At 42.4% G+C, this 72,089-nt stretch overlaps 2 protein-coding genes and 1 pseudogene across 2 annotated transcripts in view; all 3 read right to left on the bottom strand.

The window, feature by feature from the left end:
* LOC110507434 (zymogen granule membrane protein 16-like) overlaps positions 1-863 on the bottom strand; it is a 3,011-nt gene extending 2,148 nt beyond the window's left edge. The window contains exons 1-3 of the mRNA XM_036937532.1: positions 731-863; positions 397-414; positions 198-250 (exon numbers count right to left, since the gene is read on the bottom strand). Coding sequence (XP_036793427.1) covers positions 198-249 — 52 coding nt within the window. The 5' untranslated portion in view covers position 250; positions 397-414; positions 731-863. The remainder of the gene's footprint in view (positions 1-197; positions 251-396; positions 415-730) is intronic.
* Positions 864-2,728: 1,865 nt separating this feature from the next.
* On the bottom strand, positions 2,729-14,404 carry LOC110520765 (annotated as a pseudogene).
* A 21,767-nt stretch (positions 14,405-36,171) lies between these two features.
* On the bottom strand, positions 36,172-64,523 carry LOC110507402 (angiopoietin-1). The gene is made up of 9 exons (XM_036937507.1): positions 63,717-64,523; positions 51,564-51,719; positions 51,205-51,326; positions 50,854-51,095; positions 49,875-50,020; positions 49,105-49,206; positions 44,058-44,224; positions 38,100-38,230; positions 36,172-37,244 (listed from the first exon to the last, which is right to left on the bottom strand). Exons 1-9 carry the CDS (start codon positions 64,158-64,160, stop codon positions 37,084-37,086), a joined length of 1,671 nt encoding a protein of 556 aa, XP_036793402.1. The 5' UTR covers positions 64,161-64,523; the 3' UTR covers positions 36,172-37,083.
* Between the last annotated feature and the right edge of the window lie 7,566 nt (positions 64,524-72,089).

Below are 72,089 nucleotides of genomic sequence, written 5' to 3'. Positions count from 1 at the left end.
ACAACACATTTCTGAAAGATCTTGACATTATGAATAAAGTGCAGATGAATTAACTAAAGTACATTCTGCAATGATTTAATACATTAGTTTATGTCTCAAAGAAGAACTCCTAAGTCTAACTGAAAAAGACAAATTGGTGAAAGCACAAAAGCTATTATTTAATCATTATAATTCAGAATTGTATTTTTATAACTCACGCAAAGCCAAGCAGCCAGCCAAGAACATTGTGACAACCAGGATTAAGAACATTCTGCAAAAGTGAGGCATCGACACTTAAGACCTTTAATTTCAGTCAATTTCACTCTCATTCCGTTTCACTTTAAATGGTAAAACTTGAAATAATGTAGTTAATAATGTTTTTCATAGTAGTTTGTCAAAACAAATAAGTCATTTTACCTGACAGGTCAGTGTTTCCTAGGAGGGAAAAGAAAATAACCTTTTGAATTGTGACGTAACAAACAACAAACCATTCTTAATGTGAAATGTTATAAAACAGCTCTAAAAAGTTGAACCTACTCTTGTTTACTACAATCACTCTTGCAGTGCTAAGCTACTGTAAAACTTTTTTAAAGTCAGATCATTTCATTTACATTTAGAGGCCAAAGGGCATAATGTTTGTGCCCAAGAACCAAGAGATAATGAGTATTAACTTCATAACATTTCCCACACCAGTATTATGCATTAAATACAAGTGCACATTTTCTATTTAGTTAGTTGTGTAGTTACCCACAGTGCTATCTTGAGATGTGTGTCAAAACCTGTGAAAGCTTCTTGTCTCTCTGTCTCTGCCAGGTCCTTCTAGTCTACTGCTTCCTCTAAGAACTGCATTTATACCTGCTGAACATTCCATCAGCTCTAGATGGAAGGAGCATGACAAAGAACACCTTTAGTCAATCACTATTGAGAAGTCAGACATTGTTTTCTAATTGGTCGAGGCTACTTTGGGAGGGAGTATCAAGGAATTACTATAAGGAAATAATAATTGTGTTATTTTGAATTGTAACAAATTAATGATCTGAAATAGGGATAAAAAAAGATACAATCTAACAACCGAACAATTAAAATAATATACCAACATCGTATGAATGTGTACGAAAATCGCTCAAAATCAGTCTCCCAATCTTCAGTTGTTTTATTACACCAAGAGGAACTCCTTCCCTTCAAACATTAACATGCTGAAAAAGACGTGTGGATCTTGTCATTAACAGGATGGTTAGTTCATTGGTTTGCTCAAATATCTACAGTATTTTATTGTAGAATATTTGTTTCAGAACATGTTTTTCCATTTAATTCTAGATCTGCAGATGAGATTCTACATTTTCTGTCTCCATTATTTTCCAACGTTTTCTGCAGTCTGTTACAACACTCACATCTTCATTAAATCACTGACAACCTGTTCATGTTACTACAGGAAAACAATCTGATGTATTTTTCTGCAGATGACCAGATAAATATCAGTAGAAGTTACAAAGTGATAAAATAAAAGTTTGTATACAGATGACAAGGTGAAATACCCCGAGGCACTTGTGACTACCTATCCATAATATGTGTTAGTTCAATTAACACATTAATACAAATATATAATGTAGGACCTAATTTATCAAAAATAAAGGTCAATATAAATCAAAATTGCTATATTAACTACTTTTGTGTATGTAAGTTGAGTTATCTATTTTCTTTTGGGGAAGAACATGAATTTATCTCAATAACTACCCATTGGGCACACACTGGTTGAATCAACGTTGTTTCCACGTCATTTCAATGAAATTATGTTGAACCAATGTGGAATAGACGTTGAATTGACGTCTTTGCCCAGTTGGTAGCTTCCCTTACAAAACATTTGTTTGCTGTATAACGCTAAGATAACAAGCTGAACTCATGTACTGTATATTAAATGTATTCTGATAAACTCATACATACTCATCTTTTCATTTGTTGTGGTAAATACAACCTTCAATAATGCATGTGACCTGTATGTGACTCTTCTCCTTCAAAGGCGTAACCTCAAAAAGAAAAGTGTGCATATTTAGAAAATACTCAATAATATTCTAAACATTCAAAATTAATTAAAAACTTCTTAAGGATAGGTGTCCCACAAGCAGGACAACTTCCGGGAAACTGGAGGGCGCGCAATTCAAATAAATAATCATGAATATTATGGATTTTAAACATTTATGTACATATAAGTGTGTTATATCGGCTGAAAGCTTAAATTCTTGTTAATCTAACTGCACTGTCCAATTTATAGTAGCTATTACAGCGAAAACATGCCATGCAATTGTTTGAGGAAGGCGCCCCACATCAAAATATTTTTCCACGGGAACAGGTTTCCTACATTTACAGAACTATTAACTATTCACTTAATTTTAGAAAATCTTCCTCTGATTTGTCATCCAAAGGGGCCCAGCTATAACATGTAGTGTCGTTTTGTTAGATACAATCCTTCTTTATATCCCAGAAAGTCTGTCTTGTTGGCTCCATCGATTTGAGTAATCAACTCATTCAACTTGCAGAGAAAGGAATCCGAAAATCTACCCCTAAACTTTGTTTCAACAAGTCAAAATTAGTTTATATTTACTCCTCAGATACCCTAACATGTAATCAAACTATAATATTTCTTTTGGAAATGCCCAATGGAGAATCTCCATTAATCGGAACTGGTCCAGAACTAGGCTTAATCTGTTTCCAGGGAACCAACCCAAAGAGCAAGACATACTTTTTTTTCCAATTAAGAGAAGGTGCTGTTTCAAGCCTCTTCCAAGTACACCAATCCCCAGTGGGCTCCAATGGAGGTGATGCCGGCACCGTTGAAGCGACCGCTTCAGCCTCAGCTCATTTCCCATGTGGGCTGGGTAGAAGTTGAAGGAGACTTGGAAGGGCTGGCCGGCCAACAGAGAGAGCCCCCGGTTGGTGGTGAACACCAAGGTGTAGATGTATTTTAGAGGGTTGTACTTCCCAGACACCTGGACGATGGCTCCATCTCCTGCTCTTCACCAACTTCGCAACCAATCACAGGAGACCAGTTGTAGCCGTATCTCAGCTAGAACCTCAGAACCAGAGCAGGATTTTCACAATACATATAGAAAGAGTGTGTCTGTTGGGTAGTGTTGTTGGACTGAGTCGTGGTGTCTGTTGGGTAGTGCAGTTGGACTGAGTCAGTGGTGTCTGTTGGGTAATGTAGTTGGACTGAGTCAGTGGTGTCTGTTGGGTAATGTAGTTGGACTGAGTCAGTGGTGTCTGTTCATGGGTCAGGGTCTGCTCACCCGCTGATGTAGGTGTTGGTGTTGTAGTAGTAGTAGTAGTAGTAGTAGTAGTAGTAGTTGATGTTCTCCCACACACTGACCACTGTGGTGCGTCCCTCACTGGAGGAAGCAAATGGGGTGCCACCTCCCTGAACCACCGCAGAGGAATACGAGTGTGGATCTTTCATGGCTAAAATAACATGGGCATTATATTTAAAATGTATGTATACATGATTTTAGTTTTACCAACACATTTCTCAAAGATCTTCACATTATGATTAAAGTGCAGATTAATTTACTAAAGTACATTCTGCAATGCTGTAATCCATCAGAGGTTGTCTCAAAGAATACCTCCTAAGTCTAACTGAAAAAGACAAGTTGATGAAAGCAGAAAAGCTATTATTTAATTATTTAATTATTATTCACAATTGTATTGTTATTACTCATGCATTGCCAAGCAGCTGGCCAAGAACACTGACAAACAGTGGAGGCTGCTGAGGGAAGGACAGCTCCAAATAATGTCTGGAACTGAGCAAATGGAATGGTATCAAGCACATGGAAATTATGTGTTTGTTGTATTTGATACCATTCCACTAAGTCGGCTCATGTCATTACCACGAGCCCATCCTCCCCAATTATGGTGCCATCAACCTCCTGTGGTGACAAACACGATTGAGAACATTCTGCCAAAGATAGTCATCATTACTAATGACTTTTCATTTCACTCAGTTTCACTTTCACTACACTTCACTTCAAATGGCAAAACATGAAGTACGTTTGTTAATAATGTTTTTCATAGTAGTTTATAAAAACAAGAGAGGCATTTTACCTGTCAGGTCAACCACCCCTATGGGGGAAATAACATACACGTTTTACCTGTCAGGTCAACCACCCCTATGGGGGAAATAACATACACGTTTTACCTGTCAGGTCAACCACCCCTAGGGGGGGAATAACATACACGTTTTACCTGTCAGGTCAACCACCCCTAGGGGGGAATAACATACACGTTTTACCTGTCAGGTCAACCACCCCTAGGAGGGGAAATAACATACACGTTTTACCTGTCAGGTCAACCACCCCTAGGAGGGGAAATAACATACACGTTTTACCTGTCAGGTCAACCACCCCTAGAGGGGAAATAACATACACGTTTTACCTGTCAGGTCAACCACCCCTAGGGGGGGGGGGGAAGAAAATACACTTGTTTTAATTGTGAAATGTGACCTGACAAAGAACATTTACACCTGCTAAACATTCCATCAGCTCTAGATGTAAGGAGCATGACAAAGAACACCTTTATTAACTTACCATAAAATGCATCATGAAACAATTACAAATATTTCACTGACTTACAGTTCATATAAGGAAAACAATCAATTGAAATAAATAAATTAGGCCCTAATCTATGGAGAAATACATCTGTTGGTCACAGATACCTTAAAAAACATAGGGGCGTGGATCATAAAACCAGTCAGTATCTGTTGTGACAGGGTTGATCAGGTTATTGACTGTGGAATGTTGTCCTTTTCAATGGCTGTGCGGAGTTGCTGGATATTGGCGGGAACTGGAACACACCGTCATTTGAACATCTTGGCCATGTTCTGTTATAATCGCCACCCGGCACAGCCAGAAGAGGACTGGCCACCTAACATAGCCTGGTTCCTCTCTAGGTTTCTTCCTAGGTTCTGGCCTTTCTAGATAGTTTTTCCTAGCCATTGCTTTGCTGTTTGGGGTTTTACAATGGGTTTCTGTACAGCACTTTGTGACATCAGCTGATGTAAGAAGGGCTTTAGAAATACATTTGATTTATTGATTGATTGATCATACACATTGATCCGGGGCATTCCAAACATGTGATATGTCTGGTGAGTATGCAGGCCATGGAAGAACTGGGACATTTTCTGCTTCCAGCAATTGTGTACAGAACCTTGTGACATGGGGCCGTGCATTATCGTGCTGGAACATGATGTGAAGGCAGCGGATGAATGGCATGACAATGGGCCTCAGGATCTAGTCACAGTATCTCTGTGCATTCAAATTGCCAACAATAAAATGCCCATACCATAACCCCACAGCCACCATGGGGCACTCTGTTCACAACGTTCACAATGTCGCCCACACCATGCCATACATGTGGTCTGTGGTTGTGAGGCCGGTAGGACGTACTGCCAAATTATCTAAAAACAACGTTGGAGGCGGCTTATGGTAGAGAAATTAACATTAAATTATCTGGCAACAGCTCTGGTGGAGATTCCTGCATTTAGCATGCCAATTGCACACTCCCTCAAAACTTGAGACATCAGTGACATTGTGATGTGTGACAAAATTGCACATTTTAGAGGGGCCTTTTATTGTCCCCAGCACCAGGTGTATCTGTGATCATGCTGTTTAATCAGCTTCTTGATATGCCATACAATATGCCATAAAGGAGAAATGATCACCAACAGGGATGTAAACACATTTGTGCACAACATTTTAGAGAAATACGCTTTTTGTGCGTATGGAACATTCCTGGGATCTTTTATTTCAGCTCATGAAACATTGGACCAACATTTTATGTTACGTTTATATCGTTCTGTGTACAGTAGTTAGTTCACATGAAGATGTATGTAATTCATCTCTATTGACCAAAACAACTAAATCTGGACATTCTGGAGTCCTACTATGACAGTAAAACATAAGAACTATAATCTGTTGTCAACTAAAAGTTCATGACAATCATTGGATAATGTTGCATCATGCATTCCTGCTTGGACATGTTAGATGAAACAACTTGAATACCTCAGTAGTTTATTATTTATACTTCTTAATAAAGCAATAAGAATGACTTTATAAGATGATTACTCAGGGCTGGTGTCCCCAACTGTAAAATGTTGTGACACCAGAGGAAAATGTTAGTCTGGAGCTCTGTAGTAGTAACACTTAGGGTAGATGTTCATTCAGGGGGACACATGATTTAAAATATAGCCCAAGTTGTTAGATTTATTTTTATAAAGTATAAGGCTTAAGCAGAGAGACAGGTAGACAGAGAACAAGAAGAAGCACAGAGTGACAGCAGAGAAGATGCTGAGACAGATAGACAGCACAACAGGGAGGCAAACCAAATGTGACTCACCACCTGGATTCGGTCTTATGTAGCAACATTTTAAATGGGTCTTTTTACATTGGTAAAAAGTAGAGACTCAGAGCTACAAAATGGTATATCATACACTGCATTTTTGAGGAACAATGGGAAAGTAATTCTGATTTGAAAGTTGATAAACTTGTAAACTCACTTTTGAGAAAAGGGCCTTTGAATGTTTTGGTACCTACTGGAGAACTCTCCTTTGTCTACACCCATTCAGCATTGTTCACACACTCTTAAGCCAGCACCACCCATCTATTTAAAGATTCACATGTGAGGTCATGTGCTAAACAGTGAGTAGTGAAGTAAAGATTTAAAGTGGTAGTAGCCAACAATATGGAAAAATGCTAGGTAAACAGAAAGTGTCCAGATAAAAAAGACTTTATAAATATTAGATGGCTCTTACCCAGACACACTTGTCTAAATTGATGGGCCATGTGAAAGAAATGCTATAACCCCCAGCCACGTCCAGTGGTGGAAAAAGTATTAGGGTCATACTTGAGTAAATGCAATGATACCTTAATAGATAATGACAGAAGTAAAAGTAAAAGTCACCCAGTAAATTACAAAAAAAATCACCCAGTAAAAGTCTAAAAGTATTTGGTTTTAAAATCCATTGTTTTCTTTCGAAATGTAATGAAGTAGAAGTAAAAGTTGCCAAAAATATGAATAGTAAAGTAATATAGATACCCCCAAACAATACTTAAGTAGTACTTCAGACTGTGGTGGAGCTTGTACATTTGTCCGCCAGGCACAATACCAGAGCACAAACTTGTTCTTGTTTTGGCCACTATAGTTATCACAATTCAGGTCGAATTGTGTTTCCCCAACTCTGTAGTTGGTGAAGAAATGGTGCATGTAGTTGATGTCTGCGCTGCTGCCTTTGCTGGATGACATGCCTTCATCAATCAATAGTTTACTTGTTGGGGTATTCCTGCACAGCAGACACCAAACAAGCCACACTTGCGAAGAGTTAAAAAGTAGATGGAACCTGGCTGCATAGGGTCAGAAGGATAGTGCGCCTGCAAACAACAAAATAACATTATGATAAATTACAATTAATTGTCTCACCCCTGTCAATCTGTCTTTCTACAGCTCAGTGAAAGGCATTTGCCTGCCTCCCATATATACAGTGGGGCAAAAAAGTATTTAGTCAGCCACCAATTGTGCAAGTTCTCCCACTTAAAAAGATGAGAGAGGCCTGTAATTTTCATCATAGGTACACTTCAACTATGACAGACAAAATGAGAAAAAAATCCAGAAAATTACATTGTAGGATTTTTAATGAATTTATTTGCAAATTATGGTGGAAAATAAGTATTTGGTCACCTACAAATAAGATTTCTGGCTCTCACAGACATGTAACTTCTTCTTTAAGAGGCTCCTCTGTCCTCCACTCATTACCTATATTAATGGCACCTGTTTGAACTTGTTATCAGTATAAAAGACACCTGTCCACAACCTCAAACAGTCACACTCCAAACTCCACTATGGCCAAGACCAAAAAGGACACCAGAAACAAAATTGTAGACCTGCACCATGCTGGGAAGACTGAATCTGCAATAGGTAAGCAGCTTGGTTTGAAGAAATCAACTGTGGGAGCAATTATTAAGAAATGGAAGACATACAAGACCACTGATAATCTCCCTCGATCTGGGGCTCCACGCGAGATCTCACCCCGTGGGGTCAAAATGATCACAAGAACGGTGAGCAAAAATCCCAGAACCACACGGGGGGACCTAGTGAATGACCTGCAGAGAGCTGGGACCAAAGTACTATTGACAGACCTCTCCCCATCTTTGCAATCTTTGAATCTATATTTTGACCACGACAGTTTACAATCTAAGGTAACACCAAGTAATTTAATCTCCTCAACTTGTTCAACAGCCACACTATTCATTACCAGATTGAGCTGAGGTCTAGAACTTAGGGAATGATTTGTACCAAATACAATGCTCTTAGTTTTAGAGATGTTCAGGACCAGTTTATTACTTGCCACCCATTCCAAAACAGACTGCAACTCTTTGTTACGGGTTTCAGTGACTTCATTTGTTGTGGTTGCTGATGCGTATACAGTATGGTTGAATAATCAGCATACATGGACACACATGCTTTGTTTAATGCCAGTGGCAGGTCATTGGTAAAAATTGAGAAGAGTAGAGGGCCGAGAGAGCTGCCTTGTGGTACACCACACTTCACATGTTTGACATTTGAGAAGCTTCCAAAAATAAAAAAAAACCTTGAGATATATTAGATAGATATCTCTGAATCAACGACATGGCAGACTTTGAAAAGCCATAACACATACCTTTCTTCAACAACAGCTTATGGTCAATAATATCAAAGGTTTCGCTGAAATCTAACAGTACAGTACCCACAACTTTTATTTTTTTATTTTTTATTCCACGGTAAGCCAGTTGAGAACTAGTTCTCATTTACAACTCCGACCTAGCCAAGATAAAGCAAAGCAGTGCAAAAAAACAACAACACAGAGTTACACATAAACAAATGTACAGTCAATAACACAATATAAAATAAATATAAAAATATATGTACAGTGTGTGCAAATGTAGAAGAGTAGGGAGGTAGGCAATAAATAGGCCCTAGAGACTAAAATAATTACAATTTAGCAATTAAACAGTGGAGTGATATATGTGCAGGTGATGATGTGCCTGTGGAGATACTGGGGTGCAAAAGAGCAAGAGGGCAAGTAATAACATGGGCATGACGTAGTTGGGTGTGCTATTTACAGATTGGCAGTGTACAGGTACAGCGATCGATATGCTGCTCTGACAGCTGACGCTGAAAGTCAGAGAGGGAGATATAAGTCTCCAGCTTCAGATATTTTTGTAATTTGTTCCAGTCATTCCAGTCATTGGCCAGATGTATTCAGAATGGTGTCCTCTGCGTAGAGGTGGATCAGAGAATTACACGCAGCAAGAGCGACACCATTGATATATACAGAGAAAAGAGTCGGCCTGAGATTTGAACCCTTTGGCAACCCCATAGAGACTGCCAGAGGTCCAGACAACAGGCCCTCCGATTTGACACACAGAACTCTATCTGAGAAGTAGTTGGTGAACCAGGCGAGGCAGTCATTTGAGAACCCAAGGCTATTGAGTCTGCTGATAAAAATGCGGTGATGGACATAGTCGAAAGCTGCTCTGACAGCTGACGCTTAAAGTTAGAGAGGGAGATATACGTTTTCAGCTTCAGAGATTTTTGCAATTCGTTCCAGTCATTGGCAGCAGAGAAATGGAAGGAAAGGCGGACAAAGTAAGTGTTGGCTTTGGGGAGGACCAGTGAAATATACCTGCTGGAGCGAGTGCTACGCGTGGGTGTTGCTATGGTGACCAGTGAGCTGTGATATGGCAGAGCTTTACAGAGCAAAGACTTATAGATGACCGGGAGCCAGTGGATTTGGCGATGGATATGTAGTGAGGGCCAGCCAAGGAGAGCATACAGGTCGCAGTGGTGGGTAGTGTATGGGGCTTTGGTGATAAAACGGATGGAGCTGTGATAGACTACATCCAGTTTGCTGAGTAGAGTGTTGGGAGCAATTTTGTAAATGACATCGCCAAATTCAAGGATCAATAGAATAGGCAGTTTTACGAGGGTATGTTGGCGCCATGAGTGAAGGAGGCTTTGTTGCAAAATAGGAAGCGGATTCTAGATTCTGGAGGGAGAGTTTACAGTCAAACCAGACACCTAGGTATTTGTAGTTGTCCACATATTCTTGGTCAGAATCGTCCAGAGTAGTGATGCTTGTTGGCCAGGAGGGTGCTTGCAGCAGTCGGTTGAAGAGCATGCACTTAGTTATCCTAGCATTTAAAATCAGTTGGAGGCCACGTCAGGAGTGTTGTATGGCATTGAAGCTCGTTTGGAGGCACAGTGCCCAAAGAAGGGCCAGATGTATACAGAATGGTGTCGTCTGCTTAGAGGTGAATCAGAGAATCACCAGCAGCAAGAGTGACATCATTGATATATACAGAGAACAGAGTCAGCCCAAGATTTGAACCCTGTGGCACCCCCATAGAGACTGCCAGAGGTCCGGACAACAGGCCCTCCGATTTGACACACTTAACTCTATCTGAGAAGTAGTTGGTGAACCAGGCGAGGCAGTCATTTGAGAAGCCAAGGCTATTGAGTCTGCCAATAAGAATGCGGTGATTGACAGAGTCGAAAGCCTTGGCCATGTCGATGAAGACGGCTGCACAGTACTGTCTTTTATAGATGGCGGTTATGATATCGTTTAGGACCTTGAGTGTGGCTGAGGTGCACCCATGACCAGCTCGGAAACCAGATTGCATAGTGGAGAATGTACGGTTGGATTCGAAATGGTCTGTGATCTGTTTGTTAACTTGGCTTTCGAAGATTTTAGAAAGGCAGGGTGGATATAGGTCTATAACAGTTTGGGTCTAGAGTGCCTCCCTCTTTGAAGAGGGGGATGAGTGCGGAAGCTTTCCAATCTTTAGGGATCTCAGACGATACGAAAGAGAGGTTGAATATGCTAGTAATAGGGGTTGCATCAATTTCAGTGGATAATTTTAGAGAGAGGGTCCAGATTGTCTAGCCCAGTTGAATTGTAGGGATCCAGATTTTGCAGTTCTTTCAGAACATCAGCTGTCTGGATTTGGGTGAAGGAGAAGAGGGCGGGGGCAAGTTGCTGCGGGGGGTGCTGAGATGTTGGCCACGTTAGGGGTAGCCAGGTGGAAAACATGGCCAGCCGTGGAAAAATGCTTATTGAAATTATCGATTTGATTATCGACAATCATCTTATTATCAATTTCTTTCAACCAATCATCAGTCATTTGTGTCAGTGCAGAACAGTACATGTTGAGTGCTCTTATCTATAAGCATGCTGGAAGTCTGATAATTTGTTTACAGAGAAGTAGCATTGTATTTTGTCAAACACAATTTTTTCCAACAGTTTGCTAAGAGCTGGCAGCAAGCTCATAGGTCTGCTTTTAGAGCCAGTAAAGGCCGCTTTACCACTCTTGGGTAGGGGAATGACTTTGGCTTCTTTCCAGGCCTGAGGACAAAGACTTTCCTCTAGGCTCAGATTAAAGATTTGATGGATAGTAGAGGCTATGGAGTCTGCTACCATCCTCCTATTTTTTTCATCTCAATTTGCAGTAAGTCAGCCAGTCAGATGTGCAGCCAGACTTATTAGCCACTCCTTTGGCCCCATCTCTTTCAGTTATACAGTTTTTCAGTTCCTCATCAATCCATGGAGCCTTAACAGTTGTAAAAGTATGTTTCTTAACAGGTGCATGTTTATCAATAGTTGGAATAAGTAATTTCATAATTGTATCAAGTGCCGCATCTGGATGCTACTTATTAATCACATCAGACCAACAAATATTCTTAACATCATCCACATAAGAGTCACAGCAAAATATTTTTTTACGATCTTTTATACACTATTTTAGGCCCAGCTTTTGGAACTGTGGCTTTCCTGGATATAGCCACTATATTGTGATCACTGCATCTAATGGGTATGGATACATCTTTAGAACAAAGTTCTACAGTTTTAGTAAAAATGTGATCAATACATGTGGATGATCTTGTTCCTGTAGTGTTTGTTAACACCCTGGTAGGTTGATTAATAACCTGAACCCGATTACAGTTTACAGTGAGAAGCTTCCTCTTGAGCGGACTACATGATGAAAACGAGTCAATATTCAGGTCCCCAAGAAAGTCGACCTCTCTGTTTACATCACATACACTATTAAGCATTTCACACATATTATTTAGAAACTGACTTTTAGCACTTGGTGGCCTATAGCAACACCCCAAATGAAAGGGCTTTGGATGTGCCAGGTGAACCTGCAACCACACTTCAATAACACTTGACATAGGATCTTCCCTAAGCATTACAGGGATATGACTCCTCCCCAATAGCATTCCTGTCTCTTCTATAGATGTTATATCCTTGTATTGCTATTGCTGCATCATCAAATTAATGATCTAAGTGAGTCTCAGAAATGGCTAATATATTAATCTTATCTGATGTTATCAAGTTATTGTTTTCATGAACCTTATTTCTAAGGCTACATACAGCACAGTATATTAAAATGGGCTATTTTTAGCCCTTTCCTGGGTAGCTTATCAGAGATAGACATAATATAGAAAAGATCAAACAAAGCAATAGAAAAAATACATTCAGCAGCACATTCATCAGTTTGTGTGTGTGTGTGTGTGTGTGTGTGTGTGTGTGTGTGCGTGCGTGTGTTTGTGTGTGTGTGTGTGTGTGTGTGTGTGTGTGTGTGTGTGTGTGTGTGTGTGTGTGTGTGTGTGTGTGTGTGTGTGTGTGTGTGTGTGTGTGTGTGTGTGTGTGTGAGTGAGTAAGTGTGTGTGTGTGTGTGTGTGTGTGTGTGTGTGTGTGTGTGTGTGTGTGAGTAAGTGTGTGTGTGTGTGTGTGTGTGTGTGTGTGCTGCGGGGTTGAAGATCATTTCCTATTGAGCTGACATATGCAGTTTTCCCTTGAATGCAGTCGCCACCAACACGAGAACATTGCCTTTACATTTCAATCGCGCCATAAAGGGGAACTTCCACGATACAGATTGAATTGAGCCCTGACTGAAAAAGACAATTTGAAGTGAAAACATAAAACGTATTAATTAATTATTATAATTCAGAATTGTATTGTTATTACTCATGCATTGCCAAACAGCTGGCCAAGAACACTGACAAACAGGTTTGAGGACATTCTGCTATCAGGTATGACTCAGATGCAGAAATTGTAAAAAAAACAAAAAAAACAAGGAACAGTCAAAAGGTGATAGGCCCGTGGCAGAGCAGGGAAGGGTGTTGCAGGCGTTTTCGACCCACATGTGTTCTTGGGTGGAGCAGGAGAGGAAGACGATGTCATCGAGATAGATGAAGACAAACCAGTTCTACATGTCGCAGAGAACATCATTAACCAGAGCCTGGAGCACAGCAGGGGCGTTGCTGAAGCCATATGACATGACCAGATGCTCGCAGTGACCGCTGGTCATATTGAAGGCAGTTTTCCACTCGTCCCCTTCCTGTATCAATACTATAAGTGGGAGGCAGAAGGACGGATGAACCCAGCAGCTAGGGAGTCCTCAATGTAGGTCTCCATAGCCTTGATCTCCAGACCCGACAAAGAGTCCCAATACCACAGTAACCTGAGGAGACTTAATGAGCAGGAACTGGGTCATCTCTCTGTAGTTCCCTGACACATGTAGGTTGATGGTATTGTGGGTGACCCGGCCAATAGAGCACCCGTCTACTGCTCTAACGTCCATGGGAATGGAGAGGGGCTGAGTGGGGATACCCAGCTCGGAAGCCAGGGTAGCGTCCGTAAAGCTCCAGAGTCAATGTGTACCCAGAGAGATTTAGAATGGTTCCCCCACAGCAATATGGCATGAAAAGGAATGTGATTAAGGGGAGAGGAAAATTTCTCCGTATGGCCCACCAGAGCCTTTTAGTGGACAGGTGGAGACGAAATGACCAGTAGACCCACAATACAGGCAACTCTTAGTGTGAAGCCTGTATAGCCGTTCAGCTGGAGACAGCCTAGCTCTGCCTAGTTACATGGGCTCGGGAAGAGATAAATCATCAGTCTTCGGAGGCTCTCGTGGGAACTCAGGTAACCAACAGAGCCGTCGGGGACTTCCAGTATACCTCGAATGCAAAGTAGAATCGACTCTCCTCTCCTTCCTTCGTTCCCATAGTCATACATCGATCCTAATGGTCAAGGCGATGAGCGATTCGAAATCCATCGGTAGTTCCTGGGCTGCAAGCTCGCCCTTTACTTCCTCCGATACTCCGTGTAGGAACGTGTCGAATAGCGCTTCCAGGTTCCAAGCACTCTCAGCTGCTAACGTGTGGAAATCTACTGTGTAGTCTGCCACACTTCGGTATCTTGGCATAGCTGGAGCAGCTTGCGAGCATCCTCTCTCCCTGAGAATGTAGAATCAAACCCCATCCGAACTTCCTCCACGAACTCCTCCAGACTGAGGTGCTCCCACACCGCTGTGGCCCAGGCGAGTGCCCTCCCAGACATCACCGTAATGATGTACTCTATCCTCGAGCCGTCTGAGGGAAACGAAAAAGTCTGGCAGGTTCCGGAATCTCCATCGTACCACTCCGGAGGAGGTAAGCAGGGTTCTCGTGACACTAGGGTGACCGGGGACGCGGCGCTGCTAATAGCCAAGTTACTGAGGGACGTGGAGGTTACCGTCGTGGTAGGCTGCACAAAAACAACTATTTTACCTGTCAGGTTAACCACTGTTTCCTGGGGGGAATAAAATAAAATAAACGTTTGAATTGTGAAATGTGACATCACAAACCATTCTTGAACGTGAAATGTTATAAAACAGCTTTAAAAAGTTGAACCTACTCTTGTTTCCTACAATCACAACTGCAGTGCTAAGCTACTGCCAAATAGATGTCGGATCATTGAATTAAAATTTAGAGGCAATAGGGCTAGAATGTTTATTTCTTTAGAGTCTAAGACAATGGGTGGGGGGTGTAAGCTGACATATGGAATTGTTTTAAGATGGTCATACTATGGATCACTTAGCTATTTGATTTAGAACTTTAGGACCCCTTTATGTATCCCCACATTTTTTTAACAATTATTTGATCAAATATTCATTTTGGCTGCCAAAGCCTATAGAAACACATTCACAAATGTCAAAAAGCAGTCAAAAAGTCAAAAAATATATCATGAGAATCAAGGTTTTGAAGTGTCTGTCCTAAATCTAGGAGATATAAAAAATCTCAGGAAATAAACAAATACACAGATTTTACCCCTTTTCTGTGTAGGCACAAAACGACCTTCATACTGTACTTCCATTTGTTTTTTAAACCAGTACCGGTTACCTTTAGATGAGTCCCGTGACACTTGTGGTGTTATAGAGCAAAAGGGAGAACACCATCGTGTTCGTGAGAATCTCAACCTTTCCACAGTGGGGTCCCAATAGTTTGTAGCCCAAACAGTTAGGACTCTACCAAACAGAAGTTGGCATATTAATGGTAGCGACTTCAGATGAGTCTTCTGCCACTTGTGTGGGTCGTAGAGGAAAACGTGTTTATCAGGATGCTTTACTGTTGGCATGACACAGGACTGATGGTAGCGCTCACCTTGTCTTCTCCGGACAAACTTTTTTTCCGGATGCCCCAAACAATCGGAAAGGGGATTCATCAGAGAAAATGACTTTACCCCGGTCCTCAGCAGTCCAATTCCTGTAACTTTTGCAGAATATCAGTCTGTCCCTGATGTTTTTCCTGGAGAGAAGTGGCTTCTTTGCTGCCCTTCTTGACACCAGGCCATCCTCCAAAAATCTTCGTCTCACTGTGCGTGCAGATGCACTCACACCTGCCTGCTACCATTCCTGAGCAAGCTCTGTACTGGTGGTGCCCCAATCCCGCAACTGAATCAACTTTAGGAGACGGTCCTGGCGCTTGCTGGACTTTCTTGGGCGCTCTGAAGCCTTCTTCACAACAATTGAACCGCTCTCCTTGAAGTTCTTGATGATCCGATAAATTTAAGTGAAATCTTACTGGTAGCAATATCCTTGCCTGTGAAGCCCTTTTTTGTGCAAAGCAATGATGACGGCAAGTGCTTCCTTGCAGGTAACCATGGTTGACAGAGGAAGAACAATGATTCCAAGCACCACCCTCCTTTTGAAACTTCCAGTCTGTTATTCAAACTCAATGCATTGAAATGCATTGGAAATGTTTTTTGGAGATTCAGTTCATTTGCATGGCAAAGAGGGACTTTGCAATTAATTGCAATTCATCTGATCACTCTTCATAACATTCTGGAGTATATGCAAATTGCCATCACACAAACTGAGGCAGCAGACTTTGTGAAAATTAATATTTGATTCAGTACATGTATTTGAGTTTAATTCTAGCAGGCCAGATGAGATACTACATTTTCTGTCTCTATTAATGTCTGAAGTTTGCTGCAGTCTGTTACAACACTCACATAGTCTTATCCAGAGCGACCAACAGTTAGTGCATTCATCTTAAGATAAATAGGAGGGATAACCAAATATCACAAAGTCATAGTAAGTACAACTGCTCCTCAGTAAAGCAGCTATCAGCTATTTAATCACTGGGAAACAAGCTGATTTGAGGTTTTAGCCCAACCCATCTACTGTACCAGTGAAGTTTCCTATAATAAAAAGACATTGATGTGAAGACGGAGAAATGCAGTAGTTCCTGATGATCTCATGACAACAGAGAAGTATACTTAGACTTTGCCATTGTTAATACTTTATTTGAAGTGGGTCTTACATATTATTAGGGAATCATTACACCTTTATGAAACCAGCCATCACATAATGTATGAGTATTGCAGTACTCCTGTCCCTCAGACCAGTAAGGGTCTCTTTTCTCCTTTCCCACAGCAGCCAATTAGGAGTTGTACTGGCTTTGGGCTGTGAGGACAATACAAACATGTTATAATGTCTTACTGTCATCATTATAAGTTATATATTCCCGTAAGTGCTTTGTGACATGCAACTACAATTGTCAAATGTCACTATTTTTTACATATTCTAATGCAGGGCACTCCAACCCTGTTCCTGGAGAGCTACCCTCTTGTAGGTTTATACCAGGACTCTCCATCCCTGTTCCAGGAGAGCTACCCTGCTATAGTTTTTCACTCAAACTATGTTCCTGGAGAGCTACCCTGCTGTAGTTTTTCACTCAAACTATGTTCCTGGAGAGACACCCTCCTGTAGGTTTATACCAGGACTCTCCATCCCTGTTCCTGGAGAGCTACCCTGCTGTAGTTTTTCACTCAAACTATGTTCCTGGAGAGACACCCTCCTGTAGGTTTTCACTCCAACCCTGTTCCTGGAGAGCTACCCTCCTGTAGGTTTTCACTCCATCCCTGTTCGTGGAGAGCTAACCTCCTGTAGGTTTTCACTTCAACCCCAGTTGTAACTAATCTGATTTATCTTATTAACCAGTGAATTATTTGAATCAGATTTTGCTAGAATAGGGTTGGAATGAAAAGCTACAGGATGGTATCTCTCTAGGAACAGGGTTGGAGAGCCCTCTTCTAATGAGACTATGGTGCATTGTTTTATGGAGAATAGTTGTGTGTTGATAGGTTTGATGAATCAGCTCTGTTAGCAGAACTAATTGAGCCCATAATGTGGCCAACTGCATGCTGTCACTGGATGCTTTACTCTGGAAAAGAAAAGAAAACAAGTTAATGTGTTCAGATATGTATTCTGCATTCCAATATAGGAGATATGTTGTCATAACAAGAAAAAAGCATCAATGTATACCATTATGCATATTATTAACTAATTATGAACTCATCAGCCAGTTTATTAGGCACCCCCATCGAGTCCCGGGTTGGATCCCCCCGTTGCCTCCACAACAGCCTGTATTATTTGGGGAATTGATTCTACAAGTCGGAGACATTCCACAGGGATGTTGGTCCATGCTGACGCAATGACATCACACAGTTGCTGCAGATTGGACAGCGGTTCTCCACCGCCACCAGCCTGTACCGTTGACACCAGACAGGATGGGTCCATGGACTCATGCTGCTTACGATAGTGTAATGTTAGAATATGAAAAATGAAATAGTCACCTTTAGTCTTGTGAGTCAACTCTGATGATGAGTCTGTAGCTGCTCTTCCATTTGAGATGAGAGTGAATTATGATTATACCTCCTCATATGTATATTTTTAAAGTAATCTTACGTACTATTGCACCCTGCCTCGTAAGCCCTCCTATCTGTAGATGTACAGTACCTACAAGATTCCCAAAACAATATTTTTAACTGTCTTACATGAACCATCTACTGGTTTGACATCTTTTGGCAGGATTATCTTGGCCAACCCCAGTTAAACTTATTGTCTAACTAGTCTCAAGAAAAACATGACATTCAGCATCTGACAACACATTATCTAGTCATCAATCAAAGAAGAAGACAGATGATTGTAACTCTTTCAACTTCACCTAGCTGGTGGCTATAAAAACACACGTACCAGGAACTGCCATTACTTCCTCAATCCTTTCCTGATGAGCAAATGATGTCACTAGGGTTGCACCTTTTGGGTTATATTCAGAGGTGGAAACTTTCCGTGGGAATTAACAGGAATATATGGGAATTAACGGAAATATATGCAAATGAGTTAGCATTGAATATATTTACCATATCATATGGAAACAGAAACATAGACATTTTACCTTATCATAAGTATACATAATTGCAAATGATAAAATATTTCCAATAAAAAAATGTAAAACAATTTAGTTAAGAATTGAACTTTAATGAAATGAGTTGACTCTTCACATGGGATGATTTCACTGAACAACAAAGGAAAGGGAATATTGAATGATCCCCAATGATCCATCAACTCTCCCAAAACCGTTTTCAATATACATCTGTAAAATGATAGTCTTGAAACTCAAGCTTTGGTTGTCTTCCTCTCAGGCTTCCATGTCTTCTCCCTGGACCTCGTCAATGTCCACCTCTTGAACATCAGACTCTGACGCCTCATTTTCACTGTCACTTTCCAACCTTGTTGGGGATGGCTCGTTGTCAGGCTCAAAAAGCCTAAAATTTGCCTTGATGGCCACCAATTTTCCAACCCTTGTATTAGTCAGCCTGTTTTGTGCTTTGGTGTATAGGTTCCCAAACAAGGACCAATTGCGCTCTGAGGCGGCTGATGTTGGTGGGATTTGGAGAAAGATGGAGGCAACAAATCAAATCAAATCAAATCAAATGTATTTATATAGCCCTTCGTACATCAGCTGATATCTCAAAGTGCTGTACAGAAACCCAGCCTAAAACCCCAAACAGCAAGCAATGCAGGTGTAGAAGCACGGTGGCTAGGAAAAACTCCCTAGAAAGGCCAAAACCTAGGAAGAAATCTAGAGAGGAACCAGGCTATGTGGGGTGTCCAGTCCTCTTCTGGCTGTGCCGGGTGGAGATTACAACAGAACATGGCCAAGATGTTCACATGTTCATAAATGACCAGCATGGTCCAATAATAATAAGGCAGAACAGTTGAAACTGGAGCAGCAGCACGGCCAGGTGGACTGGGGACAGACAGGAGTCATCATGTCAGGTAGTCCTGAGGCATGGTCCTAGGGCTCATGTCCTCCGAGAGAGAGAAAGAAAGAGAGAATTAGAGAGAGTACACTTAAATTCACACAGGACACCGAATCGGACAGGAGAAGTACTCCAGATATAACAAACTGACCCTAGCCCCCCGACACATACACTACTGCAGCATAAATACTGGAGGTTAAGACAGGAGGGGTCAGGAGACACTGTGGCCCCATCCGAGGACACCCCCAGACAGGGCCAAACAGGAAGGATATAACCCCACCCACTTTGCCAAAGCACAGCCCCCACACCACTAGAGGGATATCTTCAACCACCAACTTACCATCCTGAGACAAGGCTGAGTATAGCCCACAAGATCTCCGCCACGGCACAACCCAAGGAGGGGGCGCCAACCCAGACAGGATGATCACATCAGTGACTCAACCCACTCAGGTGACGCACCCCTCCCAGGGACGGTATGAGAGAGCCCCAGTAAGCCAGTGACTCTGCCCCTGTAACAGGGTTAGAGGCAGAGAATCCCAGTGGAAAGAGGGGAACCGGCCAGGCAGAGACAGCAAGGGCGGTTCGTTGCTCCATAGCCTTTCCGTTCACCTTTCCACTCCTGGGCCAGACTACACTCAATCATATGACCCGCTGAAGAGACGAGTCTTCAGTAAAGACTTAAAGGTGGAGACCGAGTTTGCGTCTCTGACATGGGTAGGCAGACCGCTCCATAAAAATGGAGCTCTATAGGAGAAAGCCCTGCCTCCAGCTGTTTGTTTAGAAATTATAGGGATTCTAGCAGCCGTATTTAGCACTAACTGAAGTTTATTTAGTGCTTTATCCGGGTAGCCGGAAAGTAGAGCATTGCAGTAGTCTAACCTAGAAGTGACAAAAGCATGGATTAATTTTTCTGCATCATTTTTGGACAGAAAGTTTCTGATTTTTGCAATGTTACGTAGATGGAAAAAAGCTGTCCTTGAAATGGTCTTGATATGTTCTTCAAAAGAGAGATCAGGGTCCAGAGTAACGCCGAGGTCCTTCACAGTTTTATTTGAGACGACTGTACAACCATTAAGATTAATTGTCAGATTCAAAAGAAGATCTCTTTGTTTCTTGGGACCTAGAACAAGCATCTCTGTTTTGTCCGAGTTTAAAAGTAGATTGTTTGCAGCCATCCACTTTCTTATGTCTGAAACACATGCTTCTAGCGAGGGCAATTTTGGGGCTTCACCATGTTTCATTGGAATGTACAGCTGTGTGTCATCCGCATAGCAGTGAAAGTTAACATTATGTTTTCGAATGACATCCCCAAGAGGTAAAATATATAGTGAAAACAATAGTGGTCCTAAAACGGAACCTTGAGGAACACCGAAATTTAGGTGGACAAACCATTCACAGAGACAAACTGATATCTTTCCGACAGATAAGATCTAAACCAGGCCAGAACTTGTCCGTGTAGACCAATTTGGGTTTCCAATCTCTCCAAAAGAATGTGGTGATCGATGATATCAAAAGCAGCACTAAGGTCTAGGAGTACGAGGACAGATGCAGAGCCTCGGTCTGATGCCATTAAAAGGTAATTTACCACCTTCACAAGTGCAGTCTCAGTCCTATGATGGGGTCTAAAACCAGACTGAATTATTTCGTATACATTGTTTGTCTTCAGGAAGGCAGTGAGTTGCTGCGCAACAGCCTTTTCTAAAATTTTTGAGAGGAATGGAAGATTCGATATAGGCCGATAGTTTTTTATATTTTCTGGGTCAAGGTTTGGCTTTTTCAAGAGAGGCTTTATTACTGCCACTTTTAGTGAGTTTGGTACACATCCGGTGGATAGAGAGCCGTTTATTATGTTCAACATAGGAGGGCCAAGCACAGGAAGCAGCTCTTTCAGTAGTTTAGTTGGAATAGGGTCCATTATGCAGCTTGAAGGTTTAGAGGCCATGATTATTTTCATCATTGTGTCAAGCGATATAGTACACTCTCTTGATCCTAGGTCCTGGCAGAGTTGTGCAGACTCAGGACAACTGAGCTTTGAAGGAATACGCAGATTTAAAGAGGAGTCCGTAAGTTGCTTGCTAATAATCATGATCTTTTCCTCAAAGAAGTTCATGAATTTATCACTGCTAAAGTGAAAGCCATCCTCTTTTGGGGAATGCTGCTTTTTAGTTAGCTTTGCGACAGTATCAAAAAGGAATTTCGGATTGTTCTTATTTTCCTCAATTAGGTTAGAAAAATAGGATGATCGAGCAGCAGTAAGGGCTCTTCGGTACTGCACGCTACTGTCTTTCCAAGCTAGTCTGAAGACTTCCAGTTTGCTGTGGCGCCATTTCCGTTCCAATTTTCTGGAAGCTTGCTTCAGAGCTCGGGTATTTTCTGTGTACCAGGGAGCTAGTTTCTTATGGGAAATGTTTTTCGTTTTTAGGGGTGCAACTGCATCTAGGGTATTGCGCAAGGTTAAATTGAGTTCCTCAGTTAGGTGGTTAACTGATTTTTGTCCTCTGGCGTCCATGGGTAGACAGAGGGAATCTGGAAGGACATCAAGGAATCTTTGTGTTGTCTGTGAATTTATAGCACGACTTTTGATGTTCCTCGGTTGGGGTCTGAGCAGATTATTTGTTGCAATTGCAAACGTAATAAAATGGTGGTCCCATAGTCCAGGATTATGAGGAAAAACATTAAGATCCACAACAATTATTCCATGGGACAAAACTAGGTCCAGAGTACGACTGTGACAGTGAGTGGGTCCAGAGACATGTTGGACAAAACCCACTGAGTCGATGTTGGGAAATGATGGGAAAACAAGGGAAAGAGCCTCAGATCCTAATGTCCCTTCCACCAGGTGGGTGATGAGATATGTTGGCACAACTGCCATATTGCATCTCCATCCCAAAGCCCTTGCTTGGAAGTGTACTTCTCCAGACTGCCAAGAACCTTGCCCTCATCCAGGCCAAGGTGGCGAGACATGGTAGTGATGACACCATAGGTCTTGTTGATCTCTGTACCAGACAGGATGCTATTGCCAGTGTACTTTGGGTCCAACATGTACGCTGCGGTGTGTATTGGCTTCAGGCAGAAGTCTTCACGCTTTTTGATGTATTCCAGAACTGCAATTTCCTCTGCTTGGAGCAACAGTGAAGTGGGCAGGGCAGTACAGACTTCTTCTCTTACATCTGCAAGCAGAGTCTGAACATCAGACAGGATGGCATTGTCTTCCTCAATCCGTGAAATGGCTACTGCTATAGGTTTCAGGAGTTTCAGGCTGCTTACCCCTCTCTCCCAAAATACATCATCCAGGAGGATCCTCTTGATGGGGCTGTCCATATCGGCAGACTGTTATAAGGCAATTTCTTGGAGAGACTCCTTCCCCTCCAGGAGACTGTCAAACATGATGACAATACCACCCCGACGTGTGTTGCTGGGCAGCTTCAATGTGGTGCTCTAATATAACTTGATGATCCTTAACATACCTAACCATTGCCTTGGCTTTCTTGTAGAGTGTATACATTGTTTTCAGTGCCATGATGTCCTTGAGGAGCAGATTCAATGCATGAGCAGCACAGCCAATGGGTGTGATGTGAGGGTAGGACTCCTCCTCTTTAGACCAAACTGCTTTCATGATCATAACATTGTCTGTCACCAGTGCAAATACCTTCTGTGGTCCAAGGTCATTGATGACTGCCTTCAGCTCATCTGCAATGTAGAGACCGGTGTGTCTGTTGTCCCTTGTGTCTGTGCTCTTGTAGAAAACTGGTTGAGGGGTGGAGATGATGGAGTTAATTATTCCTTGCCCACGAACATTCGACCACCCATCAGAGATGATTGCAATACAGTCTGCTTTCTCTATGATTTGCTTGACCTTCACTTGAACTCTGTTGAACTCTGATTCCAGCAAAAGAGTAGATAAAGCATGTGTTAGGGTTTTTCCTAGGGGTCATGATAGGGGCTGTACCAAATGTGTGATGTATTATAATAATTGATTATGCTTATGTTGTATTAATAGAAGGGGTGAGGTTATAAGACCCCTCACTCCTTACATTTATCGGGTCCTTGACTACATATTAATATATATACATTATGAGGTTTAACCTCTCTGCGCACCGAACCCGTTAGCGGGATGAAATTCGACAGCATACGATGATCGCTACATAAATAGTCATATTAAACATTCATGAAAATACAAGTGTCTCACATGTTTCGAAAGCCTAGAATCTTGCTAATCCAACTGCGTTGTCAGATTTAAAAAAGGATTTACTGCTAAAGAATATGATGTGATTATCTGAGGATAGAGCCCCATAAAAACAACTATTTCAACCAGCACAGGGGTAACGAAATCACAAACTGCAATAAAATAAATTGTTTACCTTTGACGATCTTCCTCTGTTTGCAATCCCAATGCTCATTGTTACACAATGAATGGTCTTTTGTTTGATAAAATCCATTTTTATAGCCTAACACGAAACATTTTGTGAACCGCTTGTGTCGTGAATTCCGTCTCATTCCATTTTCGACGACACATTCGATGTAAATACACACACTAAACGTGATTTTTCCAGTCATGATTGGTTTCATTGCAATCAACTGGTTTGTTTGTAACACAACCAAACGTGATGGGCCATTTCATGGGACGTATTGACTGAAAGAAACCGATTTGAAGACAACAAGTAATGACATAATTGTGCACCAATGATATGACCACTGTTTCGTTGATTGACTGTATTTTAACCCAATGACCACTGATCGTCTTGAAATCTAGCTGGGTAGATAGCCAATGAGCTGAAGTAAACGGCAATATGTAATGTTTATGTGTTGGAAGACCAACCCATGTAGTAAACTCCGGCGTAAAGAGGGTAATTCGCCATTGAAGTTTCATACCGGAAGGAGCAACGCATGTTACGCACAGCGTTGTTTTGGTAAAGCGCATCTTCAGCTGTTTATATATCAATCAGTATGGCGACTAAGTCTAAGTAAGTCTAAGTATTTATGCTGCAGTAGTTTGTGTCGGGGGGCTAGGGTCAGTTTGTTATATCTGGAGTACTTCTCCTGTCCTATTCGGTGTCCTGTGTGAATCTAAGTGTGCGTTCTCTAATTCTCTCCTTCTCTCTTTCTCTCTCTCGGAGGACCTGAGCCCTAGGACCATGCCCCAGGACTACCTGACATGATGACTCCTTGCTGTCCCCAGTCCACCTGGCTGTGCTGCTGCTCCAGTTTCAACTGACCTGAGCCCTAGGACCATGCCCCAGGAATACCTGACATGATGACTCCTTGCTGTCCCCAGACCACCTGACTGTGCTGCTGCTCCAGTTTCAACTATTCTGCCTTATTATTATTCGACCATGCTGGTCATTTATGAACATTTGAACATCTTGACCATGTTTTGTTATAATCTCCACCCGGCACAGCCAGAAGAGGACTGGCCACCCCACATAGCCTGGTTCCTCTCTAGGTTTCTTCCTAGGTTTTGGCCTTTCTAGGGAGTTTTTCCTAGCCACCGTGCTTCTACACCTGCATTGCTTGCTGTTTGGGGTTTTAGGCTGGGTTTCTGTACAGCACTTTGAGATATCAGCTGATGTACGAAGGGCTATATAAATAAATTTGATTTGATTTGATTTGATTTGAAGTCAGGGAAAGCTAAATCTAAGTCTAGATATACAGATGTACACACAATTTTAGAAGAAATTGATCGGGAAAGTGAGACAGAGATTGTTGGAGGACGATTCATTTAGCGATTCCCAAATGGAGGAATATTTTTTGAACGGAGAGGACATCGTTTTGGACTGGTAAGTTATTCTCATGCTAATGCCGTTGTTTGAAATTAATAACATTAAATATTATTTGTGATTTTTTAAAAATTTTAGTAGCAATATATAAAAATGTAATGTAATGAAATGTGAGATGCGTGTGTCTGCCGCCCCACCCCACCCCCACATGAAATAGCCTATTTGAGGCTGTTGAGGGGAGGGCAGGCCCACAACAATGGCCAAAGTGAAATGGAGACAGTAGATACAGCTGGTCTGTTGTAATATAATAAAGACAGTAGATCTAGCTGGTCTGTCATAATATAATAGAGACAGTAGATCTAGCTGAAATGTCATAATATAAAATAGACAGTAGATCTAGCTGGTCTGTCATAATATAAATGAGACAGTAGATCTAGCAGGTCTATAATAATATATTCAACCGTATGTTCCCTGTACTCTATATATATCTGTTTATTATACCTGTTGATATAGGGCTCATATGTGAAACTATTCTAACTGAACATTTTCTTTCACAGTGACACTGACACCGAATGGGAGCCCCCAGTGCCAAGGTGTCCATCCCCCATGTTTTTTCTCCATGTTTTGGGGGGGTGTGTTAGAATACCATTTTGGTATTTTGTATATAGTTACTCTATTCAAAATGTATAATTTCACCAATTTGGCCACTTGGGTACATTTGGGCTACTTGTGTGGGACACCTGGGTGACTTCATGATAAATATCACGTAGCACACTCAGTACTGTTCCCCTCTTGTGTTTTTCACTGAAATTGTCGCCATCATCCTATCTGAATGTTTGTTTGGTCTTTTTCATTTTAAAGATGATACAACAATAAAAATGAAAAAAACGTATGTTTTTTTCATTGTATTATCTAAACCAGATCTATTGTGTTATATTCACTCAGACAGTGTAGTAGTGTGGGCTCAATAGCATCTCATTAGTGTGCAAGATCTTGAGAATCAGCTGTACATGTGATGGAAAAATGCACTGCACATTCAGAGGGTTGCAATTCCATTTAATTAGTTTAACCACAAGACCTTGAACTGCCTTATGTGTGTCCCATAAAAAAATGTTCACTGTTGTAAGCTCACCTTTTTGATGAATTTAAGCAAAATTTCCCAAATTCCCAGGCTTAACTTTCCATGGAACATTTTCAGAAAATGTACGGACATTTACCAGAAAGTTTCCGACCCTTTGCAACCTTAGATGTCATGCATGTTTTGTTCTAAAGACAGGTGTAGGAGAGGCAGACAGAAACAGTAATATACTGTTATTGACTTGGTTGCAAAACTGGTTGAATGATGGTTAACTGACAGATGGCAGCAATTTCCTGTTATCTCTAACATTTAATGTGAATGTTTCGTAATTCTAAAACACACCTGTGTGTGGAGATTAGAGGTCAACCGATTATTTGGAATGGCCGATTAATTTGTCCCGATTTCAAGTTTTCATAACAATCGGTAATCTGCATTTTTGGACACCGATCATGGCCAATTAAATTGCACTCCACGAGGAGACTGTGTGGTAGGCTGACTACCTGTTATGCAAGTTCAGCAAGGAGCCAAGGTAAGGTGCTAGCTAGCATTAAACATATTTTATAAAAAACAATCACTCTCAACATAATCACTAGTTAATTACACATGGTTGATGATATTACTAGTTTATCTAGCTTGTCCTGCGCTGCATATAATCATATAATCGATGCGGTGCCTGATAATTTATAATTGAATCATAGCCTACTTCGCCAAACGGGTGATTTAACTTGTTATGGCTGCAGTCCCACTAACAGGATAAGTGTCATCAACAACCGCTGAATAGCATAGCGCTACATTCAATAAATATTACTAAAAATATTTATATTCATGAAATCACAAGTGCAATATAGGAAAACACAGCTTAGCCTTTTGTTAATCCACCTGTCGTGTCAGATTTTGAAATTATGCTTTACAGCGAAAGCAATCCAAGCGTTTGTGTAAGTTTATCGATCGCACGACAAAACATTAAGTACACTTAGCATCAGGTAGCTTGGTCACGAAACATTAAGTACACTTAGCATCAGGTAGCTTGGTCACGAAAATCAGAAAAGCAATCAAATTAATCGTTTACCTTTGATGATCTTCGGATGTTTTCACTCACGAGACTCCCAGTTACACAACAAATGTTCCTTTTGTTCCATAAAGATAATTTTTATATCCAAAATTTGTTTGGCGTGTTATGTTCAGAAATCCACAGGAAAGAGTGGTCACGACAACGAAAATTCCAAATAGTTTCCATAATGTCCACAGAAACATGTCAAACGTTTTCTATAATCATTCCTCAGGTTGTTTTAAAAATATATAATCGATAATATATCAACCGCAAATGCGCAAGCAAAACTCATGTGACCACTTGACCCGATGTTATTGTTCTGGCTCATTTTTCAAAATAAAAGCCTGAAACTATGTCTGAAGACTGTTGACACCTTGAGGAAGCGATAGGAAAATGAATCTGGTTGTCACACCCTGACCATAGTTTGCTTTGTATGTTTCTATGTTTTGGTTGGTCAGGATGTGATCTGAGTGGGCATTCTATGTTGGATGTCTTGTTTGTCTATTTCTATGTCTGGCCTGATATAGTTCTCAATCAGAGGCAGGTTTTAGTCATTGTCTCTGATTGGGAACCATATTTAGGTAGCCTGGGTTTCACTGTGTGTTTGTGGGTGATTGTTCCTGTCTCTGTGTTTTGCACCAGACAGGGCTGTTTTTGGTTTTCCACGTTTATTGTTTTGTAGTGTTCGTGTTTATCTGTTTTTATTAAACACGAATTAATATAATCATGCTGCGTTTTGGTCCGCCTCTACTTCACCCCAAGAGAACCGTTACACTGGTTCATATCCCTTTAAATCCAGCAAAGGGAGGCTATGGAACATGGAGTTTTCAAAATAGAAGCCACTTCCTGTTTTGATTTTCCTCAGGGTTTCGCCTGCAATATCAGTTATGTTATACTCACAGACAATATTGTGACAGTTTTGGAAACGTTAGAGTGTTTTCTATCCAATACTAATAATAATATGCATATATTAGCAACTGAGACTGAGGAGCTGGCCGTTTACAATGGGCACCTTTTCATCCAAGCTACTCAATACTGCCCATGCAGCCATAAAAAGTTAACAAGCCCATTCGCGGAAAAAGCACTGTCATTGCACCAATGTGTACCTAACCATAAACATCAACACCTTTCTTAAAATCAATACACAAGTTTATATTTTTAAACCTGCATATTTAGTTAATATTGCCTGCTAACATCAATTTATTTTAACTAGGGAAATTGTGTCACTTCTCTTGCGTTCTGTGCAACACAGTCAGGGTATATGCAGCAGTTTGGGCCGCCTGGCTCGTTGCGAACTGTGAAGACTATTTCTTCCTAACAAAGACAGCCAACTTCGCCAAACGGGGGATGATTTAACAAAAGCGCATTTTTCCAAAAAAAGCATAATAGTTGCACGAATGTACCTAACGATAAACATCAATGCCTTTCTTAAAATCAGTACACAGAAGTATATATTTTTAAACCTGCATATTTAGTTAAAATAAATTCATGTTAGCAGGCAATATTAAACTAGGGAAACTGTGTCACTTCTCTTGCGTTCATTGCACGCAGAGTCAGGGTATATGCAACAGTTTGGGCCGCCTGGCTAGTTGCAAACTAATTTGCCAGAATTGTATGTATTTATGACATAACATTGAAGGTTGTGCAATGTAATAGTAATATTTAGACTTATGGATGCCAACTGTTAAGATAAAATACAGAATATATAGTATTTCACTGAAAGAATAAACGTTTTTTTTTTCGAAATTATAGTTTCCGGATTTGACCATATTAATGACCTATGTATTTCTGTGTGTTATTATGCTATAATTAAGTCTATGATTTGATATTTGACAGAGCAGTCTGACTGAGCGGTGGTAGGCAGCAGCAGGCTCATAAGCATTCATTCAAACAGCACTTTCGTGCGTTTGCCAGCAGCTCTTCGCAATGCTTCGAGTACAGGAGGGGACTGAGCACACACCCCTGCGGGGCCCCCGTGTTGAGGATCAGCGCGTCGGATGTGTTGTTACCTACCCTTACCTCCTGGGGGAAATGTATCCTCCAAACACCAGCTTCTCTGGCATTATCACTTTTATACAAAGGGTTACCAACATATTCAAATCATGATTGACATATTTGAATTAAAAATGTAATTTTGATTAATTTATTCATACTATTTCATCCACCACAAGATATAGTCCCGACACAAATCTAGGGTTGCTACCCAGCCGGCGTCGTTCGTTGTATCGGTTCGGTTGCCAGAGACGCAACCCAGTCGTTCAGTCTTTTTGTTCCGTATCTATGGACACGACCCAGTCTTTCGATCTAAATGTTCTATTGCCATACTCGCTGACAACATTCACATCCCTTGCTTGCTAGCTAGCCAACTACGGTTAACTTTCAGTCACATCAAACAGTGCAGCCAGAAAACAACAAAGTAGCTGTATTTGCATTTGTTTACGCAGTTTTCTAGTGACATTTGGATACATCCGTAACAATGAGCTAATAAGCCGCGATTTCACCTGGCATAGGAAATGTGCTCTCTCGTCAGGACATTGTTGTTCAGAGGAGCTAGCCAACAACACAGCTAACACAATCACTTCAAACTGAAGCTGTAAAAACCACATACGTTTTGTTTGACCTGCTTTCAATTTATATTTTCTTTGTTTAAATCCATAAAAATTAGGCCAGCTGATTCATGATTTCGACTGGCTGAGAAACGCGGCCTGCCTGTTTGTCTCCTCCCGACACGTTCATTACTATGAGACTGGAGATCGAATTTAAGTATTGAAACAATGTTGCCAAAGTCGGAGAGACAGACCCCAAGGTTTATACAAATCTCTGCTGTTGAAAACAAAATGTTAGTCTAAAAGAAACTTGAGGTAATGTCTAGATGCTTTTTATAGTGGTGATCAGGTTTATAAATTGCTTGGCTGGGCTGATGAAACAGTGGATTTCGCAGGCAAATGGAACAAAGCAAAGAGGCATTTTAACGTTATAGATTTAGCCGGTGGTAACTTGTGAAATACACACCGGCTGGAATGCGGTTTTAAGGCTGGAATGCGGTTTAAACCAATCAGCATTCAGAATTAGACCCACCCATTATATAATCATAAAGAACAATGCAAACAACAAAGCGGATGTGCGTTTCATGAAGGTTACCATGGAGTGTGACAGTGATCTTTTGGCCTCCATAACATTTGGATGTATAGTGGACTTAAAACAAAAAAAGATCACTATGAATATTCTAAATAACAAGGTCACAATATGTAGCGCAGTCAAACTCAAGTCAATTATGAATTAATTGATTAAGTCCTGTTTTGCATTTATTTATTCGTGATGAGGAGGGTTCCCAGATAGGAGCCTTGTATTAAGGTTCAGGGTGAACTTAAACTGAAGGTGATTGCATGGCCAGGGACAGGTTGAGAGTGCAGTGGGGAGAGGCATTGTGTGTTAATACAAGGGAACCCTCCTCAGGGTAGCCTAGTGGTTAGAGCGTTGGACTAAAAACCGGAAGGTTGCAAGTTCAAACCCCAGTGCTGACAAATGTTGTTCTGCCCCTGAACAGGCACTGTTTCTAGGCCGTCATTGAAAATAAGAATTGGTTCTTAACTGACTTGCCTAGTAAAATAAAGTGTCCATACTTACATTTCTTAGCAGTATTAACACATGTATAAGATTTACTTTTGTTTTCATGTAATTGTATTGCCTATTTCGAGTATTGTTACGTTGGTTGTTGTGACTATACCCAAGTTGTAGTTAAGCCTCGAGCTGTTTTCACATTTTCCTTTGCCTTTCCCCATGATCTTTGTCTGTCTATATGCTGCCATCTGCTGGTACAGTTTAGACACCACAACAGAACACATTTATTGCTGTCACACTGAGGACATGGTGATGAATATCGAGTTTCTAACTGGAGAGAGTAGTAACTAATCAATGATTGAAAACTACATCAACTGTCTGATTTAGCAAAGATGCATTAGGTCAGGACTCTGGTCCTTATTGGACACGCCCAGTGGTGGAAAAAGTACTCTTGAGTAAATGTAAAGATACCTTAATAGAAAATGACTCAAGTAAAAGTGAAAATCACCCAGTAAAATATTACTTGAGTAAAAGTCTAAAAAAGTATTTGGTTTTAAATATACTGAAGTACCAGTAACAAATGTAATTGCTATAATATACTTAAGTATCAAATGTAAAAGTATAAATAAGAAAAAAATTCACTATATTAAGCAAACCAGACGGCACAATTTTCATTTTTTATAAATTTACGGAGAGCCAGGGGCAAACTCCAACACTCAGACATAATTTACAAACGAAGCATGTGTGTTTAGTGTGAATTGGTCTGTTCCTGTCCTGCTAAGCATTCAAAAGTACTTTGGGGTGTCATGGAAAATGTATGGAGTAAAAAGTATATTATTTTCTTTAGGAATGTAGTGAAGTAAAAGTAAAAGTTGTAAAAAATATAAATAGTAAAGTACAGATACCCCAAACAACTACTTAAGTATCCAAAGACATGCTTATTTGTAGGTTCCTTATCCACAGTGCAATAACAATAAGACATAATAAATGTTAAGAATACAAACATAAATTACATGGCTCAATAGAACAGAAAACATTTTACAGCAGCATAAGTGTAATTCAAGAAGGCACAATATTCTAGACTAATATTTACATTTTTATTGGAGAAGGTGGGGATGGGGGGCAGTGTATAAACTGAGCACTATGACAAGAGTCTGGTAGCAGCAGTTGTCATGTGTGTGCATCATGAATGTATATCTGTGTATGTTTGTGTGGGTGTGTGCATGAGTGAGTGCATGTGTGCTAAGGTGAGAAGAATCAGAGCAGGTGGTCAGTCCAGTTCAATTGTTCAGCAGTCTGATGGCTTGTAGATAGAAACTGTCTCTGAGCCTGTTGGTATCAGACCTCATGCCAGATGTTAAGGGAGGGACAGAACAGCTTGTGGCTGGGGTGTGTGGGGTCCTGGATGATGCTGCATGACTTCCTCTGTTTTGTGTAGATGTACTGGATGGGTGAGAGCACGGTCCCATGATGTACAGTACCTGGCCGTCTTCACCTCCCGCTGGAGGGCCTTGCGGTCGTAGACAGATCAATTCCCGTACCAGGCCGGGATGCAAACGGTCAGGACATTCTTGATGGTGCAGGGCTAGTATTTGGAGAGGACCCGGGGCGGCATTCTGTTGTGCCCTCTTGACAACAGGGGTGGTGGTGTTGGTCCATGACACGTCCTTGGTGATGTGGAGGCCGAGGAACTTAAAACTAGTGTTGGGTGGTCCTTTGCCTGGGGTGATGTAAGTTTAACAATCAGTCTTCCAGATAGATGACACAGACACAGGAACCTTGGTATAAAACCCGTTAGCAATTGCAGACAGAGTTTCACATATAGAATACCTCAGTAGTCTATAGTAAAGATCTAGTAAAGATCGTAAAGATCAATAATATAGAGACTGATACGCTGGTCTCCCTGACCACCCCTGACCCTAATGGCCGGCTATCTAGGGAGTGCACGGGAAAGGGAGAATCTATCGGCACAAGCGGAACACCTAATTTAAGAGCGAGTCCGGGATCCATAATGTTCCCAGCTGCGCCTGAATCGACTAGCACCCTATGCTGGGAAGAGGGAAAAAATGTAAGAAAAAAAATCAAGACAAACATGTGACCAACAGGGGGTTCTGGGTGAGTTTGGTGCTGACTCACCTGGGGTGATAGAGAAGTGTTCCGCCTGCCATCTCGACTCCCAGACGAACCCCCCCAGCACCGATCGGCCGTGTGTCCTCTCCGACCACAGCTGGTGCAGGGGGAGCCTCCTCCTCCGGTACCCCTCGGCACAGCCCCTCCCAACTCCATCGGAACAGGAGCGGAGGTGCTGGGTGGTGGAACACACAGGACCCTCTCCGAACGCCCGCCCGCAGCCAGCACATTGTCCAGTCGGATGGACATGTCAATCCGCTCATCCAGGGAAAGAGCGGTGTCCCGATACGCTAGCTCCCTGCAGACGTCCTCCCGGATACTACACCTGTAGTGGTCGATAAGGGCCCTGTCGTTCCACCCACATCTTGCTGCCAAGGTCCGGAACTCCAACGCGTAATCCTGGGCGCTCCCCTTCTCCTGCCTTAGATGGAATAGTCGTTCTCCCGCCGCTCGGCCCTCTGGAGGGTGGTCAAACACGGCGCGAAAATGGCGGGAAAACTCTGGGTAGTGCTCCTTCGCTGAGTCTGGGCCATTCCAGACTGCGTTCGCCCACTCCAGAGCACGACTCGTGAGGCAGGAGATGAGTACACTCACCCTCTCCGCTCCCGAGGGAGTGGGTCTGACGGTGGCCAGGTACAGTTGCAGCTGGAGTAAGAACCCCTGGCACCCTACCGCCGCTCCATCATAAACCCTCGGGAGCGTAAGACAGAGAGCGCTGGAGCCGGGGGATGGGGAGTCCTGAGCTGGGGGAGCCGAAGGTGGAGAGAGGAGACCACTTCTCTCCCATCGGTCCATTCTCTCCATCACCTGATTCCTAGCCGTTCCGATCCAATGGAGAACGGTGGTATGGTGTAGGACCCGTTCCTCCATCGATGGGAGAGGGTTGGCCGCTGCTCCTGCTGACTCCATTCGTTCTTGGTGCGGGATTCTGTAAGGTCCTGGGTGTCGTGAGGGTGAAATCAGGCGCAGGAAAGCAGAGTTCAATAAAAGTCATTTTTTAATGCACACACGGTGAACTACGGTCACCCCACTTCTGGGGGCTCAGAGCAAATGCCCCAGACACAGGGAAACGAAAACAGTCTAGCAATAAATACACTAACATGTACATCTAATGCAAACACCAGGGTTACAATAATCAATCCCACACAAAGAACCAGGCGGGCCGGCTGACTAATAAAGCCTCACTAATTATAACCAACTCAAAACAGGTGTACTCAATAAACACATAAGGAGGGGGAGAAAAGAATCAGTGGAAGCTAGTAGGCTGGCGACAACGACCGCCGAGCGCCACCCGAACGGGAAGGGGAGCCACCTTCGGTCGGAGTCGTGACAGGCGTTTTACCTGTCAGGTCAACCACTGTTTCCTGGGGGGAATTTGAATTGTGAAATGTGACTTTACAAACTACAAACCATTCTTGAACGTGAAATGTTATAAAACAGCTTTAAAAAGATGAACCAACTCTTGTTTCCTATAATCAGTACTAAGCACTGCCAAATAGATGTCCGAGTATTGAATTTAAATTTAGAAGCAATGGGGCCAAAATGTTTATTTCTTTAGAGTCTAAGACAATGGGTGGGGGTTTTAAGGTGGTGATACTATGGATCATTTAGCTATTTGTTTTAGACTTTTAGGACCCCTTTAGGTATCCCCAAATAAATGATAAAATATTGATTTTCGCTGCTAAAGCCCATAGAAATGCATTGAATAATACATTCATAAATGGAAAAAAGGACAGTGCAAAAATAAATGATACGAATCAAGGTTTTGAAGTGTCTGTCCTAAAACTACGAGATATTACAAATCTCAGAAAATAAATATATGCACAGATTGAACCTCTTTTCTGTGTAGGCACAAAACAACCTCCATACTGTACTTCTATTTGTTTGTTTTTTAAACCGGTACCGGTTACCTTTAGATGAGTCCCGTGACACTTATGGTGTTACAGCGCAAAACGGAGAACACCATCGTGTTCGTGAGAATCTCCCCTTTCAACAGTGGGGTCCCAATAGTTTGTAGCCCAAACAGTTGGGACTCTACCAAACAGAAGTTGGCATATTAATGGTAGCGACTTCAGATGAGTCTCCTGCCACTTGTGTGGGTCGTAGAGGAAAACGAGTCTCATCTCTCAATAGAGTGGTGATAATACCTTTGTGAGAAGACGGATGTTTGGCATGTCTCATGGTCTGACAAACACAGCTCCAGCTCTGCCACTTCTCACCGCAGGTGCGGAAGTGCTACATTGGCAGAAACGATGGATTGAGAAGCATTCAATGCAAAAAATATATCTAGCTTGAACTGACGGATTTTGATGTTTTTTATTATTATGTTACCTAGATGGATACACCGGTGCACCAATCGACACTAGGGGGATATTATACGGCCAAGTACCAAGAGATGATGAGCATCAACATGTTATAATTTCTTACTGTCATCATTATAAGTGATATATTCCCATGCTGGGCTCCCAGAGGGCGCAGCGGTCTAAGGCACTGCATCTCGGTGTAAGAGGCATCACTAAGGTCCCTGGTTCGATGCCAGGCTGTATCACATTCGGCCGTGATTGAGAGTCCCATAGAGCAGCGCACAATGGGCTCAGCGTTGTCCGGGTTTGGCCGGTGTAGGCCGTGATTTTAAATAAAATGTTGTTCTTAACTGACTTTCCTAGTTAAATAAAGGTTAAATAAAAAAGTACAACTACAATGGTCAAATGTCACTATTTTGACATATTCTAATGCATTACTCCCAGACCAGTATCATGCGTTACAATTGCACATGTTCTATATGTTCACTAGCTCTAAAACACACCTGTGTGTGGAGACAAAAATCTCCCATCTGACAAGAGAAACCGATACTGACATTCAAAATGGTTCCCACCCACATCCTCCCTGCCTGACACGCAGCCTGCAGAATAGATTGGAATGGGTATGTATGTATGTATGTATGTATGTATGTATGTATGTATGTATGTATGTATGTATGTATGTATGTGTGTGTGTGAATAGATTGGAGTCTGTCTGTCTGTCTGTCTGTCTGTCTGTCTGTCTGTCTGTCTGTCTGTCTGTCTGTCTGTCTGTCTGTCTGTCACTGACCTTAACGTCATAACAATAGGAAAGTCCACCCCAGAGCCAGAAGTTCACGTCACCTAAGTTCATGAAGTCACTGCAGTGTCTAGCTTGTTGGACTACTTTATGGAGCAGAAAAATGCTTGGCACTGCTTTTAGGGGGAATATTTTTAATTCATGGCACAAAAAAAGTACTTTTGTCATTGTTACAAAGTTCAACAAAGGAAGAGCAACAATGCTTTTAATACTGAAAACTTACATGAAAGTGAAGACATCAATTATTTATCTCTATTCCATTAAATATTCAAGTGTGGTGAGACACACATAGACACCATTCCTTAAACATAAGGATATAAAACACAGTACATTCCACACACACACACACACACACACACACACACACACACACACACACACACACACACACACACACACACACACACACACACACACACACAGCAATCCACTATATAGGCAAATAATATCCATAACAGTGTTCTGAAGTGTATCCAGTCTAGGCCATCAGGCTTCTCTGCCCACAGTGCAGACTAAGAGAGCAGTACACTGATTCACAACATGTTAACAGGAATACCTTACCCATAGAAGAACAATACACAACAGATACATGAAAGAGACAAATGAAAGGGAGACAAATGAGAGTCAAATGAAAAGAGAAATGAAAGCCAGACAAATTAAAGTCTTTCAAAAGCACCAAATCTTACATTCATATCCTCTTCATGTAACCCACTTCTACAGTTTGATTCATTGCAGAGCTGGTGCTCAAGCATACTGTCTCAAACAATCAATGTCTTTCAAGAGGACATGTAAGCAGCAGAAAGTCAGAATCCAAGTTCCTCATAGAAAACTAAATTAGGTTGCTATTTTTTAAGTCAAAGTACAAACAATTATCCCACCTTCTATTTTGTGTTTCCGTCACACCTGTTGGACAGTACTTTACTTTATCGCATAAAAACAGTTGGATGGAAACATGACTAATGATGCCAATATGTCTATGGACAACGTACCCAACGACAGTCACCAAAAGGTCCTCTCAGAAGTCTGCTGGTCGTATCATCATGGTAGTAGCATGGAGAGAGTAACTAGACCCTTTGAAGTAGTGCCACCTAATCCCATTCAGTTTACCCATGTTCTGACCATGACTGTAGTACATCCCGTTCAGGTTCGATGGTCCACAGGCATCGAACCACCAACCTGAAGGCATAGAGAGAAACATAGAGAGAAACAGAGAAAATAGATTTTAGGCTTGATGATGTTACACTATCAGAGAACTATCAAAGTCATAACTGTGTGACCTCCCTGTAACCTCTGATTATCTCTGGATAGCTTTGTTGCAACGCCAAGTAGTCAACACTAGAGCAGACTCCAGTACTCCTCTCTTTGGATAGCTTTGACCCATTCTGACCTCTGACCTTTCATTACAGGTGAGAGCGGAGTATGAGGGCAACTAACAAAACATAAATAGTCTACAAGAATCTCTGTGAGCCCAACATGTTTGGACCAGCTACTTGGGGGGGGGTGTTTGGGAAATGCTGGTCTAGACATTGATAAGAGGATAAAGACATGTATGTTTGTCATGTATTTTCAGATGTACATTCTGGATCTAAATCCTGATGAGATTGTAGCTTCACATTCCTAATAGGAATTTCACTGTCATTTTGATTTATTCTGCTGGCCAGTTCCCTGGACTTCTAAACCAGCCATGGCATGTGTCAATCATTCTGTAAAATGCTGAGGGCTGCCACCTGGCTTCACCAGCTGAGATACCATTCTCTGCTGTGATATGTCAGTAGCAGTGCTGAATACATACTAACTGGCTCTGGCCTGCTCTGTTGTTCTTTTAGACCGGAGATAAAGTGGGTGAGGGGGACCGGGAGGTCAATGGGTTGAAAATTGTTTTACCAAAATGACAAAAGCTTCACCCAGCATAGTGTGGGTGGGTGGTTGTTGTTGTCTTATAGCTTCTACTTATCCAGTCATTTCAGTTCTACAGGAGTACATACAGAGTGCATGTTTAGGGGTTAATGTGGACTTTAACCTCAGACATACCCCCAGTGAGCATGAGAGCACATTTGCAGATGCAGTTGTCGTTGTCCATATCCTTGGTACTGAAGTCTGCTCCGTTGATGACCAGGCTGCTCTGTCTGCCTGCCGTTCCACTGTGACTCTTCAGGAACAGCCTGACACAGTCGCCAGGGAAACACAGAGGGAAATAAAGCAGAAACACAATGCTAGTGCCCTTTAGCTGCTGGAGAACGCTTTTGTTCTTCTCACTGTGTGCACGGTGGAGGACAGAAATTCACCACCACGCTGTTCTTCTAATCTAAATAATATGTACCTCCCCTTGCAACCTGGTCTCAGAGCATTTCATATTATTACGTACATAAATCCAAGACACTCCATTTAATAGTATATGTTTAGTTTCGTATGGCTACATGAGACAGATTGTTACTTAAGGCAAAAATGTACCTCCCCTTGTTCTCACTGTGTGAACGTTTGAGGACATAAATTCACCACCACACTGTTCTTCTAATCTACTACAAAGAATATGTACCCTTCCAGATAAGTGTCTCTGAAATTCTCGTACACTATATTAAAACCCAATCACACCAGTTGCTTTTACAAAGAACATCCTGGTTTATGAGGACATTGTCGGTTTCCTTGTTTGTCTCAAGCCGTTTGTGTACTTCCCTGCGAACTCTTTGCACTCCCTCCTCCTGCATTGTTTGTCCCCATCTACTGTACTGCGTGTCAAGCAGCTCCAACTGTGGTTTATGAGTCAGACAACTTTCAGGTCTTGCCAGAACCAGGTGATGGATAATTCACAGAAGAGAGAGGCCCTATTCTTAGTCAGTGGTCTTGTATAATGTGTCTATGTTGAATACTGTGTCTATGTTGAATACTGTGTCTATGTTGAATACTGTGTCTATGTTGAATACTGTGTCTATGTTGAATACTGTGTCTATGTTGAATACTGTGTCTATGTTGAATACTGTGTCTATGTTGAATACTGTGTCTATGTTGAATACTGTGTCTATGTTGAATACTGTGTCTATGTTGAATACTGTGTCTATGTTGTATACTGTGTCTATGTTGAATACTGTGTCTATGTTGAATATTGAATACTGTGTCTATGTTGAATACTGTGTCTATGTTGAATACTGTGTCTATGTTGAATACTGTGTCTATGTTGAATACTGTGTCTATGTTGAATACTGTGTCTATGTTGAATACTGTGTCTATGTTGAATACTGTGTCTATGTTGAATACTGTGTCTATGTTGAATACTGTGTCTATGTTGAATACTGTGTCTATGTTGAATACTGTGTCTATGTTGAATACTGTGTCTATGTTGTATACTGTGTCTATGTTGAATACTGTGTCTATGTTGAATACTGTGTCTATGTTGAATACTGTGTCTATGTTGAATACTGTGTCTATGTTGAATACTGTGTCTATGTTGAATACTGTGTCTATGTTGAATACTGTGTCTATGTTGAATACTGTGTCTATGTTGAATACTGTGTCTATGTTGAATACTGTGTCTATGTTGAATACTGTGTCTATGTTGAATACTGTGTCTATGTTGAATACTGTGTCTATGTTGAATACTGTGTCTATGTTGTATACTGTGTCTATGTTGAATACTGTGTCTATGTTGAATACTGTGTCTATGTTGAATACTGTGTCTATGTTGAATACTGTGTCTATGTTGAATACTGTGTCTATGTTGAATACTGTGTCTATGTTGAATACTGTGTCTATGTTGAATACTGTGTCTATGTTGAATACTGTGTCTATGTTGAATACTGTGTCTATGTTGAATACTGTGTCTATGTTGAATACTGTGTCTATGTTGAATACTGTGTCTATGTTGAATACTGTGTCTATGTTGAATACTGTGTCTATGTTGAATACTGTGTCTATGTTGTATACTGTGTCTATGTTGAATACTGTGTCTATGTTGAATACTGTGTCTATGTTGAATACTGTGTCTATGTTGAATACTGTGTCTATGTTGAATACTGTGTCTATGTTGAATACTGTGTCTATGTTGAATACTGTGTCTATGTTGAATACTGTGTCTATGTTGAATACTGTGTCTATGTTGAATACTGTGTCTATGTTGAATACTGTGTCTATGTTGAATACTGTGTCTATGTTGAATACTGTGTCTATGTTGTATACTGTGTCTATGTTGAATACTGTGTCTATGTTGAATACTGTGTCTATGTTGAATACTGTGTCTATGTTAAACCATCATAGATACAGTACAACAGACTTTGAGAGGGTTGATTAGTTCAACACATCAGGCCTCACAGCAAGAAACAACATTTCTATGATCTTAACGTGTTTAACTAACATTGTTCAATTCATTCATCTGTTACACGAATATGAATGACACAGATAATGAAAGAAATTAATACATATCACAATTGAACTTGACCTGTGGTCCCTCTGTGTGGTCATATATCTGACCCATCAAAGTGTCAGGCTGATCATTAATGTGGCTTGGCTGCTATGGTGACCAGGTGTTTGGTTCGGGTACAGTGACTCTGTGTCACATTAAGTACTGTAGTTATGGAAGGCAGCCTGGCTCTCTGAAACCCAGTGTGTCTGAAGAGCTGCAAAGTTGCTTAGGAGCCATGAACAGGGCGACCATGTCTATTGGCGCCATCTTGCTATCAGATGTGTGTGTATTGTTATGTATTGTTGGATACTACTGCACAGTTGGAGCTAGGAACACCAGCATTTACTTAGGTATTACTGAACTGTTGGAGCTAGGAACACCAGCATTTAGTTAGGTATTACTGCACTGTTGGAGCTAGGAACACTAGCATTTAGTTAGGTATTACTGAACTGTTGGAGCTAGGAACACCAGCATTTACTTAGGTATTACTGAACTGTTGGAGCTAGGAACACCAGCATTTAGTTAGGTATTACTGAACTGTTGGAGCTAGGAACACCAGCATTTAGTTAGGTATTACTGCACTGTTGGAGCTAGGAACACCAGCATTTAGTTAGGTATTACTGCACTGTTGGAGCTAGGAACACCAGCATTTAGTTAGGTATTACTGCACTGTTGGAGCTAGGAACACCAGCATTTAGTTAGGTATTACTGAACTGTTGGAGCTAGGAACACCAGCATTTAGTTAGGTATTACTGAACTGTTGGAGCTAGGAACACCAGCATTTAGTTAGGTATTACTGCACTGTTGGAGCTAGGAACACCAGCATTTAGTTAGGTATTACTGCACTGTTGGAGCTAGGAACACCAGCATTTAGTTAGGTATTACTGAACTGTTGGAGCTAGGAACACCAGCATTTAGTTAGGTATTACTGCACTGTTGGAGCTAGGAACACTAGCATTTAGTTAGGTATTACTGAACTGTTGGAGCTAGGAACACCAGCATTTAGTTAGGTATTACTGAACTGTTGGAGCTAGGAACACCAGCATTTAGTTAGGTATTACTGCACTGTTGGAGCTAGGAACACCAGCATTTAGTTAGGTATTACTGAACGGTTGGAGCTAGGAAAACCAGCATTTAGTTAGGTATTACTGCACTGTTGGAGCTAGGAACACCAGCATTTAGTTAGGTATTACTGAACTGTTGGAGCTAGGAACACCAGCATTTACTTAGGTATTACTGAACTGTTGGAGCTAGGAACACCAGCATTTAGTTAGGTATTACTGAACTGTTGGAGCTAGGAACACCAGCATTTAGTTAGGTATTACTGCACTGTTGGAGCTAGGAACACCAGCATTTAGTTAGGTATTACTGCACTGTTGGAGCTAGGAACACCAGCATTTAGTTAGGTATTACTGCACTGTTGGAGCTAGGAACACCAGCATTTAGTTAGGTATTACTGAACTGTTGGAGCTAGGAACACCAGCATTTAGTTAGGTATTACTGCACTGTTGGAGCTAGGAACACCAGCATTTAGTTAGGTATTACTGCACTGTTGGAGCTAGGAACACCAGCATTTAGTTAGGTATTACTGAACTGTTGGAGCTAGGAACACCAGCATTTAGTTAGGTATTACTGCACTGTTGGAGCTAGGAACACCAGCATTTAGTTAGGTATTACTGAACTGTTGGAGCTAGGAACACCAGCATTTAGTTAGGCATTACTGCACTGTTGGAGCTAGGAACACCAGCATTTAGTTAGGTATTACTGCACTGTTGGAGCTAGGAACACCATCATTTAGTTAGGTATTACTGCACTGTTGGAGCTAGGAACACCAGCATTTAGTTAGGTATTACTGCACTGTTGGAGCTAGGAACACTAGCATTTAGTTAGGTATTACTGCACTGTTGGAGCTAGGAACACCAGCATTTAGTTAGGTATTACTGCACTGTTGGAGCTAGGAACACTAGCATTTAGTTAGGTATTACTGCACTGTTGGAGCTAGGAACACCGGCATTTAGTTAGGTATTACTGCACTGTTGGAGCTAGGGACACCAGCATTTAGTTATGTATTACTGCACTGTTGGAGCTAGGAACACCAGCATTTAGTTAGGTATTACTGCACTGTTGGAGCTAGGAACACCAGCATTTAGTTAGGTATTACTGAACTGTTGGAGCTAGGAACACAAGCCTTGTGTACACAACCAGTAACATGTTATTGGATTTGAGCTGTAGGCCCATTAAACGCCACACTCCATAGAATAGCTTTCCTTTTAAAGGCTGTGATCGTCCTCTATAAACCATGTTTAAAATAATGGTCATTATTTACATACATTCCCAATAACGGATTACACAGTATATACTGACTGCTATGTACTGTAAATTACTTTTCAATTTCCACTGATGGACTCTGTTTACTCTCCCTCTCAATACTACTCAAGAGTTACTCTAATAGCTCTTTGTACATCCTTCCATCCTTCCTTGTCTTTAACTGGTTAGTAAAAATGTGAGCTAGGTCAAAAAAAATGGTACAAGTGTGTTCGTTTGTGTGATCACACGTCCGTGTGTGGGTGAACTAAATCAGATTGAGACAAAGCTTGCTGGTTATCATTCTAGGAAATATAATAATTCCCTTTTACGATCTTACATTTTATTTAGTTAGTAATGGCATTGTGAAATGAGGCAGAGCCTCTCTTTCCCTAAGAAGCTGTGTGACAATAGTTTGTTTTGGACCATCTCCATGACAAGTATTACAGAATGGCAATGACATACGAATCTAGAGACCAAAATTGATTCCATTCCAGAACTCAAAAAGATTATCCAGTATGTTTTTGAAGAGACAATAAATGAAAAAGTAAGAATTATGATCTGCTGAAGTTCTAGAAGCCTCAATCAGAAGGTTATGGGCAATAAAGTCAACAAACTGAAAAATGCATACATTAATTGATTACAAATCATGATCAGAGTCACCAGTGCCTCACCATCGTTACTGTGATGGAAATACAACACCAAGCACATCATTGTCAGTGATAGAACCAAGTCCAATATCTCATTCCCACTTCATTAAAAATATACTGCAGGTCCCGAAGCAAGTAAAGGCAACCACAGTTGAGTAGTTGAGTGACTATTTAAGTAGGAATGTGGGCGTATTTAGTGGGGAATGTCCTATGATCCTAAAAACTGTACTGTAGGTATGATACAATATGTATGCGCTGAGATGTGACAAAACTTAATTTCCTCCACTTAGGGTACATACAGATGTAGGATCTTAATTTGAGCCAGTTTTCTAGAGCAGGAAAATAATCCTGCAGCAACAGGAAATGTGAATTATGTGGATTATAATTAATGGACATTTATGTCGGGGATGAAACATTTTTCTTTAGGGCAAATCAAGTCTGAGTTTTCAAAGTGGAAATTACAAACTTTAGAAGCATTTTTAAAACTCAAATATACCACAAGTTAGCATTTCCTTCTATGCAGGACAATTCTCAGCAACAAAAGAGTGATCAAATTAAGATCCTACATCTGTAGCTGATATCAGCACTCCTACTGTGAGACTCTTTAAGAATACGGCCCAGAACACATTGCTGGTATCCCACCTGTAATTCTGCTTCTCGCTGCCGATGTAGAAACGGTCATAGTGGGAGAAGGCCTGCTGTCCATCCCAGTCGGTCACTTCCACCCTCAGGTTGTAGGGCCTTTGGCTGGTCAGCAGGAACACAAACTCATTCCCCAGCCAGTGTTCTCCAAACAGACTCCCAAAGCCCTGCAACAACACAACAACACAGGAACACTTGTCTTCTGTTTCTGTAGTGTAAGGCAGCTTGATGTACAAGTACACCCCTTGGACAGGACACTAGTCTGTCGCAGGTCCTTGTCCCAGCAACACATGGAGCTATATAAAAATAATGATTGTTATATCGGGTTCTTCTACAGGGACAAGATCACAAACCCTATATGGTTCTAGGTAGAATTAAGACTGTTAGAGCGATGTTCTACTCAGTGACTCTTTGTTCTCTTTTTTTAAAGGAATTCTGTTCTGTGTTTTCATCTCTTTTAAAAAATAATAATAACTATGTTCTGTGTTTTACTATTTTTTGACAGTAGTGAATTGAGGGAGACAGACAGATGAGTAGATAAAGATATATTTATTTAACTAGGCAAGTCAGTTAAGAACAAATTCTTATTTACAATAACAGCCTAGGAACAGTGGGTTAACTGCCTGTTCAGGAGCAGAACGACAGATTTTTACCTTGTCAGCTAGGGGATTTGATCCACCAACCTTTCAGTTACTGGCCCCCCGCTCTAACCACTAGGCTACCTGCCGCCCCTATAGAGAGAGAGAGATATAGCTAGCGAGACATAGATAAAGAGGTATATAGATAGAGAGGTATAGAGATATATAGATGGAGAGAGAGATATAGCCTCCAGTATTTATGCTGCAATAGTTTGTGTCGGGGGGCTAGAATCAGTTTGTTATATCTGGAGTATTTCTCCTGTCTTATCCGGTGTCCTGTGTAAGAATGCTCCCTCTAACTCTCTTTCTCTCTTCTCTCGGAGGACCTGAGCCCTAGGACCATGCCTCAGGACTACCTGGCCTGATGACTCCTTGCTGTCCCCAGTCCACCTGCTGTCCCCAGTCCATCTGCTGCTGCTCCAGTTTCAACTGTTCTGCCTGCGGCTATGGAACCCTGACTTGTTCACTGGACATGCTGCCTTGTCCTGGACCTGCTGTTTTGGACTCTCTTTCTCTACTGCACCTGCTGTCTCTAACTCTGAATGATTGGCTATGAAAAGCCAACTGACATTTACTCCTGAGGTGCTGACCTGTTGCACCCTCTACAGCCACTGTGATTATTATTTGACCCTGCTGGTCATCTATGAACGTTTGAACATCTTGTCCATGTACTGTTATAATCTCCACCCGGCACAGCCAGAAGTAGACTGGCCACCCTTCAGAGCCTAGTTCCTCTCTAGGTTTCTTCCTAGGTTGCTGCGTTTTTAGGGAGTTTTTCCAAGCCCCCGTGCTTCTACATCTGCATTGCTTGCTGTTTGGGGTTTTAGGCTGTGTAGCACTTTGTGACATCGGCTGATGTAAAAAGGGCTTTATAAATACATTTGATTGATTGATAAAGAGATAGAGATTTAGATATAGAGAGATATAGACAGAGAGAGAGAGATATATATTAGATAGGTTGGATTCTGCAGCACCAGTACTAGACCAGACCTTGGAATTCATCTTTCTTTACCAGAGACATTTTACAATATATCAACATTTGAATGGTGATCTAAGCACACCATGTTTAGACTCAACTTAAACAGTTTCCTCTCTCCTGTCATTTTCTCTCAGAAGTGTTCAATCAGAGACCATTAGCGTCATTATGAAACACTCCCAGCAGAGGGGTCAACGAGCGAACACATACCCGTTGTATGCCAGCGTCTTTGCCAGGCTACACTCCACACTTCCTTAGCCCCTGACTGGAGGACAGTCCTCTCTCGCTCAGCCCAGAGGCAGAGGCCTTTTTAGCCACAGGGCTATTTCAAGGCCTAATGGGGCTGGCAGTGACAACACAGTGGATTTGTCCTAAATGGCCCATATTCATTTTAAAGTACAATACTTTTGACCAGGGCCCATAGGACACTCTATTTCCCCATAGGGCTCTGGTCAAAAGTAGTGCACTATATAGGGAATAGGGTGCCACTTGGGATGCACAAAGTCTGTTTTGTGATATGCGTTTGTACTTGCTCCTTTTTCTGTTGTAGTTTGACATATACATTCATATGTTGGAATGTTGTGCAATGTAGAGATTCCTATTTTCCCAAAAATCTACAAAGTTTCAATACCGGGAATAATTCCTATTTATCCCGAGAGTCCTGGGAAATACTGCAAAAATCAGAAGTGTCCTTTTAAAACCAAGATGGTCACTGTGCCAGGGTTCTCCCCAAATAAGAGGGGTGCTGTGCCACCTTGTCGGCTTGGCTGCGCCACTATGGAAAGATTTCAGAGCAAATGAAATGTAAGTTTAGTCATGATAGTTACTCTATCTTTGATCGCCAGCGCATTTCAGAAGTAGCCCCACAGAGCGCCCTCCGAGTATAGCGTTGTTTCTTTGTAACGGCAGTCAAACAAAAGTCAAATGACCAAAGTTGCTAAACTTGCTAGATAACCTCCTTCAACGAATGACAGAATATCTCCCATATTTGGCTAAATCAAGTTGATGATTATACCGATAGCAGAACAGCTCATGAATAACAGGGAGAGGAAGTGGAAATAGTTTAAATATCAAGGTATCTTAACGAGGACTGTTTAAAAAATACCCATATCAACTCTCATATCGTTTGTTGATCACACATTCTCTATGAGACAGCACAGAGGGAAGAGGTATTTTGACATGCATAGGCGAGAGGTGTGCTTTGATAATGCATCCTATGGATTACAGAATAAAATGAGCTGTAGCAGTGAGACAGGAGTCAGGATTTTGGGTTTCATTAGGATTGGAATTGGATAGGGAAATAGCCTAGGTTCTAGGATGAGAATATAGAATTTTCCCTCATGCCTTATTAACGGACTTCATGCGTGTGACAGAGATGCTTATGCAGTGAATTGTACATAGGCCTATCAAATGTGTGACTGTCTGAAGGTTCACAATGACAGCTTAAAGAGGCACATGCTCTCTAAAAGGCTACACTGTAAGGTTTCCTGTGGGGTTTATTAACTGTATTCGGGTCATGTGTGCAGTCCAGAGCGACCGGCAGTGTCAATTATGCGTGCGCTTTGAATTTATAGCGACTTTGTGTCAAATATGCTAGACTAAAGGCTTCAATGTGACAACCTGTTTGGATAATGTCCAATAAATGTTTTTAATAATCTTTTGCTGAGGGATTTCATTAGTGCAGACATTGGGGAATTTTATTGTAATTTCCCGGGTCTTGTCATGTATTTTGGGGGGTAAACGTGAAGAGTGTTCCCGGTAATGTCACGGGATCCCGATTACCCATGTTAATCACTGGTGCTACAGTGAGGGAAAAAAGTATTTGATCCCCTGCTGATTTGCCCACTGACAAATAAATTATCAGTCTATAATTTTAATGGTAGGTTTATTTGAACAGTGGAAGACAGAATAACAACAAAATAATCCAGAAAAACACGTCAAAAATGTTATACATTTATTTGCATTTTAATGAGGGAAATAAGTATTTGACCCCCTCTCAATCAGAAAGATTTCTGGCTCCCAGGTGTCTTTTATACAGGTAATGAGCTGAGATTAGGAGCACACTCTTAAAGGGAGTGCTCCTAATCTCAGTTTGTTACCTGTATTAAAGACATCTGTCCACAGAAGCAATCAATCAATCAGATTCCAAACTCTCCACCATGGCCAAGACCAAAGAGCTCTCCAAGGATGTCAGGAACAAGATTGTAGACCTACACAAGGCTGGAATGGGCTACAAGACCGTCGCCAAGCAGCTTGGTGAGAAGGTGACAACAGTTGGTGTGATTATTCGCAAATTGAAGAAACACAAAATAAATGCCAATCTCCCTCGGCCTGGGGCTCCATGCAAGATCTCACCTCGTGGAGTTGCAATGATCATGAGAACAGTGAGGAATCAGCCCAGAACTACACGGGAGGATCTTGTCAATGATCTCAAGGCAGCTGGGACCATAGTCACCAAGAAAACAATTGATAACACACTACGCCGTGAAGGACTGAAATCCTGCAGCGCCCGCAAGGTCCCCCTCCTCAAGAAAGCTCATAAGCCTGTCTGAAGTTTGCCAATGAACATCTGAATGATTCAGAGGACAACTGGGTGAAAGTGTTGTGGTCAGATGAGACCAAAATGGAGCTCTTTGGCATCAACTCAACTCACCGTGTTTGGAGGAGGAGGAATGCTGCCTATGACCCCAAGAACACCATCCCCACCGTCAAACATGGAGGTGGAAACATTATGCTTTGGGGGTGTTTTTCTGCTAAGGGGACAGGACAACTTCACCGCATCAAAGGGACGATGCACGGGACCATGTACCGTCAAATCTTGGGTGAGAACCTCCATCCCTCAGCCAGGGCATTGAAAATGGGTAGTGGATGGGTATTCCAGCATGACAATGACCCAAAACACACAGCCAAGGCAACAAAGGAGTGGCACAAGAAGAAGCACATTAAGGTCCTGGAGTGGCCTAGCTAGTCTACAGACCTTAAGCCCATAGAAAATCTGTGGAGAGAAAATCAGTGAAGGTTCGAGTTGCCAAACGTCAGCCTCGAAACCTTAATGACTTCGAGAAGATCTGCAAAGAGAAGTGGGACAAAATCTCTCCTGAGATTTGTGCAAACCTGGTGGCCAACTACAAGAAACGTCTGACCTCTGTGATTGCCAACAAGAGTTTTGCCACCAAGTACTAAGTCATGTTTTGCAGAGGGGTCAAATACTTATTTCCCTCATTAAAATGCAAATCAATGTATAACTGTTTATAATTTATAACTGTCTCTCACTGTTCAAATAAACCTACCATTAAAATTATAGACCAATCATTTCTTTGTCAGTGGGCAAATGTACAAAATCAGCAGGGGATCAAATACTTTTTTCCCTCACTGTATGTATTCACCAACATCAGAAGAATGCTGTGAGGATATCCCACCCTGTCCTCCTCACCATCTTGTACTCCTTCCACGTCCTCTGGAAGTCCATGGTTCCATCTTTTCTTCTCTGAATGACGGACCATCCTCCCCCTGCTGCCTCCATGTTACAGTAAACCTACAGAGAGAGAGACAGAAAGACCGTGACATGAGTAGCTTACACACTACTCTCACACATGCAGTGCATATCATGACAATAAAGACTGTTTCCTGTAAAAGGAGTGACTCCTGTAGATGAGGCTCCCTGGTCCTTAGTTTTGTGTACCATGGTCAGAGGCCACAATGACGGAATGTGTCCTAAGCCCAGGGACGTAGCTTAGTGTAACCATGGACACTGACAGCAGCACAGCTGATAATGGACAGGAACACACTGTTGCCAGTCAGCCATCTGCGGCTTGGCAGGACACTACTGAGGAGGAGGACATCTGCTGTGTAGCTGTGCTGAAGAGGCCAGCCAAGAGTATTTCCAGCTCCAGGATATCACCCAGCCAGCCAGCCAATACCTGACATATTCCTGGGATATTGCTGTTGAATCTTTTGGGAAGTGGCTTTAGAGTACCGTATAATAATTGCTGCCACTTGCACGTAAACTAAAGTAGGTTACAGTCAAAAAGTGCAGCCATTTAATTGTTCATGTCTGTTTTTGCTGTTTCCATCCAGAAGGTAAAGCCAGGCCTGCATATATCATCTAATATATGCCTCTATATTACACATTCTGCTAATAGAATTGACATCTCTTTTCCCCCTCTAATATTTATTGAAGATAATATATCAAGTTTTCCGTACCTTTTTGGTCTCCTGTGTGTTGATGTGAATAGTATATAATCCACTGTTGTTGAAGCCAGCTTGAAAGACTTCTGAGCAGTCCCGATACTTTCTCTCCTCATGAGATGAATCTCTTTGCTTAAAGGCAAGGTTGCTGTTTGCCACCACTGTTTAAATAGATAATGAAACAAGAGCAAACACATTATCAGCTAGGCTCCAATTTGAATGCATCCAAAATCCTTTGTAATCAACAGCCTAGACTGGGTCAGGTCCTATTAGAACAGGTTCTTATGTAATCAACAGCCCAGACTGGGTCAGGTCCTATTAGAACAGGTTATTATGTAATCAACAGCCCTGACTGGGTCAGGTCCTATTAGAACAGGTTCTTATGTAATCAACAGCCCAGACTGGCTCAGGTCCTATTAGAACAGGTTCTCATGTAATCAACAGCCCAGACTGGGTCAGGTCCTATTAGAACAGGTTCTTATGTAATCAACAGCCCAGACTGGGTCAGTTCCTATTAGAACAGGTTCTTACGTAATCAACAGCCCAGACTGGGTCAGTTCCTATTAGAACAGGTTCTTATGTAATCAACAGCCCAGACGGGGTCACTTCCTATTAGAACAGGTTCTTATGTTCTGGAATGCATCTTCTTATGATCTTAGAACATGTGGACATTGAAATGAAGGCCGGTCCGTTCCACGTTTCAACCTATTTTCAACATCCATGGACGTCAGCCGGTGCTCACTGGGTTAGTCCAGCCTTCTTAGTCCAGTTATAGGCTTTATCTGTGCCCAGAGAATATATTGTCTGAACCTGTTAACATTTGACACAATATATCCTCCAGTACCTCTGTTGTATTTTACCCTACCTAGAGTTTTTAAAGCCAACTCGTTCTTCCTGCAAATAATTACTATCTATGCTATGATATTCATACCCCAGAGTATTTCATTTATACTTTCTGTAGCAGGAAACATTGGCCCCAGTATCCATCCAGTACCTCCAGACCCTCTGTCCTTAGAGCAGAGTTTCAGCAGACTGTTGACGGTCTCAGTGAGCTGCTGTTGTTGGCTAAGCAGGATACTGTTGTTGCCAGTGGCCTGGTCTAGATGGGTCTGCAGCTCTGTGATCACACTGCTCTGTCTGGCTACCAGCTGCTGCAGGCTGGACCTCTCCTCCTGGAAGGTGACCAGCTCCTCATGGTGCCCAGACTCCAGCTCCTGCATCTTCTGCTCTAAGAGCCTGATCAATACAAGTGATTTGAAAATCCGTTGATCAGTCGATCAGTCAGTCAGCCAATAAATCAATACAGAACTTTTCATGGGAAGAAAATCATTCATGTTGATTTGACCTGTTCTTGTCGTGCAGCTTGCTGATCTCTGTAGATTGGTGGAGGAGCTGGGTCTCCAGTTTGTTGGTGGACAGAGAGTTCTCCAAGAGCTGAATCTCCAGCCTGGAGGTCTGATTCAACACCTGTCCATCAGGAAGCTGTTACTATCATTCATATTCATCCAGTCAAGTGTATAGAGTGTATCTATATAGGCTAAAAGTGGCACCATGTATTTTAATGTACTTCATAGGCCTATTCATCCAATCTAATGAAGATAATTGCTGAGTAGGCTACATGATTAATAGTAAGTGTTACTGATATCATAACATGCACTTGAATGTTCTTTGGAGAGGGATATTTGTATATGATTCATACTGCACCTGGATCTCTACGTCTGTCAGCTTCCGTGTGTGCTGAGCAGTCTGGGTCAGGAGGTTGGTGCCTAGATTCAAGATGGCAGCAGTGTGATTGTCGACAGCACTCTGCTGCAGCTGAGCCATCTCCACATTCAGACTGTCCTTCACATATCTCTCCATCTGACACACAAACACAGAGGAGGTATGAAGGGATGTTTAGGGCTTTACCTCTCTCGACAGACTCTGGGTGTTCTGCACACTCACATTTAATTTCAATTTTGGTGATGTCCTAGGAACGTTCTCCAACTGGCTTAACATTGAACATGTTCTCACATAGTTCAGAGAACGTTGGAATTTCAGTACTTCAGCATAACGTTTCCTACAGGTTTCCTCTTGGTTCTATTTAAAGTCATGTTCTCAAATCGTTCCAAGAACTTTAAGAAAACTTTCCATAAAAAACACAAGAAAACTTTTGTAATGTTCAGAGAATGTTCTAAAAATGTTATTTAAAAACGTTCTCAGAACATTAAGAAAACGTTCCATTCTCAGCATCAACAAAACTCTATCCTCTGTCTTGTTAAGTGTTAGATCTTAATGAGTGTTTGTTTCCTTTTAAAATGGGGTCTGTTTGAATAGACAAAAAGAACAACTGTGAATGCGTTGTTATTAGTCCACGCTAGCTCCATACTGGTGGCACAGTGGACTAATTCCATGGATAGATGATGCCATGTCACAATAAAGAAGAAATGTGTTTGGATGATTGATGCAAACACATTTATAGGGTTAATGTCCGATAGATCAGTTATCTGACAACGTCATGAAAATGTGCTTTGTTATGATTCTGAACCATCAGATAGCAAGCAACAATGACAAAGAATCTGCCATGCGGGCAATTGTAGATGTATCTTGTTCTTGAAACCATGTTGTGTTTTGACTGATTTCATGTCAATGCTTATATGGCTAAAATTCGATAGCTAGCTAACCAACAACTGTAACAATGTATTTGTGCTCGCTGTGAAAATGTATTTATGTTTTCAATAAACATTTGAAGACAAATGATAGTTTACATGTTGTCAACAATCTAAGCCAACCCTGTCTGTTTTACCCCATATTTGTGCACACATTGGTTTTGTTGCTAGACAACCAACTGGTCTATCTGTGCTTGTAGTTCAAAAAGTAAACCTCAAATAAGCCAGTAGTGTTATTAAAAGTCTTACTGAAACACAACTTCCAAGGAAGCATCCATAAATAACCTAATTATATCCAGGGAAGAATATGTATTCATTCCCTTCAGCAATTGTGCATTGAAGGATTTCCTGCATCGATATGGTCCTGTCTAAGGATTTCTTTGGCCCCTGGTCAGCTACTTAGGGAGGGATCTTTCAGGGTTGTTGAGTTCAGTCATTTCCTTCTAGTCAACCAGGAGAGATCAGTCATGGGACTGCATCTGTATGTTTTCTGCCACAGATGCATCATGTGGACAGGGCTCAGCTGCCAATGACATTATCCATCTGAAGTTCACTGTCCTGATGATGATTACAATGAGGAGAGGTCTTTCCCAGCAATGTGCTTTAAAAATGTATCGTTTTTTTTTGTGATAGCTCAGGGTCATTCAGTGATTCATTGAAGTTTATGGTTTTCCTGTTACCCCGGCTTTCAAGCCATGGCCTTTTCAGTTCATGTGAATCAGTTTAGCCTTGGACAGCTTTTTAAACTATGCATTTTCAAAAATGTACAGTTTGGAAATTACAGTTAAGTAGTCACAATAATGGAATATAAAATATTTACATTGCAAAGTTAGAATTTCATGTCTCACTTTATCCCTGATTTAACGTAACACATGAGTATGATTTTCAACTTAAGAATGTCTACTTTGTGGCTAGATTCCCTCTGCACAGACAGAGGAAAGGCCTGGTCTCTATGACACTTACTGAAAGATTCCCTCTGCACAGACAGAGGAAAGGCCTGGTCTCTATGACACTTACTGAAAGATTCCCTCTGCACAGACAGAGGAAAAGCCTGGTCTCTATGACACTTACTGAAAGATTCCCTCTGCACAGACAGAGGAAAGGCCTGGTCTCTATGACACTTACTGAAAGATTCCCTCTGCACAGACAGAGGAAAGGCCTGGTCTCTATGACACTTACTGAAAGATTCCCTCTGCACAGACAGAGGAAAGGCCTGGTCTCTATGACACTTACTGAAAGATTCCCTCTGCACAGACAGAGGAAAGGCCTGGTCTCTATGACACTTACTGAAAGATTCCCTCTGCACAGACAGAGGAAAGGCCTGGTCTCTATGACACTTACTGAAAGATTCCCTCTGCATAGACAGAGGAAAGGCCTGGTCTCTATGACACTTATTGAAAAATTCCCTCTGCACAGACAGAGGAAAGGCCTGGTCTCTATGACACTTACTGAAAAATTCCCTCTGCATAGACAGAGGAAAGGCCTGGTCTCTATGACACTTACTGAAAGATTCCCTCTGCACAGACAGAGGAAAGGCCTGGTCTCTATGACACTTACTGAAAGATTCCCTCTGCATAGACAGAGGAAAGGCCTGGTCTCTATGACACTTATTGAAAAATTCCCTCTGCACAGACAGAGGAAAGGCCTGGTCTCTATGACACTTACTGAAAGATTCCCTCTGCACAGACAGAAAAAGGCCTGGTCTCTATGACACTTACTGAAAGATTCCCTCTGCATAGACAGAGGAAAGGCCTGGTCTCTATGACACTTACTGAAAGATTCCCTCTGCACAGACAGAGGAAAGGCCTGGTCTCTATGACACTTATTGAAAGATTCCCTCTGCACAGACAGAGGAAAGGCCTGGTCTCTATGACACTTACTGAAAGATTCCCTCTTCACAGACAGAGGAAAGGCCTGGTCTCTATGACACTTACTGAAAGATTCCCTCTGCATAGACAGAGGAAAGGCCTGGTCTCTATGACACTTATTGAAAGATTCCCTCTTCACAGACAGAGGAAAGGCCTGGTCTCTATGACACTTACTGAAAGATTCCCTCTTCACAGACAGAGGAAAGGCCTGGTCTCTATGACACTTACTGAAAGATTCCCTCTGCATAGACAGAGGAAAGGCCTGGTCTCTATGACACTTACTGAAAGATTCCCTCTGCATAGACAGAGGAAAGGCCTGGTCTCTATGACACTTACTGAAAGATTCCCTCTGCACAGACAGAGGAAAGGCCTGGTCTCTATGACACTTACTGAAAGATTCCCTCTGCATAGACAGAGGAAAGGCCTGGTCTCTATGACACTTACTGAAAGATTCCCTCTGCACAGACAGAGGAAAGGCCTGGTCTCTATGACACTTACTGAAAGATTCCCTCTGCATAGACAGAGGAAAGGCCTGGTCTCTATGACACTTACTGAAAGATTCCCTCTGCACAGACAGAGGAAAGGCCTGGTCTCTATGACACTTACTGAAAGATTCCCTCTTCACAGACAGAGGAAAGGCCTGGTCTCTATGACACTTATTGAAAGATTCCCTCTGCACAGACAGAGGAAAGGCCTGGTCTCTATGACACTTACTGAAAGATTCCCTCTGCATAGACAGAGGAAAGGCCTGGTCTCTATGACACTTACTGAAAGATTCCCTCTGCATAGACAGAGGAAAGGCCTGGTCTCTATGACACTTACTGAAAGATTCCCTCTGCACAGACAGAGGAAAGGCCTGGTCTCTATGACACTTACTGAAAGATTCCCTCTGCATAGACAGAGGAAAGGCCTGGTCTCTATGACACTTACTGAAAGATTCCCTCTGCATAGGCAGAGGAAAGGCCTGGTCTCTATGACACTTACTGAAAGATTCCCTCTGCACAGACAGAGGAAAGGCCTGGTCTCTATGACACTTACTGAAAGATTCCCTCTGCATAGACAGAGGAAAGGCCTGGTCTCTATGACACTTATTGAAAGATTCCCTCTGCATAGACAGAGGAAAGGCCTGGTCTCTATGACACTTACTGAAAGATTCCCTCTGCATAGACAGAGGAAAGGCCTGGTCTCTATGACACTTACTGAAAGATTCCCTCTGCACAGACAGAGGAAAGGCCTGGTCTCTATGACACTTACTGAAAAATTCCCTCTGCACAGACAGAGGAAAGGCCTGGTCTCTATGACACTTACTGAAAGATTCCCTCTGCACAGACAGAGGAAAGGCCTGGTCTCTATGACACTTACTGAAAGATTCCCTCTGCACAGACAGAGGAAAGGCCTGGTCTCTATGACACTTACTGAAAGATTCCCTCTGCACAGACAGAGGAAAGGCCTGGTCTCTATGACACTTATTGAAAGATTCCCTCTGCACAGACAGAGGAAAGGCCTGGTCTCTATGACACTTACTGAAAGATTCCCTCTGCACAGACAGAGGAAAGGCCTGGTCTCTATGACACTTACTGAAAGATTCCCTCTGCATAGACAGAGGAAAGGCCTGGTCTCTATGACACTTACTGAAAGATTCCCTCTGCACAGACAGAGGAAAGGCCTGGTCTCTATGACACTTACTGAAAGATTCCCTCTGCATAGACAGAGGAAAGGCCTGGTCTCTATGACACTTACTGAAAGATTCCCTCTGCATAGACAGAGGAAAGGCCTGGTCTCTATGACACTTACTGAAAGATTCCCTCTGCACAGACAGAGGAAAGGCCTGGTCTCTATGACACTTACTGAAAGATTCCCTCTGCACAGACAGAGGAAAGGCCTGGTCTCTATGACACTTACTGAAAGATTCCCTCTGCACAGACAGAGGAAAGGCCTGGTCTCTATGACACTTACTGAAAGATTCCCTCTGCACAGACAGAGGAAAGGCCTGGTCTCTATGACACTTATTGAAAGATTCCCTCTGCACAGACAGAGGAAAGGCCTGGTCTCTATGACACTTATTGAAAGATTCCCTCTGCACAGACAGAGGAAAGGCCTGGTCTCTATGACACTTACTGAAAGATTCCCTCTGCACAGACAGAGGAAAGGCCTGGTCTCTATGACACTTACTGAAAGATTCCCTCTGCACAGACAGAGGAAAGGCCTGGTCTCTATGACACTTACTGAAAGATTCCCTCTGCACAGACAGAGGAAAGGCCTGGTCTCTATGACACTTACTGAAAGATTCCCTCTGCACAGACAGAGGAAAGGCCTGGTCTCTATGACACTTACTGAAAGATTCCCTCTGCACAGACAGAGGAAAGGCCTGGTCTCTATGACACTTATTGAAAGATTCCCTCTGCACAGACAGAGGAAAGGCCTGGTCTCTATGACACTTACTGAAAGATTCCCTCTGCACAGACAGAAAAAGGCCTGGTCTCTATGACACTTACTGAAAGATTCCCTCTGCACAGACAGAGGAAAGGCCTGGTCTCTATGACACTTACTGAAAGATTCCCTCTGCACAGACAGAGGAAAGGCCTCTATGACACTTACTGAAAGATTCCCTCTGCACAGACAGAGGAAAGGTCTCTATGACACTTATTGAAAGATTCCCTCTGCACAGACAGAGGAAAGGCCTCTATGACACTTACTGAAAGATTCCCTCTGCACAGACAGAGGAAAGGTCTCTATGACACTTACTGAAAGATTCCCTCTGCACAGACAGAGGAAAGGCCTCTATGACACTTACTGAAAGATTCCCTCTGCACAGACAGAAGAAAGGTCTGGTCTCTATGACACTTACTGAAAGATTCCCTCTGCACAGACAGAAGAAAGGCCTGGTCTCTATGACACTTATTGAAAGATTCCCTCTGCATAGACAGAGGAAAGGCCTGGTCTCTATGACACTTACTGAAAGATTCCCTCTGCACAGACAGAGGAAAGGCCTGGTCTCTATGACACTTATTGAAAGATTCTCTCTGCACAGACAGAGGAAAGGCCTGGTCTCTATGACACTTACTGAAAGATTCCCTCTTCACAGACAGAGGAAAGGCCTGGTCTCTATGACACTTACTGAAAGATTCCCTCTTCACAGACAGAGGAAAGGCCTGGTCTCTATGACACTTACTGAAAGATTCCCTCTGCATAGACAGAGGAAAGGCCTGGTCTCTATGACACTTACTGAAAGATTCCCTCTGCACAGACAGAGGAAAGGCCTGGTCTCTATGACACTTACTGAAAGATTCCCTCTGCACAGACAGAGGCAAGGCCTGGTCTCTATGACACTTACTGAAAGATTCCCTCTGCACAGACAGAAAAAGGCCTGGTCTCTATGACACTTACTGAAAGATTCCCTCTGCACAGACAGAAAAAGGCCTGGTCTCTATGACACTTACTGAAAGATTCCCTCTGCACAGACAGAGGAAAGGCCTGGTCTCTATGACACTTACTGAAAGATTCCCTCTGCATAGACAGAAGAAAGGCCTGGTCTCTATGACACTTACTGAAAGATTCCCTCTGCACAGACAGAGGAAAGGCCTGGTCTCTATGACACTTACTGAAAGATTCCCTCTGCACAGACAGAGGAAAGGCCTCTATGACACTTACTGAAAGATTCCCTCTGCACAGACAGAGGAAAGGTCTCTATGACACTTACTGAAAGATTCCCTCTGCACAGACAGAGGAAAGGCCTCTATGACACTTACTGAAAGATTCCCTCTGCACAGACAGAGGAAAGGTCTCTATGACACTTACTGAAAGATTCCCTCTGCACAGACAGAGGAAAGGCCTCTATGACACTTACTGAAAGATTCCCTCTGCACAGACAGAAGAAAGGTCTGGTCTCTATGACACTTACTGAAAGATTCCCTCTGCACAGACAGAAAAAGGCCTGGTCTCTATGACACTTACTGAAAGATTCCCTCTGCACAGACAGAGGAAAGGCCTCTATGACACTTACTGAAAGATTCCCTCTGCACAGACAGAGGAAAGGCCTCTATGACACTTACTGAAAGATTCCCTCTGCACAGACAGAGGAAAGGTCTCTATGACACTTACTGAAAGATTCCCTCTGCACAGACAGAGGAAAGGCCTCTATGACACTTACTGAAAGATTCCCTCTGCACAGACAGAGGAAAGGCCTCTATGACACTTACTGAAAGATTCCCTCTGCACAGACAGAGGAAAGGTCTCTATGACACTTACTGAAAGATTCCCTCTGCACAGACAGAGGAAAGGCCTGGTCTCTATGACACTTACTGAAAGATTCCCTCTGCACAGACAGAAGAAAGGCCTGGTCTCTATGACACTTACTGAAAGATTCCCTCTGCACAGACAGAAAAAGGCCTGGTCTCTATGACACTTACTGAAAGATTCCCTCTGCACAGACAGAGGAAAGGCCTGGTCTCTATGACACTTACTGAAAAATTCCCTCTGCACAGACAGAAGAAAGGCCTGGTCTCTATGACACTTACTGAAAGATTCCCTCTGCACAGACAGAAGAAAGGCATGGTCTCTATGACACTTACTGAAAGATTCCCTCTGCATAGACAGAGGAAAGGCCTGGTCTCTATGACACTTACTGAAAGATTCCCTCTGCATAGACAGAGGAAAGGCCTGGTCTCTATGACACTTACTGAAAGATTCCCTCTGCATAGACAGAGGAAAGGCCTGGTCTCTATGACACTTACTGAAAGATTCCCTCTGCACAGACAGAGGAAAGGCCTGGTCTCTATGACACTTACTGAAAGATTCCCTCTGCACAGACAGAGGAAAGGCCTGGTCTCTATGACACTTACTGAAAGATTCCCTCTGCATAGACAGAGGAAAGGCCTGGTCTCTATGACACTTACTGAAAGATTCCCTCTGCACAGACAGAGGAAAGGCCTGGTCTCTATGACACTTACTGAAAGATTCCCTCTGCACAGACAGAGGAAAGGCCTGGTCTCTATGACACTTATTGAAAGATTCCCTCTGCACAGACAGAAGAAAGGCCTGGTCTCTATGACACTTACTGAAAGATTCCCTCTGCACAGACAGAGGAAAGGCCTGGTCTCTATGACACTTACTGAAAGATTCCCTCTGCACAGACAGAGGAAAGGCCTGGTCTCTATGACACTTACTGAAAAATTCCCTCTGCACAGACAGAGGAAAGGCCTGGTCTCTATGACACTTACTGAAAGATTCCCTCTGCACAGATAGAGGAAAGGCCTGGTCTCTATGACACTTACTGAAAGATTCCCTCTGCACAGACAGAGGAAAGGCCTGGTCTCTATGACACTTACTGAAAGATTTCCTCTGCACAGACAGAGGAAAGGCCTGGTCTCTATGACACTTATTGAAAGATTCCCTCTGCACAGACAGAGGAAAGGCCTGGTCTCTATGACACTTACTGAAAGATTCCCTCTGCACAGACAGAGGAAAGGCCTGGTCTCTATGACACTTACTGAAAGATTCCCTCTGCATAGACAGAGGAAAGGTCTCTATGACACTTACTGAAAGATTCCCTCTGCACAGACAGAGGAAAGGCCTGGTCTCTATGACACTTACTGAAAGATTCCCTCTGCATAGACAGAGGAAAGGCCTGGTCTCTATGACACTTACTGAAAGATTCCCTCTGCACAGACAGAGGAAAGGCCTGGTCTCTATGACACTTATTGAAAGATTCCCTCTGCACAGACAGAGGAAAGGCCTGGTCTCTATGACACTTACTGAAAGATTCCCTCTGCACAGACAGAGGAAAGGCCTGGTCTCTATGACACTTACTGAAAGATTCCCTCTGCACAGACAGAGGAAAGGCCTGGTCTCTATGACACTTACTGAAAGATTCCCTCTGCACAGACAGAGGAAAGGCCTGGTCTCTATGACACTTACTGAAAGATTCCCTCTGCACAGACAGAGGAAAGGCCTGGTCTCTATGACACTTACTGAAAGATTCCCTCTGCACAGACAGAGGAAAGGCCTGGTCTCTATGACACTCATTGAAAGATTCCCTCTGCACAGACAGAGGAAAGGCCTGGTCTCTATTACACTTACTGAAAGATTCCCTCTGCATAGGCAGAGGAAAGGCCTGGTCTCTATGACACTTACTGAAAGATTCCCTCTGCACAGACAGAGGAAAGGCCTGGTCTCTATGACACTTACTGAAAAATTCCCTCTGCACAGACAGAAGAAAGGCCTGGTCTCTATGACACTTACTGAAAGATTCCCTCTGCATAGACAGAGGAAAGGCATGGTCTCTATGACACTTACTGAAAGATTCCCTCTGCATAGACAGAGGAAAGGCCTGGTCTCTATGACACTTACTGAAAGATTCCCTCTGCACAGACAGAAGAAAGGCCTGGTCTCTATGACACTTATTGAAAGATTCCCTCTGCATAGACAGAGGAAAGGCCTGGTCTCTATGACACTTACTGAAAGATTCCCTCTGCACAGACAGAGGAAAGGCCTGGTCTCTATGACACTTACTGAAAGATTCCCTCTGCACAGACAGAGGAAAGGCCTGGTCTCTATGACACTTACTGAAAGATTCCCTCTGCACATACAGAGGAAAGGCCTGGTCTCTATGACACTTACTGAAAGTGCAGTGTCAGACTGTTTATCTCTGCAGCTTCCCACGAAGACAATTGAATAGTCGGCTAATGGAATCATTCAAGAATGAATTGATCTGTAAGATCAGAGTGCATTAAGATGCCAATGTTAATGCAGAGGAAAGGAAGAGAAGGTCTAGTGCAGTGTACACATGTTGAGCAGGATAAAACGTGTCAAGTGGCAGTCTCCTTATTACAATGTCCAGAGTCCTCAAATAATCACACACTACATTAGACATAAGAAACCCAGAGGAATAGTTGCAGGGCCGGATTACCACATTAGGGGCCCCGGGGCACCTATCAAATATACAGTAACAGTCAAAAGTTTGGACACACCTACTCATTCAAGGGTTTTTCTTTTCTTTTGTACTATTTTCTACATCAAAACTATGAAACAACACAAATGGAATCTTGCAGTAACCAAAAACATGTTAAACAAAACAAATATATTTTATATTTAAGATTTCTTCAAAGTAACCACCCTTTACCTTGATGAAAGCTTTGCACACTCTTGGCATTCTCTCAACCAGCTTCATGAGAATGCTTTTCCAACAGTCTTGAAGGAGTTCCCACATATGCTGAGCTCTTGTTGGCTGCTTTTCCTCAGTACCACACTATAGCGTTCATTTAATCAAAGAGGAAAACACATTACCTCAGTGCCACACTATAGTGTTCATTTAATCAATCAAAGAGGAAAACCCATTACCTCAGTACCACACTATAGTGTTCATTTAATCAATCAAAGAGGAAAACCCATTACCTCAGTACCACACTATAGTGTTCATTTAATCAATCAAAGAGGAAAACCCATTACCTCAGTACCACACTATAGTGTTCATTTAATCAAAGAGGAAAACCCATTACCTCAGTACCACACTATAGTGTTCATTTAATCAAAGAATGGCCATGGAGAGGAACTCCTGAAACTATGAAGACAGTGAAACTGATATCCCACAAATACACTGAGGTTGAAGTTCTCTGAAAAGCATGGCCCCACATAAAAACTATATTTTTGTTGCTTTCTTAACTGTCGACTGTTCTCCTGTTAGTTTTCAGATGCACATATAAAACATTTGATGGTGCAGTGAGATGAAGAATAGTTTGTCATTTTATATTCACTGCATGTATGCAGGGTTCCAAGTGCTCACCCTTAAGCATAGCCTGTATTACATTATACCAAATGCAATTACCAAACTCAGCACTGGTAATACTGAAGTGGTAGTCTGTTACTACTGAAGTGGCCTTGTTCTCCCTGACAGAATCATCTCTGGTATTCCTTGGAATGTGAATGCTGCTGGCCTAGGTCCCGGTGGGTCAGGGAACACATAGACAGACAGAGACAGACAGACAGACATAAACAGACACAGACAGACAGACAGACAGACAGACAGACAGACAGACAGACAGACAGACAGACAGACAGACAGACAGAAACAAACACAGACAGATAGATACAGACAGATAGACAGATACAGACAGACAGACAGACAAACAGACAGACAGACAGACAGACAGACAGACAGACAGACAGACAGACAGACAGACAGAGCACTGCCTAACGCTGAGCCCATTCCTTGAAATGGACTCCCCAGCCCTGGATTGGGCCAATGTGACATAGTGTGAGAGGGTTCAGACAGACCACAGTGTTTTCTTAAGGACAGCCAGGCCAGCCGGACACACTCAGACCATCACAACCCAGCGAGCAAGAGCCACAGCCTGCCTGTCACATTTTACCACGGCCCAGTCAAACAAGTCCCTGTCATCAATCTCTCATCCCTGGGGCTGCAACATAGTCCCTGGGTCCACACACACTGGAACAACAGTCCTTTTGAAATGACAGTGTTTTTAATTAATAATGCGGGATATGGTGCATTCCTCACTTATGGGGTAAGAGAGAGATTTTTTAGTATCCTTAAGGTTTCTGTTTCTGTTGGGTTGGTGCTCATGTCATTTAGAGCTGTTCGGTGTAATGGAGTAATCCAAACAACAGATCTCCCCAATATACAGTATCCATTGTATTCTGTACTATGGGGAGTAAAATGTAGATAGGCTGTAAAGCAATGATGAATTGTACTGGGGTATGTTATATCTTATTGCTCCTGAGTAAACAGAGACAGAGGAAAGAGATGGATCCAGGTGGGACCGAGCCAAATGTTGTCCTATAATAATAATATTAATTATGGCAGGACACATTTGGCTCGGCCCAAATAGTTCATGGGGTTGAAACACACTCAATGCTGATAATGTGTACTTAAAGATGCACTGTGCAGAAATCGTTCACCCATTTCCTGGTTGCTAAAATTCTAATTGTTTGCCAATCTACCACTTCTTAGACTTGATTTCAACGACAATGACAGATCTATAACTCACATTTCTATGTGAATTTGGTTGGGTCGCTCAAAAAGTTAGATATTTAATACAGTATAAAACACTACAGATGATGAAATGTAGTATACTTTCTAGCTTTGTCCAGATGTTCCACCTCTATATAACTTTGATAACAACAATGGCTAATGTGTTATAAATGCAATAGGACATAGTTCAATCGGATAAAAAGCTGATCATTTTGACCTGCACAGCCATGGGACATGGCATGCATTTCCTTCTAGAGTATAAATATCTGATAAAGCTCTGTTTAGACTGAAACGCCAGGCTTTAATCTTTATATCAACTACTACTATACTGTATGCTTGGAGAACATGCTCTTACTTTGTGAAGCCACTGTGTGTAGTTGTCCATGACGTTCTCCAGGTGTTGGATCCTCTGGTTCCCCAGAGCCGGGGCCAGTCCTGGGAGCTTGGGCTTTTTCAGTGGGGCATCTCCCTGTAGAGTGTTCCCCTGGTACTGGCCCTGTCCCTGGCTGGTGCTGGAGCTGCCAACCCCCTCCTCCTCCGTCAAGCACGGCCTGTTCCCCCCAGCGTTATCTGGTAGCAGGAAGGTATAGGTGCAGGATCCGTGCTGGATAGAGTTGTACTGGCGAGCGTTAGTGTTAGTGCTGGCGCTCATGGACCCGCTGCCAGCTATGTCCCCTGGGCCCCTGGGCAGCTCTTCCAGAGACACAGACACATAGCCCGTCAGTAGCAGCAGAAGGGCAGCCAGAACCAGCCAGATCATGTGGCAGCTGGGCTGGCAGGGCAGGAAGTACCACGGCATGGCAGCAGGAAACACAGGCTAACGGTCCTCTTTTATGGCTTCTGTCTGTCTTGTCTCTCTTCACAGCATGTCTTCCTGTCCTGTCGTCAATCAGACGGTTGAGAGGTAGACCGTCGATCCAGAAAGATGGCCGCTTCCCATCAGTAGGAATGGATGAGTAGTCCTCTCAAGTGTCAGTGTGGAACTCATCCCAATTCATCACCAGTTGTCTTGTTAGTTGTTGTTGCTGGTCCAGATCCAGGACAGGGATCCACACTACACAGTTGTGTGATGTAGACTACATTGTCAGTCAGTGGACTGATCTGTGTTGGATCCTCCTCCTCATGGCTGGCTGTATGTAGTGCTGTTCCTCATGTCTGCCTGTCTGCGTGTGAGTTTAGAGTGCTTTAACGGGGGGGGGGGGGGGACGGACACTGGAACGTCCAACTCTGGGCAGGCTCTGTGCCTCCCATACTGAGGGACTGATCGAATGGAATGTGAGAGAGAGAGAGTATGGGGTTGTGTGTGTTTGAGAAAGAGCGAGAGAGAGAGAGAGTATGGGGTTGTGTGTGTTTGAGAGAGAGCGAGAGAGAGAGAGTATGGGGTTGTGTGTGTTTGAGAGAGAGCGAGAGAGAGAGGTATGAGATTCAGTTCTATTAATATAGTCCTGATTTGAAAACACTTCCACAACACAGGCTTGAATGAATGCCTGGTCCATATATAATGACCCCACAGTCTGTAATTCAGACAGATATCTACCGAGAGCAGGAGATGGGCTCTCAGACACTCTTTATGTACAGTGTCTTCATTTAATCTTCATTTAATCATGCAATCATATCCAGCTCTCCCTCATAGGAATGTAAACGTCTCCCATATAGAAAATAAAACGTTGTTTCAATGTATGGAAGGAGGATGGTTTTCTGGGGAAATGAGGGCCAACTCTGAGGGCACGCTCTGCCATCTTTAAAAGAACAAACCGTTTTCGGTTTTAAGGTACCCTGATTTGGTACAACAAGCTTTTTCCTATTTTTTTGTTAGAAAACGTTGGTAAATTACATTGACATCCAGAAAGTCAATTTAAACATGACATGAACAAATGGAGAACCCAATATAATCATGTCACTGAGCAGACACATTTTGTAGCCTACCATTGTTTACTATGGCATGCCAGATTACATATTTACTTGTGAAAAACACAAACAAAAATTTGTTTGAACATGAACAAGAATGTGTGTGTTTTCCCTAGACCCCTGCTAGACTTCAGGACTGAAGAGGAGGTGTAGGAATCAAACTAAAGACTCCTGCTAGACTTCAGGACTGAAGAGGAGGTGTAGGAATCCAACTAAAGACCCCAGTTAGACTTCAGGACTGAAGAGGATGTGTAGGAATCAAACTAAAGACCCCTGCTAGACTTCAGGACTGAAGAGGAGGTGTAGGGATCAAACTAAAGACTCCTGCTAGACTTCAGGACTGAAGAGGAGGTGTAGGAATCAAACTATAGACTCCTGTTAGACTTCAGGACTGAAGAGGATGTGTAGGAATTAAACTAAAGACCCCTGCTAGACTTCAGGACTGAAGAGGAGGTGTAGGAATCAAACTAAAGACCCCTGCTAGACTTCAGTACTGAAGAGGAGGTGTAGGAATCTAACTAAAGACCCCTGCTAGACTTCAGTACTGAAGAGGAGGTGTAGGAATCAAACTAAAGACCTCTGCTAGACTTCAGGACTGAAGAGGAGGTGTAGGAATCAAACTGAAGACTCCTGCTAGACTTCAGGACTGAAGAGGAGGTGTAGGAATCCAACTAAAGACTCCTGTTAGACTTCAGGACTGAAGAGGAGGTGTAGGAATCAAACTAAAGACCCCTGCTAGACTTCAGTACTGAAGAGGAGGTGTAGGAATCTAACTAAAGACCCCTGCTAGACTTCAGTACTGAAGAGGAGGTGTAGGAATCAAACTAAAGACCTCTGCTAGACTTCAGGACTGAAGAGGAGGTGTAGGAATCAAACTGAAGACTCCTGTTAGACTTCAGGACTGAAGAGGAGGTGTAGGAATCAAACTGAAGACTCCTGCTAGACTTCAGGACTGAAGAGGAGGTGTAGGAATCAAACTATAGACTCCTGTTAGACTTCAGGACTGAAGAGAAGTAGAAGGATGGAGCAGAAGCTGACTTTTTCTATGTCCTCATTCTAGTGACCATGCTGGGGTTGTTGTCAGAAAGCTGCTCTTTCACCCATTTGGCTCATAGACCCTGCTATGCTCCTTACTCTCCTGCCACAGACAGTCACAGTGGAGTCTCAGAGAGGCTCGACTCTCTCCTCCTCATCGTTTTATTTCTAGAATGAAACCCTGTGTTACTGAGAGGTATGTGCCAAAGCCAAACTTGGAACTGGACTCCAAGTTCACACTTTAAATGACTCCAGTGCATAAATACAGTACACACATTTGTCTAGAGACCCATAGTGCTGTTTGTTCAACACACTTTCAAGTTAAGTGACAGTGATAATATTCAAATCAGGACATTGGTGAGGTAGGTGTTTGGCTACTGCAGGGGTAGTCAACCCTGTTCCAACCAGGCATCACACTTAGCTACTTAGCGAATTGATCAGTTCAGTGATTGCCTAAATACAACACACCTGGTCGGTTAAATGAAAAACTTGAAGCGACAGCTGCACTCCAGGACCAGGGTTGCCTACCCATGGGCTTCAGCTACGGGAATCCATGGAGTAGCAATGTAGGTTTACATGAAATGATGAGAAAAGCGTCCCTGCATTGTTATTGTTACAGTAACACAGGCCTTACTAAACTATCATCAAGAGAGCTTGTGTGAACACTGTGTGCAGACTCAGAACACACCAAACACCACCACAAATTATTCTCATGTCATCCAGGCTTGGCAACCAGTGTGTCTCACTCTGTATAGTTTGTTTTGGAAAGGGTGTGTGTGTGTTTCACTTGATTGAATGAATCAGACTTTAGAGATTTGGCGTGAACTATTTGTGAATGAAGTCACCCTTGTGAAGAGGGTCAAATGAAGCAACAAGTGATGGCTTAATAATATCCCCCTAGTGATGGCTTCATATCCCCCTAGTGATGGCTTCATATCCCCCTAGTGATGGCTTCATATCCCCCTAGTGGTGGCTTCATATCCCCCTAGTGGTGGCTTCATATCCCCCTAGTGATGGCTTCATATCCCCCTAGTGATGGCTTAATATCCCCTTAGTGATGCTTCATATCCCTCTAGTGATGGCTTCATATCCCCCTAGTGATGGCTTACTATCCCCCTAGTGATGGCTTCATATCCCCCTAGTGATGGCTTAATATTCCCCTAGTGATGGCTTCATATCCCCCTAGTGATGGCTTAATATCCCCCTAGTGATGGCTTCATATCCCCCTAATGATGGCTTAATATCCCCCTAGTGATGGCTTAATATACCCCTAGTGATGGCTTCATATCCCCCTAGTGATGGCTTCATATCCCCCTAGTGATGGCTTCATATCCCCCTAATGATGGCTTAATATCCCCCTAGTGATGACTTCATAGCCCCCTAGTGATGGCTTCATATCCCCCTAGTGATGGCTTCATATCCCCCTAGTGGTGGCTTCATATCCCCCTAGTGATGGCTTCATATCCCCCTAGTGGTGGCTTCATATCCCCCTAGTGATGGCTTAATATGGGGGATATATTAAGCCATCACTAGGGGGATGTGATGGCTTCATATCCCCCTAGTGATGGCTTCATATCCCCCTAGTGATGGCTTAATATCCCCCTAGTGATGGCTTCATATCCCCCTAATGATGGCTTAATATCCCCCTAGTGATGGCTTAATATACCCCTAGTGATGGCTTCATATCCCCCTAGTGATGGCTTCATATCCCCCTAGTGATGGCTTCATATCCCCCTAATGATGGCTTAATATCCCCCTAGTGATGGCTTCATATCCCCCTAGTGATGGCTTCATATCCCCCTAGGGATGGCTTCATATCCCCCTAGTGATGGCTTCATATGCCCCTAGTGATGGCTTCATATCCCCCTAGTGATGGCTTAATATCCCCCTAGTGATGGCTTCATATCCCCCTAGTGATGGCTTAATATCCCCTTAGTGATGGCTTCATAGCCCCCTAGTGATGGCTTCATATCCCCCTAGGCTGACCAACTGAGGGAAAATTAGAATCAATACTGTAACTGTCCACTAGATGGTGACCAATTGAGGGAAGCTTAAAGTCAATACTGTAACTGTCCACTAGATGGTGACCAATTGAGGAAAGATTAGAGTCAATACTGTAACTGTCCACTAGATGGTGACCAATTTAGGAATGATTAGAGTCAATACTGTAATTGTCCACTAGATGACAATCCAACACCTATTATATTGTAAAGATTGAAGAAGTGGAATGTTGAGCTGAGGACTTCACAGAGAGAAGATAAAACAGTAAGATAACTCTTTATAATATATCCATATACTACACTTAAAAATACAAGATTATTCTACAATTATTACAGGAAGGAAAACCTCATGAATGTATATATTGAGCAAAAACATACACAACAATTTTACAGTTACAGTTCATATAAGGAAATCAGTCATTTCAAATCATTTCATTAGGCCCTTATCTATGGACTTCATATGAAAGGGCAGAGGCGCAGCCATGCGTGGGAATAGGAGGGCATAAGCCCACCCACTAGGGAGCCAGGCCCAGCCAATCAGAATGGGCTTTATTACAGACAGAAATACTCCTCAGTTTCATCAGCTGTCCCGGTGGCTGGTCTCAGACAATCTCGCAGGAAAAGAAGCCAGATGTGGAGATTCTGGGCTGGCATGGTTACATGTGGTCTGCGGTTGTGAGGCCGGTTAGACGTACTGCCCAATTCTTTAAAACAATGTTGGAGGCAGCTTATGGTAGAGAAGTTAACATTAAATTATCTGGCAACAGCTCTGGTGGACATTCCTGCAGTCAGCATGCCAATTGCACGCTGTCTCGAAACTTGAGACATCTGTGGCATTGTGTTGTGAGATAAAACTGCACATTTTAGAGTGGCCTTTTGTCCCCATCACAAGGTGCACCTGTGTAATGATCATGCTGTTTAATCAGCTTCTTGATATGCCACACCTGCCAGGAGGATGGATTATCTTGGGAAAGGAGAAATACTAACAGAGATAAAGAAATGTGTGCACAACATTTGAGAGAAATATGCTTTTTGTGTCAATGAAACATTTCTGGGATCTTTTATTTCAGCTCATGAAACATGGGACCAACACTTTACATGTTGCGTTTATATTTCTGTTCAGTATACATCTGCCCTCACAAAGGGGACCTTCAGGCTTCAACTAATAAAAACAATGTAAAGAAAGAGAGCGCTGATGAATAGTTCAATGCATAGGGGAGGAAGAAAATGGAGAGCGAGAGAGAGAGAGGGTGAAGAGAGAGAGGATGAAGAGAGAGAGGGTGAAGAGAGAGAGGGTGAAGAGAGAGAGGGTGAAGAGAGAGAGGGTGAAGAGAGAGTTGAGAGAAAGAGTGAAGAGAGAGAGAGAGAGTGAAGAGAGAGAGTTGAGAGAAAGAGTGAAGAGAGAGAGGATGAAGAGAGAGAATGAAGAGAGAGGATGAAGAGAGAGAGGGTGAAGAGAGAGAGGGTGAAGAGAGAGAGGGTGAAGAGAGAGTTGAGAGAAAGAGTGAAGAGAGAGAGTTGAGAGAAAGAGTGACAAGAGAGAGGAGGAAAAAGATGAGTCAGATGCATTAACATATAAAAAGCTTCAGCTCAGGACAATCTAAAGGGATTGTGTGGGATATTTGCATAAAGGAGATTAAAACAGAATATTAAGTCAATAAAGGCTTCCAACTGGGTACAAATGTCAATTCAACGTCTATTCCAAGTTGGTGCAACGAAATGGCGTGGACACAATGTTGATTCAACCAGTGTGTGCCCAGTAGGTTGTATTTCTGACAGGAAAAGATCATTATAGACCCATTGAATTGCACCATCTAGTCTTCAAGAGGCTCCTTAGTTCCTTTAAGATGCAAATCAACTACTTTGTGAGGTGAGCAGGAAAATACTTTGTCTTATAAAATGGTATTTTGACGTTTAATGCAAAGGGTAGGTGTGGGGAGTAATGCACAGCAAAGCAAAGCACAATGCCATTTAGAAATGCCATTTATGTCATTTGAACAAGATGCATTTTCCTTTGTAGTTCATTTCCCACACAGAATTATACTGCACATTCCCAAGCAATGGACATTGGTTATGAGTTGATTATAAGCTTATAACAAGTAATAATGCATAAAATATAGTGATTTTATGTCAATTGTTAAACATTGAGCTACTCCACCTTTCAGTTAGCTCTGACCACTCGCACTCCATCAGGAATATGAATAGAACTATTCCCTAGTGGCTCATCAGAATAGTCCAGTCACATGTTCCATTCTGCTTACACAAGCAACATGGATCCTGCTGTAGCTATGTGCTCACATTGCAGGAAATAAAGCCAGGCATTTTTGAAAGTTTTGATTCCTGAGAAACAATTCTCAGCTAACTTCTCAGACATTACACACGGTTCCTCTTTTTCACAAGAAAGTCCTGCACGCACACAGACACAGACGACACACACACGTTTTGTCCTTCTCGTGGAGAACTAAAATTGATTTCCATTCACAATCCTATTTTTTAACCTAACCCTTACCTTAACCGGTAACCCTAAACCTAACCCTTACCTTAACCGGTAACCCTAAACCTAACCCTTACCTTAACCCCTGACCATAATTCTAACCCTAATTCTAAGTTTAAAATAGCCTTTGTCCTCATGGGGACATGGGAAATGTCCCCACTAGCATTTCCTTTGTTTTACCTTCTAGCCATGGTGGCCAAAATAATGTTAATTATGATTCAAGGTAGGGGTTAGGTAAAGGTTATGGTTATGGTAAGGGTAGGGGTTAGGTAAAGGTTATGGTAAGGGTAGGGGTTAGGTAAAGGTTATGGTAAGGGTAGGGGTTAGGTAAAGGTTATGGTAAGGGTTATGTTTAGGGTAGGGGTTAGGTAAAGGTTATGGTAAGGGTTAGGTAAAGGTTATGGTTATGGTAAGGGTAGGGGTTAGGTAAAGGTTATGGTAAGGGTTAGGGTAGGGGTTAGGTAAAGGTTATGGTTATGGTAAGGGTAGGGGTTAGGTAAAGGTTATGGTTATGGTAAGGGTTAGGGTAGGGGTAAGGGTAGGGGTTAGGTAAAGGTTATGGTAAGGGTTATGTTTAGGGTAGGGGTTAGGTAAAGGTTATGGTAAGGGTTAGGGTAGGGGTTAGGTAAAGGTTATGGTTATGGTAAGGGTTAGGGTAGGGGTTAGGGTAGGGGTTAGGTAAAGGTTATGGTTATGGTAAGGGTTAGGGTAGGGGTTAGGGTAGGGGTTAGGTAAAGGTTATGGTTATGGTAAGGGTTAGGGTAGGGGTAAGGGTAGGGGTTAGGTAAAGGTTATGGTAAGGGTTATGTTTAGGGTAGGGGTTAGGTAAAGGTTATGGTAAGGGTTAGGTAAAGGTTATGGTTATGGTAAGGGTAGGGGTTAGGTAAAGGTTATGGTAAGGGTTAGGGTAGGGGTTAGGTAAAGGTTATGGTTATGGTAAGGGTAGGGGTTAGGTAAAGGTTATGGTTATGGTAAGGGTTAGGGTAGGGGTAAGGGTAGGGGTTAGGTAAAGGTTATGGTTATGGTAAGGGTAGGAGTTAAGTAAAGGTTATGGTAAGGGTAGGATTATGTTTAGGGTAGGAGTGTCACGTTCGTCGTAAGGATTAGACCAAGGCGCAGCGCAAGTAGAGTTCCACATCATTTTAATAAATCGAAACTCACTGAACAAAACAACAAACAACCAACCAACCGAAACGTGAAGCTACTGACTGCACTAAGGCAACTATACATAGACAAGATCCCACAACACAAATGAGGAAAATGACTACCTAAATATGATCCCCAATCAGAG

The sequence above is a fragment of the Oncorhynchus mykiss genome, chromosome 2 (genome assembly GCF_013265735.2).
Source record: "Oncorhynchus mykiss isolate Arlee chromosome 2, USDA_OmykA_1.1, whole genome shotgun sequence".
NCBI lineage: Eukaryota > Metazoa > Chordata > Actinopteri > Salmoniformes > Salmonidae > Oncorhynchus > Oncorhynchus mykiss.
The sequence above is the reverse complement of the archived record's forward strand: the minus strand, read 5'-3'. Positions and strand labels throughout refer to the sequence as shown.

What these genes read in the sequence shown, in the direction of transcription:
- LOC110507402 (XM_036937507.1), bottom strand. Translation starts at nt 64,160, where the DNA reads ATGCCGTGGTACTTCCTGCCCTGCCAGCCCAGCTGCCACATGATCTGG. An exon ending in ACACACAGTGGCTTCACAAA is followed by an intron (nt 51,720 to 63,716) that starts GTAAGAGCATGT and finishes TTTGTGTGTCAG; the next exon opens with ATGGAGAGATATGTGAAGGA. An exon ending in TGACAGACGTAGAGATCCAG is followed by an intron (nt 51,327 to 51,563) that starts GTGCAGTATGAA and finishes CCTGATGGACAG; the next exon opens with GTGTTGAATCAGACCTCCAG.